This window comes from Pipistrellus kuhlii, unplaced genomic scaffold (genome assembly GCF_014108245.1).
Source record: "Pipistrellus kuhlii isolate mPipKuh1 unplaced genomic scaffold, mPipKuh1.p scaffold_m20_p_6, whole genome shotgun sequence".
Taxonomy (NCBI): domain Eukaryota; kingdom Metazoa; phylum Chordata; class Mammalia; order Chiroptera; family Vespertilionidae; genus Pipistrellus; species Pipistrellus kuhlii.
Window position 1 is genome coordinate 24,229,086 of NW_023425562.1, and position 56,084 is coordinate 24,285,169.

The window sequence follows — 56,084 nt, forward strand, 5'->3', positions numbered from 1 at the left end:
GGGCACTTTCGGTCTTTACCTTGGCATCAAGGTGTGCCGTCCAAGGGAGGTAAACCCTGGGCTATGCTTCCTTTTCCCCATCTCCCACTTCTCCTCGTCCTCAGCGCTAGGGGGCGTATCTAACAGGCTCTCCATAAATACCCCAAGTATTTAAAACGCACATTTTAGTTTCTATGCTGGTCTTTTACTTTAGTTAGATCCCTGAATGTTAAAATACAAAACCATTTGCACCAGAAACAGACGTGATAGGAGGTGGGCAGAGGTAAATTATAAGAGCAAGTTCATGCATTAATTCACTCAACAAGTTTACTGAGCACCTACTGTATGCCACAGCGGTGAATAAAAGACAACAAAATCAATAAATTCAAAATAGTGTTAGATGGTTATTCTAGCTAGAGGCTAGGGCAGAGGACTGAAAGTGAGCAGTGGCTAGAGAGGCCTCCCTGATAGGGGATAACATGTAACATTCATTGGGGGTCTATGCGGGCCGGTGTGCTAGGCGCCTCACTTCCGAAAGCCTGTTTAAACTCACGCCGCGACGCAAAGGCGCAGGGACTCCTCCTCCTATTGTACAGATAAGGTGGAGTCCAGTGCAGACCTGGGGTGCCCGCCAGCTCCGAGTCTAAGGCCGCAGCGCCGTCACTCCTAGCCCCAAACCCCATAACGCATCCCCTGGAGCCCAAGCCCCTTCCGGACCGGAACTGGGTTAAAGCCTGACTGGGCGGGGCGCTCGGCGTCCGCGCATGCGTAGGGCGCGGAGTGCGCCTGCGCAGAACGCAGGGCTTGTCGCAGGGCTACGTGGCTGGCGGAAGTGCCTGTGTGCGAACGCCATCGGAGCATCGCAGGTAGCCGCGCCGGTCCAGCACAAGGCTACTGCTTGGCGCCCCCTCCGGCACCACCATGCTGAAGAAATTCGACAAGAAAGACGAGGAATCGGGTGAGGGGGCCCAGGCCTGAAGCTAGGGCTGAGGAAGGCTGGGCCATCGCGCAGGCTCTCAGCATCCTCCCTTGGGAGCCCTCCCTTTGGGGCTTCTGTGTGACCCGAGGCCGAGGTCCAATGAGGGGCAACAATGAGGGGCAGAGGTTTGTGCAAAGGTCCACGACTGGTCAATGGCAAGCCTCGGAGAGCCAGAGCATGCTCCATTGCCCCCGCTTTCGTAAGATCGTAACGCTGTTCGCTGGATGACCTTGGGCGGGTCACGCGCCTCTTAGGGCCTCAGTTTCCGCATCTGTCGGGGGAGTAGCAGATGCTCTTTTGTCCCCTTTTCCGGTCCGATCTCTTGGGATTCGCCAGCACTAAGTTGATGCTGGCAAACGGGGTCGTTATCTGTGGGGCCAGTGCCCTGCGGCTCAGAACCTGGGTTCTCATTCATTTATTTAGCAAACATCTTGAGCACTTACTGCATGCCAGGCACTTAACTGTGTCCTCATACTGCAGTGGAAGTGAGACATTTACTGCCTACGCTGGGAATATTAGAATGGTCACAGGCATAATGGAGGCGAGAGACATAAACCAAATAATAATAAAACATGTAGTTAATTACAAATGTGACATCCCCTGTGAAGAAACCCTAGTCACTGGGAGATGGTGGTCCTCACACATAGCAGGGGTCAGTTAAGTACCTTGTGCACTAATGAATGAATCTGAGACAAGACACCATGAAAGACACAGAAGAACGGTACCAGGGCAGCTGAATGACTAAGTGGTTTGTGGTACAGGGCAAACCTTGCAGGAGAGTGGTATGACTTATATGCAGGTTGTAGAGCTTTGATTGCCATTCGGAGGAGTTTGAACTTGACTAGATAGACAGTCTGGACATCTGTCCCTTTTCTATGGGAGAATTCTGAAATTCAGGGCCACCGCTTGTACTCACTCAGTCTTCTCTGTTCTCTGAGTATAGGTGGAGGTTCCAACCCATTCCAGCACCTTGAGAAGAGTGCGGTACTCCAGGAGGCAAGTGTCATCTGTTCCCCTCTCTCCTCTTAATGTTCAGATGGATTTCATTGATATGCTAACACATTCAAAGTGCTGGTTTAAAGAACCAATAGGGGAAAAAATCTGTTCCAGGAAAGACAGGAAAACTTCTTCCTGGAGAGAGTTCAGTATGCTTACATTTTTGTTGTTCTTCATTTCTCTTTCTACTTAACAAGCGTTTACTACTATTTGTTAGTCAATAAGTGAGCATATTCCTAACTAGGATTGAAATTAAGGAAGATCTCAGGAGTCGTTAATAGATGAATTAAAGAAATAAAAGCCAAAACCCTTTCCTTATGAAAATAAGCTTATCTAAGCAACTGAATTTATTTATTCTGGGGACTTCTTAGCCTTTGAATGTGCTTGATGGGAAATGGGAGGGAAATATACCGGACTAGAAAGTAATATCCTTGGTCACTTCTTCTTAGGCCCGTGTATTTAATGAAACTCCCATCAACCCTCGGAAATGTGCCCACATTCTCACCAAGATCCTTTACCTCATAAACCAGGTAACCGGAGGCTTAGGGGTAGAGAAAACAGCGTTGGGAGATGTTGGGGAACTTAAGTCAAATAGCCCTTAGGCTATTCAGCAGCCCAGTGGTCCAGCTTTGGATCCCCTCCACATCCAATTCTGATGTGTTGTCTTTGATGAGGGCTCTGAGGACCTGGCCTGGGCTGATCCAGCTGGAAGAGCCTTCTGGCTCCTTCATCCCAAGCTGATACTTTTGTTTTGATTAAAATAGGGGGAGCACCTGGGGACCACTGAAGCAACTGAGGCCTTTTTTGCCATGACCAAGCTCTTTCAGTCCAACGATGTAAGTGCCACAACAGCTTTCCTTGAGAGGGGAAAGTCTGGAGTTTTGTGTAGTCTGGACTTTTCTTTTTCTAACGCCAGCCCTCATGCTGGGCTAGGGGTCATAGGGCTTTTTCCATCTTTCCCAGCCCACCCTTCGTCGAATGTGCTACTTGACCATCAAGGAGATGTCTAGCATTGCAGAGGATGTCATCATCGTCACCAGTAGGTAAGTCTTCGGTCTGTTGATGGTTTTTATTGATACAGAGATCATTTTTTCTCATATATACTAGGCAATGAAACTTTAAAAAATATATATTTTTATTGATTTCAGAGAGGAAGGGAGAGAGAATCATTGATCGGCTGCCTCCTGCACAGCCCTTACTGGGGAATCGAGCCCCAAACCTTGGGCATGTGCCATTGGTTGAAATCGAACCCTGGACCTTTTGGTCCACAGGGAGACGCTCTAACCACTGAGACAAACCAGCTATGGCTAGACAATGAAACTTGATTGACTTTTGATGAAAGGCATCCTTTCATCTTCTGATTCTTTTATCCTTCATTTACTGCTGCCCACCCCATGGCAGTCTCTCAGAGACTAGAGTATACTGTTTCCCTTTTAATTCTCTGGCCTTAGCTTGGGCACCTTGCTTTCCTTAGATTTCTCTTAGTTACCTGAGTCAGCCTGGAACTCTCACAATGACTTTAGTGAATACCAAGAGAGAGCACAAAAAAAAAAAAAAAAAAAAAAAAGCACAAGAAAAATGGACATAGAAAATACAAGAGGTATACAAATAGGTTTCCTTATTAATACTGGTTTCTACATTAGGCTGAGTGATGACTAAAGTATATCCCTGCCCTTAAGATCTGGGGCGCGGTTCTCTTATTCTTGTTCACAGTTTTTGGGTTTTTTTTTTGTTGTTTTTTTTGGTGGGGTGGGTATAGAAGGGGTGTCATATATTTATTTGAGGGTTCATTTATAAAATATCTATTGACTGTCTATTAGTCCCTGTGATTCGCTCTGGGACTGGAGCAGCAAACAAGACAGACATAGCCTCTGCACTCCCAGAATTCACAGAGAAAGAACCAGGCAGTCATGTCGTTCAGATAGGACATAACATGGGACATATGATAGGCTGAGAGAACAGACCAGAAAGGCACCCGCTTTGAATTTGTGTCATGAAAAGCCTCCTAGAAGACCTGAGCAGTGTCCTGAAGGAGGAATAAGAAATAGCAGAGATGGAGCTGATGGAGTGAGGAGGTTTCCAGGCTAAGGAAACGGCATACACAAATGCCTGGAGCGGAGAGATCGCATGGCCTTTATGTTAAAAGAGTTCATGCTTGATGGTATTGGCAGTCAGAAGCTTAGGAAATGTTTTAGTAAAAGCAGGGGAGTTATCTGGTCAGTTTTGAGTTTTATGCCTTCTGCCCCTGCAGCCTGACAAAGGACATGACTGGGAAAGAAGACAACTACCGTGGTCCAGCCGTGCGAGCCCTCTGCCAGATCACTGATGTGAGTCTGCTGCCACTGTCCAGCCGTCTTCCCTTCCCTGCTTTCAATCAAGGTTCAGTTCCCCCCTTTGCATGCTTTAGGTTGTTCCTGCCTCATAATGAGGGTTGGGGAGCACAGGAAACATGTTTGCTTCCTCCTCGCCTCATTTCTCCACACCATGTCACCTGCACTCCTGAAGGTTACCAAGGATTGATGAGGTCCCTCCCCTCCTGCCCCACTCCTTGTCCCCCCAGAGCACCATGCTGCAGGCTATCGAGCGCTACATGAAACAGGCCATCGTGGACAAGGTGCCCAGTGTCTCCAGCTCTGCCCTGGTGTCTTCTCTGGTGTGTAACTGCAGCCGGGACCCTGCAGGGCCAGGGGTTGGGTTGGGGTTAGAGGGAAGGCAGAATATATTCTAAAGAAAATATTAGAATTGCTTTCCAGTAGATAATAAAAAGTGCTTCTGTATCCCCAGATCTGAGAGTCCCACTTAGCTTCTTAGTGAAAAGTGCCAGGGAATTCTGGGTTGATTGAAGAGGGGCCAGTTGAAGAGCCGTGGTCCATCTTTTGGGGTGACATATTATAGGAGTTAAAGCCTGGGAGAGTGAGGGTGGGAGCTGTCCTGTGCTTGTGCACCATCTCAGAAGACCAAGACAATGGAGAGGTCCTGGGCTTTGTCTGAGGGAAGAACCAGGCTGAACTGCAAGCCAGGCCCAGCAGATGTGATGGGAGAGCCTCCTGCCTTCCTGCCCCTTAATGTGCCCCTTTGCCCACAGCACCTGCTGAAGTGCAGCTTTGACGTGGTCAAGCGCTGGGTGAATGAGGCCCAGGAGGCGGCATCAAGTGATAACATCATGGTCCAGGTGAGCTGTGAGCGGAGCAGGGGCTTTAAACTACTTAGGCCGATGGCATGGCACTGGCCAGTCAGAATGGACTCTCACCGCAGAGATCCTGGTGGCCCCTGGCCAGAGCAGGATTTAATCCTTTTGTCACTGGATTATAGGGAGACTTGAGGGGTTTTGTAGAGGGGGGCTTGGGTTAGGGATTGCTTACCACCTGGTGCCAAAATATTAAAAGTATTTTGATAAAGTTTTGGGGTATGAACTATAGCAAACCTGGCCCAGGCAGGCCGAGGGCCTTTGCCAAGCTGGCTTTGTTAGTGATGCATGGAAATACCTTCGTGGGACTGTTGTCCACATAACTCTTCTTAAGTGATCTAGGCCTTTTAGCTCTGTGTGTCTCAGTTTGCTTGTCTATAAAATGGAAATGAAAGTTTCTGCCTCACAAAGCAGTTGGGATAAAATGAGACAACATCTATAAATATCTGACACATCTGGCGCATACCTGTACAGTCTCTGTATATTTTTCTCTTCTCTTTCTCTTCACCTTTTGCATTGATTCTCATCTCCAGGGTCATCTCAAAACACTTCCCAGGGTCAGAGAAGCTTCTTAGCATTTGAATGCCACTCTGATAAGGAAACAGAAAAGAGCTGAAGGGATAGGAAATAGTTTTGTTCACCGTGCATCTCTAGAATGGAGTCCCTGGATTTCAGGTTCTCTAGATCTTTGCCAGTACCAACCATGAGTCTTTGGGCAAGTCTTTGGTCTAAGAGTATCTAGTTACTTATCTATCTTTGTCCATGCTCAGGGCCCAGCTCCCTCCTCCATCTAAAGACACTGGGTTTCTTCCCATTCTTTCATCTCTGTGGTGTCTGTTGTCCCCTTCACATCTGTACTCGATGATGCCTGTCAGAGCCCTGGCCAGAACCAGGGACAGGAACAATAACTACAGACACACTGTGTCAGGAGCTATCTAGACAGACCGTATGGAGGACTTGTCACAGCCATTACGATGCCCATTTTAAAAAATAAGAAAGCTGAAGCCCAGAGAGATGCAGAGGCCTGCCCCAGGCCACACAGCTAGTAGACCTAAGCTTCACGTGTTTGTACTCAGCTGCTATCTTCTGTTCTCTAGTACCATGCTCTGGGGCTCCTATACCATGTACGTAAGAATGACCGCCTGGCCGTCAGTAAAATGATTAGCAAGTTCACGCGGCACGGCCTCAAGTCTCCCTTTGCCTACTGCATGATGATCCGGGTGGCCAGCAAGCAGCTGGAGGAGGAGGACAGCAGGTAATGGCTCTTGTCTCCCCTCACTGGATGATGCCTCATTCAACCTACCGTGCCGGGCCATTTCCACCTTCTTACTGCCTGTGTTCTCTTGTAGCCGTGACAGCCCACTGTTTGACTTCATCGAGAGCTGCTTACGCAACAAGCATGAGATGGTGGTCTACGAGGCCGCCTCCGCCATTGTCAATCTGCCAGGCTGCAGTGCCAAAGAGCTGGCCCCAGCTGTGTCAGGTTACCAGCATTCCTTCTTCGAGCTTTACACATTTGTGCCTCCTGGGAACTAGGCCCTGGGCTGGGAGTCAGGGGAAGAAAGAAAATGCCCTCGAATAGGCCAAGGTCTAATGTTAAGAAAAGGAATTAGTACCCAGTAAGCACCTGCTCTGTGCTAGGTACTCTACTGGGGCCTCTCACATGTGTTATCCTTGGGGGATGGGGCTTTTAGTTTAAGGTGACCAGAGGTGATTTTTAACAATTTGTCCCGCGTCCCGTGGCGTTTAAAAAAAAGTCCCGATTTTTGGAAAGAATCTGTACTCAATGAATCTTTCCAAAAATCAGGACTTTTTTAAAATGCTGCGGGACGTGGGACAAATTGTTAAAAATCGGGATGTCTGGTCACCTTATTTTAGTTCCATCTTACCATTAAAGAGACTGGTTCTGATAGTGCCATAGGTGAGGTTCAAATCTGTTCTGCAGCGTGTCGGGCTGGCTGGCCATGCAGGAGGGTCTGGTGGAGGAAACCAGGAATTATGAAAGCAGTGCATGCTTCCTAAGGGTTGAGCTGTCTCAGGTAAAGGAAGAAGCAATTCAGAGGGCAGGGCCTGATAGCCACTAAGTGTCTCTGCCCTTAGCATCTGAGAGCCTGGGCAAGTCATCCGTCTTCTCTGTGCTTCATCTTCTCTGGAATGTGGATAGTAACTGTGCCTGTTACATAAGATTACAGTAGGCAGTAAATTTGTGTGATCTATACAAATGGCTTTGAAAAGTGCTTAGCACCATGGTGACAACAGAGAAAGTGCTCTTTGCTGCTATTGAGAATCCACTTTCCTTGGATTGTTTCGGATCTAGTCTGAGCATTCATGCTTTATTTGTACAGGTCCGGGTCTAGGTGTTGTGATCTCACTGTATTAAGAATGCACATGTGCCGAAACCGGTTTGTCTCAGTGGTAGAGCATCGATCTGCGGACTAAAAGGTCCCGGGTTCGATTCTGGTCAAGGGCATGTACGTTGGCTGTGGGCACATCCCCAGTAGGGGATGTGCAGGAGGCGGCTGGTCGATGTTTCTCTCTCATCTACATTTCTAGCTCTCTATCTCTCTGCCTTCCTCCCCGTAAAAAAATCAATAAAATATATTAAAAAAAAAAAAAAGAAGAAGAAAAGAATGCACAAAAGATGTGCTAAGTAGTTGGTACTGGAAAGTTGTTATGTTAAGAGTTTAGAAAAGGAGATGTTCCTCGGATTGCTAAACACAGATTCAGAGAGGGGAGAGTGTTCTAGAAGGACAAACTCAATAAAAGTCAAGATGTTAAGGCAGGAGAGTTTGAGGGCAGCCTTTTTGGAATGAATGACCTGTTTTTTTAATCACCATAATAATGTTATAACCTGGCCAGGCAGAGAGATGGGGTTCATATTTGGAGAGATAAGTCTCTTTCTTCTTGGAGATGAAAATAGAAGAACCAAAGGAATTTCTTCACTGATTTAAGTATTCATTCATTCTTATTGTATTCCCCATATTTCCAGAATAATGAAACACATACATAGGATAGAGCCTTCAAAATAAAGCCAAGTAATAGAAAAGAACATGGTTACCTCGGAAAACAGCAGGCATGTTTACTGCTACCTCAAGTGCAGAATTGAGCCCTGAGCTTCCTGACAACTAAGGCACAGGAAGGGATATGGTGCCTGACATGCCCCTGCCAGGAGAGGAACGAAGGCCATTGTGTAAGCCAGGAGTGAGGAAGTTCTGTTGGTTTGTGTGTGTGCTTCAGGAGAGCGGGATGGGGTTCTACTTCACAGGGGTCCACAGCTCAGACTTCATTCAGGTGCAGGCAGTCCTCGATGTCAGCCCTGGTTCTGCCATTTGCTTACTGCTAACCTAGACTTACTTCAGGTGCTTTACCCCTTTGTGCCTCAGTCTCCTTCCTGTTAAATGGGGACAACCGTAGCTGCTTCATAAGGCTGTGAGGAGTCACCACCACAGGCATGGCAGCTCCAGCACAGTGCCTGGCACACAGCAGGTGCTCAGTAAACAGACACTCTCATCGTTCATGGGACCCATTGGGCCCTCAAGTGCATAGTATGGCCTCTGTGCTCATGGCTTCAGTACCCAGGAAGAGAACTCGCTTCCGTGGTTGAGGTGGGGGTGCTAGCAGGGAAATGAGCTGAAGCAGAGGGTTTGGGTCTGAACGACCTCAGAGCCCTTGCATGCTCTCGATGCCCTATTCCTGCCCCTCTCCTGGAGGCCTACCTGGGTTTTTCCAGCTGCCCAGCAGTGAGAGCAGCCTGGCACATGATATCTGTCTCCCCACAGTGCTCCAGCTCTTCTGCAGCTCACCCAAGGCCGCTCTCCGCTATGCCGCTGTCCGTACCCTCAATAAGGTAAGGGTCCAAGACAGGCAGAAGGGGGACCTGGCCTTCTGAGAAGGACATGGGAGGTAACCTGATCCAGCTGGAGGTATTTCCATGTCCCTGACCTTACCTGGATGTATGTATCCCTGGTCACAGTCACTTTCTACCAGATGGTGAGATGAGTTCATCCAAAGGAACTCTGACTAGACTCATCCATTGGGATGACAAGTCCTATTTTTTTTTTTTTTTTAAATCTCTTTCCTTGTCCTCTATCTTTCTTCCAAAAATAGGTTGCCATGAAGCATCCATCAGCAGTGACAGCCTGTAATCTAGACCTAGAGAACCTTGTCACAGATTCGAATCGCAGCATTGCCACGCTAGCCATCACCACTCTGCTCAAGACTGGCAGCGAGAGCAGCATTGACCGCCTCATGAAGCAGATCTCCTCTTTCATGTCAGAGATCTCAGATGAATTCAAGGTACCCAGGGCACCTAGGGAACATCCATATTCCCCAGAATCAGGAAGGTGCTCTGTGTTCCCACTCCATGTTCCCTAGCCACTGGGCCAGGATTGACCTGAGGGACTGTTCAGGCTTAAGGATTCAGTGGAGAAGGCCGGTATATACAATAACTAACCGTTAATGGGGTCTGGCCTTGGGAGATGCACACAATCCTGTCTCTGGTGTTTGTCTACACTGTCCTTTGTATAGCCAGTTGACAGGATAAGGTGTGAGGACCAAGGGAGTTAATGCTGTCAAGGATGATGCTGTTTTCTAGTGTGGGTTGATGGTGGGGCCATTGACTGAGGGAGAAGGAAGAAGGAGGGAGAAGGTTATGTCTTGGATAAAGGAAAGAAAGGTAGTGATAGTTACTGCAGATGTGTTGTGTTTGTGGGTATGAGGTGGACTTATCTGGTAGACATTTGGAAACACTGAGCTCAGACAAGAGACAAAAATCTGAGAGCCAGTGGCATAGAAGATGTAGTTAAAACTATGGGAGGAGATAAGATTGCTGAAGAGAAGAGGAGAGGACAGGAGACAGAGTACCCAAAGAGGAATCAGAAAAGCTGATTGGGAGAATCTCAAAGGAATGGGGGTGAGGGAGCAGTAGGAAGAGAAGCAAGACAACTGAGATGGAGAGGGGACTCATAAACTTACCGTGAGGTCTGAGTAGCAAAGCAGAGTTTGGGGCCCAAGAGTATGGGTCTGGGACTGTTGGGACTGTCTGCCTGCTATCCTTCCCTGGGTGGGCTCAGGGACTGCATGTTCCCTGAGGGTGGGTGGGGATGGAGTTCCTCGTTTCCCTGCCCTGTGTCACTTCCCAGGTCTGGCCTTGCTTAAGGAGGGACTTCATTGACAGTTAGTGAACTAAGTAACTTCACCTTGGTGGCAGGAGGCTTCTGCTTATGCATGTCTGTTTGACTCAGGTGGTAGTTGTCCAGGCCATCAGTGCCCTGTGTCAGAAGTATCCTCGCAAGCATGCTGTCCTCATGAACTTCCTGTTTTCCATGCTGCGTGAAGAGGTAAGAGTAAGATGCATTCAGGGCATGCCAGAGCTCCTGGTGCTGGGAGCAACTTGGCTGCTGCCTCCATGTCATTTGGGTAAACCCAGATCCAACTGTTAACTGGGTAGATTTTCTGGTTCCTGTGGCCCTTTAAACTCCTCATGAACCAACAGGTAAACGTGTAGTAATTACTAGTAATTGCAGTAATAACTATAAAGATTTAGTACCCTGACTTGAAACAGTACATGCCCTGAGGCAGTGCTTGTAGATAATGGGGAAAACGTGTTTCCTACAGGTAGCTAGTGAAGAAGCATTCCGGACCATTCTAGGAACTCCATGGGGTGGTTTCTGGTGAAACCTATGCTGATATTATGACATTTGTCCTCTTCATTCTGACATGAATTAGTGATTTACTTACCCCACCTTTCTTGGATATGTCAACAAAGACGATTAACTCAGAGGAGCAGAAGCAAAGTGTTTGTGGCGTAGATTAGGTCTCCAGATATTTGATGCTCCTTTGCCCCAGTCCCAGAGAGGCCCTTGGACCAAGGCAGTAGAGAAGCCATTGCCTTCGGTGTCTTTGGGGTTCCCAAGGGTATTGGAAGGGAGGAGAGCACTAACGCTGAGGGAGCCTGTATCTAATGGGCCCAGCACTTTGGAGACACTACACAGTGTACACCATCTTGTAATCCTCACAACAGATCTTGTCCATTGACATTATTTTTTCTTTTTAAAAGTCAGGGATTTGAGACTCAGAAAAATGAAGTAACCTGCCTGTGGTCACTTGACGAATACGTGTCTAAGCCCAGATCTACCTGACTAAAAAGCCCATGATTTTCTTCCGGATCTCCTTTTCTCGTAGAAGAATTCATGGGTCCATATGAAATTGAATGTAAGAGGTTCACTTATCAGGTTGCAGCACTTAGACAGGGAGATCTTGTCTTATAGAAACGGATCTGTTTCTAGCTTTTTGCAGAGAGGCTTGTCATTCTCTAGTAAGAGCAGCTGCCAGCACAATCTGGATGCACCTACTCTTAGCTTGCTGCCCACCAGGCTGACTGACTAGCTGTAGAGGTGATAATGACAATAGTGCTTGAAGGTTTATAGTGTACCTACTCATGGCAACCTTATTGAGCTGTACAAATCTGAAAACAGGGGCCTGATTTGATCCACAGGTAAGTTTTACTTAGATTGTAAAAGTTTTAAACATTTCAGATTACTAGCCATTATTAAAAAATCAGGAAAACCTCCACCGCCACCATAACAGATTTCCGGTTTTCGCCCCCCAAAATTGTTGGATCTGGCATAATGCTAGGCTGAGTGGTGATTTTCTTTGTTGGATGGGACAGGCCCTGTCCTTTGCCCCACTGTTCCCATTTAGTCTGCTTCATGTTGCCAGGTTACATCCTGGTATCTGTAGGCATCTCATTTGCCACCTTCGTCATTAAAGTCTGTAAGTAGCGGAACATAAATTTGATCAAGGATCTTCTGATTCTCCACTGCCCCATTTTGCCTTTAAAAAAAAAAAATTGTGGTTAAAATATGCATGACAAAATTTATTATCTTTACTGTTTTAAGTATATAGATCAGTATTAAATATATTCAGATTGTTATGCAACATCTCTTTTTCATCTTGTAAAACTGAAACTCTTTACCCATTAAATATCAATTCCTCATTTTCTGCCCCCCAGCCTCTGGCAATCACCAATTTACTTTATGAATTTGACTTCATATATAAGTGGAATCAAGTAATATTTATCATTTTGTGACGGGCTTATTTCATTGAGCATAATGTCCTCAAGGTTATACCATGTGTCAGAATTGTCTATGTTTTGTTTTGTTTTTAAAGACATATCTTTTTTTTTTTTTTAATTTATTGATTAGAGAGAGGGAGAGAGAGAAACATTGATTTGTTGTTCCACTTATTTATGCATTCATTGGTTGATTCTTGTATGTGCCCTGACTGGGGATCCAACCCTCAACCCTGGCATATTGGGATGATTCTCTATCAACTGAGCTCCCTGGCCAGGGGTAGAATTTTCTTACTTTTTAAGGCTGAATAATATTCCATTGTGCATACAGACCACATTTTGTTTATTCATTCATCTGTCAGTGGACGTCTGGATTGCTTCCACCTCTTGGCTCTCGTAATTAATGCTGCTATGAACATGGGTATACAAACATTTCTTCAAGACCTTGCTTTCAGTTATTTGGGGCATATGCCTAGACGTGGACCTGAGATAATATGGCAAGTCTGTTTTGTTTAATATTTTGAGGAATTACCAAAGTGTTTGCCATAAAGTCTATACAACCCATTTTGCTTTTTATGTCAAAGTTAGGAAGAAAATAAGACTCAACATGTTTTAATTAAACCAAATATAGTTAGAACTGGAAGGGCCCCAGCAAACATTCAGTCCAGGTCTTTTGTTTTACACAAAAAGATTCTGTTTTTGATCCTGGTTAGGCTCTGAGCCTCACAGCTCATTCTGGAGCCAGCAGCCTCCTTGTTCAGCTTGACCCCTCCCACTGCAGGGTGGCTTTGAGTATAAGCGGGCCATTGTGGACTGCATCATCAGCATCATTGAGGAGAACTCAGAGAGCAAGGAGACAGGACTGTCACACCTGTGTGAATTCATCGAGGACTGCGAATTCACTGTGTTGGCCACCCGCATCCTGCATCTCCTGGGCCAGGAGGGGCCCAAGACCAACAACCCCTCCAAGTACATTCGCTTTATCTATAACCGAGTGGTCCTGGAGCATGAGGAGGTCCGGGCAGGTAGGTCTGAGATAGGGCTGAACATTGACTCTTAGCTTGTTCTTAACTAGGCTGCTCTTATAAAGGGACCTGAGCCCCAATGGGAACAGGGCACTTGGTGTTTTTGGCTCACAAACTCAGTTTTTTATAATATTGTAGAAGGACCTTAGATGCTTAGAGGTCATCTAATTGAATGGTTCTTAATCTCTATATTTGTTTTATTGATTTTTTTCTCTTTATATTCGTGTTTAACTTTATTCTTTTTAACAATAGCTTTGAGATATAATTCACATACCATAAAATTCCTCTTTTAAATAAGTGTGCTATTAATTGCGCAAATGTTATATTATTTATTTTAATTTACTACTCTTTTCTCCTCATGCCCACTGGATAGATTTTTCTCTTTCACCAATTGGTAATCATGAAGTAATAGTTCATTTTCTCATTGATATTAATCTAATGCTTAACTGAATTAGGCCACTTGGATGCATAAGTTGAGAAACCTGACATTGGCCAGCTCCTGGGGCCTCATCATAATGCTGAAAGTGGCTCTTGGAACCCTAGATTGGGACTGACTTCTCGATGAAATAGCTGAGGAAATTGAGGCTGGTTGGTGCTAAGATCCACCCAGAGTCACTTGTGTTGGCTCTGGTGTATCAGGTATATTTTTTGTGCTTCATAAACACAGGTGCTGTGAGTGCTCTGGCCAAGTTTGGAGCCCAGAATGAAGAGATGTTACCCAGTATCTTGGTGTTGCTGAAGAGGTGAGTCTGTGCCAGAGGGTCCTGACAGATGACAGAGTTCCTTCAGGCTCAGACAACTTTCCTTTGTCTCTTTAACTGTAAAAGGGAGGGGTGGTAAATTTGTGGTCTTTTTGTGTCTGGGTTCTTCAAGATATTTTCAAGGTTCATCCATGTTTCAGCATAGACCGATACCTCATTCCTTTTTATTGACTAATATTTTATTGTTTGGCTGTACCACATTTTATTTATCCATTCATCATTTCATGTGCATTTGAGTTGTTTCTACTTTTTGTCTCTTGTGAATATTGCTCCCAGGAGCATTCCTATACAAATTTTTAAGTTTTCTTGAGGATATAACAGGAGTGAAATTGCAGGGGCATATTAATTTTTTTTTTTTTTTTTTTACATATGCTCTTGAATACAGAAGATTCATTGCCTCCCTGCTGGGTTGGCTTTAGGAGAGAACCCAGGGAATATGAACATGTGACCTCCTGATAAGAGTTTTGTGGGTCCCTTTGTGGGTTTGATGGCTAGATATCACATCTGGGGACTGTGCTCTCAGAGCTTTAAAGAGACCAGCTCACCATTCTTTGATGAAGCCTTTTAGTATCCATCCTGTTACCCCTTATTCAGAAGTACCTTGTGTTCTGGCGGCAGGTGTGTGATGGATGATGACAATGAAGTCAGGGACCGAGCCACCTTCTATCTCAATGTCCTGGAGCAGAAGCAGAAGGCCCTCAATGCAAGCTACATCCTAAATGGTGAGCCTTTCCTGGTCTGTCTTTGGCCCCCTACCAGGGCTGTGACCCTTTCCATTACTCTGGGCAGGGATAATCTGAGGCAAGAATTTCCTAAACTTTCATGGCAACTTCATGGCATGCCTCTGATCCCAGGGGACCTCGGTCCTGTGGTTTACCCAATGTGGGTGGAAACAGCCCAGTGAATTGAAACACTGATCGTTAATTTAAAAACCGTTTGTGTAGTGCTTTATTGTTTATCAGTCCCTGCTGGATGTATATTTATTCCCCACCCCGATCCTATCAAGGGGGTATTGGATGAAGAAGTAGGTGGCTTTCTCAGGGTCATACAACCTCCATCCTAGGGCCTCAGTTTTCCATGGGGGATTCCTGGTGCTCATTCTGTCATTCCTTCCAAGCAGAGTGACCTCTCTCTGGCCTCTAGGTTTGACCGTGTCCATCCCTGGTTTGGAGAGGGCTCTACAGCAGTATACTCTAGAACCATCAGAAAAACCTTTTGACCTCAAGTCTGTTCCCCTGGCCACCGCACCCATGGCAGAGCAAAGAACAGGTAAGCAACACCTGTACTCCTTTCAGAGGCCCTGAGGTTCACGCCTCCATTGGAGGGTCTGCATTGACCATGAAGCCATTAAACGTAACCAGGATGGATGGGGTTGTGCTGGGAGAAGGGGATAATCCTTTTTGTGTCTGGCTTCAGGAAATGGACACATATGCACACACACATTCACACACACACACACACACACACACACACTTGCTCTCTTTCTCACGTTTTATATTACACACTCAGAAAATTGTAATCTCTAAATAACAGCACTGCTCAGCACCACAGTGCTCCATTCGTGGAGTTGTTGATCACCATTGTATTTTCTCCCGCAGAAAGCACCCCCATCACAGCAGCTAAGCAGCCTGAGAAAGTGGCAGCCAGCCGGCAGGAGATCTTCCAGGGTGAGTAACAGTGCTCGGTGGGGCTCATAGGAGCAGGGCTCCATCTCCTCACTTTGGAGTGGCTGTCCTTCCCCGGGGAATTCCGAGTAAAAACTCTCACTTATGGGTCTGTCCTGATGCTGAGCCCTGAGAGTATTTTAGACAGTACATTGGTCCTCATGTGGAAGATATTAGGTCCACTTGGAATTTGTGGACTTGGAAGTTCGGAGAGAGTAATTTGCCCAAGGTTGTGAGGGAGCTGACATTAAGATCCAAATAAAACTGGCTTAGAGCTGCCTGTCACAACAACCCTGTGAGAAAGATTGTATCTATTGATATTTTATTGGTGAAGACACTGACACTCAGAAACATTACCTGATAGCTGGAAGCAAAATCCCCCAGCTGATAAGTACCAGTTCTAGAACTTTAAGGCCCGGGGAAATGAATTCCCACAGAAAAATATTCTGGTGGCTGATGATCATGAAAGCCTAAAAGTTCCTCCTAATATGTAAGCTGACTGTTTCTGGGTATCTAGTAAGGCCTACCTCTATATCCCACAGCCAGGTTCTAGCAGTGGCCTGGGTCCTGTTGCCTGCACATTTCTTAGATAATGGTCTTTTAGGCTGCAGAGGACTGAGCAATCTCGTAGACTCTTTGTGGTGAGGAGGAAGCAAAATAATAGCAATAATGCCTACTTTCTGTCTCTATCCCTGAAACAGAATTGAGTACCTACTAAGTGCAGGGCAAAATATCAGATCCCTGGCCTCCGGGTACAATTCCTGACCCTGAGGAGATGAATTTAATTGGAGAGACGAGTTGAAGTCTTAGGAACTTGCTAGAAATTCAGATTCCTGGGTCCCAAACCCAGAGTTTCTGATAAAGCATATTTGGGATGGGTCAAGGAATTGGAGTTGTTTTTAAAAAAATACATTTTTATTGATTTCAGAGAGGGAGAGAGATAGAAACATCAGTGATGAGAGAGAATCATTGATCAGCTGCCTCCTGCACACCCCACACTGGGGATTGAGCCTGCAACCTGGGCATGTGCTCTTGGCTGAAATCGAACCTGGGACCCTTTAGTGTGCAGGCCTATGCTATATCCTCTGAGCCAAACTGGCTAGGGCAGAATCTGAAACATCTTTTTTAATTTTTATTTTTTAATGTATTTTTCAATTATAGTTAACCTAAAATATTAGAATAGTTTCAGGTGTACAATGAAACAATTTTTATTGGCCATTTGTCTTAACTGACCAACATATAGGACCAGATTCCATTGCTATAACAGCATTCATCTAATCCTCTTAGTACTTTCCTACTTTCATCTTCTTTTAAGAATTTTTGGTGAGCTTCTAAAGTTGAGGGTGGGGTGAGTCACCAAGTAGATTTTGCCTAGAACATTGAGGTCTCTTAGTCAGTTCGTTGCTTCTGAGATCTTTTGTGGGATTGAGGGGAGGTATTCTTGGTGGGTGGTACAACTGAACAAAGCTAGGGAGATGAGAAAATATGTCAGTATGTTTAGGAAATAGAAAATAGTTGTGTGTACATATCCACCCATCTCAGTAGGATGGAAGACCTTACAAATTGAGCATGAGCATTTATTAGAAACCATCACAAGTTAGTCGGGGAATTGAGAAGCTGAGTAAACGTGTGGCCTGTGTTTTTCAGAGCAATTGGCAGCAGTGCCAGAATTCCAGGGGCTGGGGCCCCTCTTCAAGTCCTCGCCTGAGCCTGTGGCCCTCACTGAGTCCGAGACAGAGTATGTCATCCACTGCACCAAGCACACCTTCACTAACCACATGGTGTTCCAGGTGAGCAGAGAGGGCTGAGGTCCAGCTAAAGCCTCCTGAGACCATGGAGTGGTCCCAGATTTCATGGGTCCTGTCGGGTAATGGCTTACCCATACTGAGTTGTTTGGGACCCAACTTGATGACTGCACCTGTCACCAACTGGTCTCTTGCACCCTTGACCCAGAACCTTTCTGGCTCCTGAATGTCAGCATGGAGACAAGAACCTGAGCAGGGTGACTGGGAAGGGAGTCAGCTTGGCCCCTGAGTGAGAGGTAGAATCTCCTGACTTTTGTACTAGACCTAGAACAGTGTCTAAGTAACCCCCTCTTCCTTCCTAATCCAGTTTGATTGCACAAACACACTCAATGACCAGACCTTGGAGAATGTCACGGTGCAGATGGAGCCCACTGAGGGCTATGAGGTGCTGTGTTATGTGCCTGCCGGGAGCCTACCCTACAATCAGCCTGGGACCTGCTACACGCTGGTGGCACTACCCAAGGAAGACCCCACAGCTGGTGAGCCCCTCTCCAGATACCAGCCTGGCCTCAGGATCAGAATGGGATGGGCAGCTTGTGTGCTGACCATTTATCTCTTATTGAGCTTCAGCTCCCTGATTTCAGTCCTGAGAAGAATGGCTAAGTCTGGGTTCTTTAAACTTCCTCCTCATAGAGGCCTATGGAGATTAGTACTGCCATCCCTATTCATAGATGAGGAAACTGGGATTGGGGTTAAGTGGCTTATCTAAGTTCAAATAGCTGATAAGAGGCCAAAATCAGATCTATCTGGTCCTCAAACCAGTATCCATTATGCCATGAAAAAGTAGAGGCAGGCACAAACACTAAAACATCCCAAATCCACTCTTCCCAAGGAAGCACCGGCTTCTTTTCCAGGCCTCAGACAGTAGATCTATTGTTATTATGTGGACATAGCATCCATTTCTGCTTTTCCCTTCTCCCTTCCCCACAAAGGGACTCCTTAAACTCATGACTTAACTCTCCTGCCCTTCAACAAGGTGGTGCCTTCTGTCCAGATTTGTGGGGCTAGGTAGCATGTTGCCACTACTGATAACGTGGGAAAGGCCTAGAGTGCTGGCGGTGGCCACCTCCCTATGGAGAAGCTCTTCCCTGTAGTGGCTCGGGACATCCTGACCACAGCCTTTCTGTCTCACAGTGGCCTGCACATTCAGCTGCATGATGAAGTTCACTGTAAAGGACTGCGATCCCACCACTGGGGAGACGGACGATGAAGGCTATGAAGATGAATATGTGGTAAGAAGATAGAGTCAGGAGGCTGTTTGTGCCTGAGCTGAGAATAACTCCCCCCTCCAACCCCCCCAGAAGCTGACAACCAGACTTAAAGCAGATTCTTGCTGTTTTGAGCTTTACAGCTCTCTTTGAAAGAAACTGTTTTTAACGTGGGGAAAAAAAATGAATGCTCATGTGTAAAATAACCACAACTTGGAAAATATAAAAATAAAGTCTAAACAAACATTACCCATAGACTTTAAAATAATCTTATATAGCTATGTCATAACTCACTTGATTCCTTTCATTTGGGATTCCACATTTTTACTATTTATAAATACTGCATTAAGTATCTCTTTGTATATAAGTTTTCAGATTATTTCGGTAGGATAGATTCCTAGAAGTAGAGTAATTGTGTCAAAGGTAAGCATGATTGTAAGACTTTTCCATTCATATTATCAAATTGCTTTCTAGAGAAAATGGATGAGTTTGTATCTGCTAGCTAGTCCTTTTATACACTGAAACAGCCCTTCCAATTCTATCTTTCTGAGGTTGAATGGAATCTTTCTGGGCTTTGACCATGGAACAGTGGCTCAGTAGCGCCTGATTATAGACCATGATGCCCAGTTTGGGAATGGAGAGTGTTAAAGTTCCTTATAACTAGAAGGCCTGTCACTGTGGAATACAGCTGACATCACTGTTGTGTTGTATCATCTTAGAATCATTGTTGAGGAAAAGCCTTTCCTGAGCCAGCAATGACCCCGTGGGCAGGAGCTGCCCTAGGCCAACTGAGCTCCTTGGGAGAGCTGGGTCTGACATTGCTTTTACTGTAGGAGCTGAATCCTACTTAAGCACGCCTTGAATATCTGCAAGAAGAGGGCTTGGTGGAGATCTGTTGGATGAATAAATGGGAAGTCTTTGTACAATTAGTCCAAGGTGCAGGGGATAATTATGTGACATGTTCAGGGAGGATACAGCTAAGATTGAGACATGGATCAGATATACGTCAGGCCCAGAGGACACAGCTGAAGTAAAGGGGAGTACCTCCTGAGTATTAGGAGTGACGCTCAGATCTCTATGAGCACTCTCCTGTACAGTCCCTAGATTTTTGAGGCACTGATTCTAGGCAGGCTTCAAAAGAGATTTGATCTTGCAGCTAATACCCTCAAGTGAGTACTTTGTCAGGGCATTTTCCAGGGGAATACTTGGCTGTGAGGACTGAGGACAGGTACCTGGTCAAGTTGCTGTGTATCCCTAGAGCCTAGCACACTGTTCAGCACCTAGGAAGTAACTGCTCAGTGTGTTGCAGGAAGAGTGAGCAGTGAGTTCAGAGCAGAGGCCCAGTGCTGAGCAAGGACACTCTACTGGAGGTGTGTACCCAACATTTAACCCCCCTCTCCCCAGCTGGAAGATCTGGAAGTCACTATAGCTGATCACATCCAAAAGGTCTTGAAGCTGAACTTTGAAGCAGCCTGGGATGAGGTAGGGGATGAGTTTGAGAAGGAGGAAACATTCACCTTGTCTACCACCAAGACACTTGAAGGTAAAATCCTTGGCTACTTACTGTTGAAGTACTCCTCATATTTGCTCCCTGCTCCTATGCCCCCAGGGATCAGAGCCATCTCTACAGCACATACTTCAGATGCCACTTTCTTAAAAGCTCTTCAGAGTAGGGGTAGGGGATGGGGAAGCTGTGGGGGCACAAGGGGGAGACAAGTTATCTGGCTTAACAAATACAAAATAGTATTGAATGGAAACTAATTGAAATAAAAAAATAAAACTAGCATTTCTCCCCTACAGAGGCTGTGGGAAATATTGTGAAATTCCTGGGAATGCACCCTTGTGAGAGGTCAGACAAAGTGCCGGATAATAAGAACACCCACACATTACTGCTGGCCGGTAAGCAGCATTTCCAGTTGGGAAGGGCCTGGGTATCTTGTAGCCTGGATGCCACAGCATCTTGGGCTGTGGGCTCCCACTGGAATCACAGGGACGAAAACTCACAAAGTAAAAAGACCTGGAGTGAAAAGTCTCCACCCCGATCTTTGCTGCCAGTCTTCCAGTTCCCTTCCAACACACAACCATTGTTACTATTACAGACAATGCCAGTATGATGTCTTTCAGTGATTTTATGGATATAAAAGCTAATATGTACATATTTCCCTTTTTTAATTCAAATGTTTATGTGCGCATGGTTTTACTTTTTTATTATATATATATATATATATATATATATATATATATATATTTAAAAAATTAATTAATTTTAGGAGGGGGAGATAGAAACATCCTATATAATAAAAGGTTAATATGCAAATAGACGGAACAGTCCATTGACTTGTTGTTATGACACGCACTGACCACCAGGGGGGAGATGCTCAATGCAGGAGCTTCCCCCTAGTGGTCAGTGTGCTACCACAGGGGGAGTGCAGCTCAGCTAGGAGCCGGGCTCAGGGCTGGCAAGTGCAGCAGTGGTGGTGGGAGTCTCTACTGCAGGGCCAGTAAGGAGCGAGGGGTCCTGGACTGCAAGGGCCCTGGACTATGACAGCCCTGGACTGTGAGAGGGATGTCTGCCTGCTGGCTTAGGCCCGATTCCCCTAAGCCGGCAGGCAGACATCCCCTGAGGGGTGCTGGACTGCGAGAGGGTGCAGGCCAGGCTGGGGGAACCCCTCCCTCCCCCTGGCCCAGTGCACAAATGTCATGCCCTGGGCCTCTAGTCAATAATAAGAGACAATCATTGATCAGCTGCCTCCTGCACGCCCCCTACTGGGGATGGAGCCTGCAACCCAGGAATCAAACCCGGGACCCTTCAGTCTGCAGGCTGACTTTCTATTCACTGAGCCAAAGCAGCTAGGGCCATATGTTTTTACTTTTTACTTAAGAGTGCATCTTGGAAATCTTCCCTATCAATACAGTTTCCTCATTTTCTTTTTCATATTATGATAAAATATATACATAAAATTTACCATTTTATCCATTTTTAAGTGTGCAGTCCAGTGGCATTAAGTACATTCATATTATTGTGCAATTATCACCATCCATCTTCAGAACTTTTTTGAACCTCATTCTTTTTTGGTAGCTGCCTCAAATTCCATTGTGTGGACATACCATATTTTATAGAACCAGCCTATATTGATGGATATTTAGAATGTTCCAGTGTTTGCTATTACATTGTTAAAGTGAATAATCACACATGCACATGTGTACACCCACATACTTTATTTGGCTTGTGTGCACTGAGGTCAAAGTGCATTTCTCATTGTGATAAATATTTCCAATTACTTTTCACAGAAATTGTATGCCTTTCTTTCCACACTCTGATGTAGTGTGTTATCTATGTTATGACCTTTGCCAGTCTGGATGGAAAATGGATAGCTTGGTGTAGTTTTATTTTACATTTCTTGCAAATTGAATGACATTAAGCTTCTCAAATGTGAAGTGCCATTTGTATTTATTTTCTGTTTTATGAATCATTTTCATATTCTTTGCCTAATTTTCTAATAGAAATGGGATTTTAAGCATTCATCATAGAAAAAAAAAAAATAGAATGGTATAATGAACACCTATGTGCTCTTCTTCCAGTTTCAACAACTATAGCATCTGTATCCCTACCATTGTCTCCCTTGTCGGAGTATTGTAAAGCAGATTACAGTTATATCATTATGTATGTAAATCTTCCTGTATCTTAAAAAAAAACCAAAAAAAAAACCAATCCTTTTTTTAAAGGGGATGGAGTGGCATAATACAATTATCATACCTAAAACAACGAACAAAAGGAAATTGGAGATTTTTTTTTCCTCCTGAGTGTTTATAAACAGTAGCTCTGCTTCAGTGCCCTGCTCACAGTTGACAGCCCCAAGCCCGTGTTTCCGGCCACAGTGAAGCAACCCAGTCCCATGGGTCTTGCAGACACCTGCTCTGCGGTTTTGTCATGGCGGGGCTGTCCCTTCATCTGTGCTCTTAGATTCAGCCAACATATGTGAGAGACCCTGTGATATGTGAGAGACTCTGTCCGTTAATTCATTTGATCTTGACAGAAATTTAAAATATGGTTAGTATTATTTCCTCCACTTTCTGGTTGAGGATACTATAGCTCGGAGAGGTTAAGTGATGTGTGCAAGGTGTCACCCGGGCATTTCAGTCCAGTTTTCTGGTCCCAACCCTACTCCCACTTCACTACCCCAGGGCGGCCTTGATCAGTTGCTGCCAATGCCACCTCCGCATAACCTCTGCGTCCCCCTCTGCCTTACACGCCTGTGTTTCTCTTACCTTCCAGGTGTGTTCCGGGGTGGACATGACATCCTTGTGCGCTCCCGGCTGCTGCTTTTGGACACGGTCACAATGCAGGTGACAGCCAGAAGTTCCGAGGAGCTGCCAGTAGACATCATCTTGGCATCTGTTGGCTGAGGGCCTGCTCCCACTCTTGGCCCCCAACACTACGCAGAAGTTGCACCTTCCTCGTGTATCCAGTGGAAACCCCGTCCTGAGCTTCTGTATTCAAAAACAACTAGGAATCATTGGGGTGTTTTTATTTTACTTTTGCCCCAGGACTGTTAGGGGGTAACTTTTTGTTTTTTAAGGATCATTTTAGTAGTTTATCCTAGAACTTGCTGCCCTGCCTGCCAAGGAAGGATATCACAAATTAATAAAATGCTTGCATCTCTTGAATTTATCCCCAAAGAAACCAGCTTATCCCTATAAATAAATCAGTATGTATTTATTGAATGACTGCTGCTTCTTGTTGACTCATGCTTAAGGGGCTCCACCTTTCCCCTCTGGGCCTCCCTACCAAGAACACCTACTCTGCCCTCTCTTCCACAGACCTTTGGCTGCTGTTCTTACCATGAGGCAGGACCCTCTCTTACTCATCTCTGTCCAAGCCTCACACTCAGGAGCAGGAGCAGAACTGGTTCACTGAGGGAATGACACCAGCTGACAGGCTTTGAGTTCAAACACTTAATTTTTGCATTTTCACAACCACCTTCTTTTTCTGGGTGATGGATGGAGGCCCCTGAGGGTTTTGGATGGATGACCTGGGTATCCCTAACATCTGAAGTGTGTGCTGGGGTCTGCCTGCTCCCACTTCAGTCCAATTCAGGGAATGCACAGAAAGGAAAAACAGTCTGGAACTTGCTCTCTCTATTAGCTCCGGAGGCAGAAATCCCTGGTTTATGTCTCAAGGGAGCAGGCTCAGAGGCCACCTTAGTTGTATTTGTAAACTCGAGCCAGGTGGTTTAGCAACTGTGTAACTGAAATAAATTTGCAAAGCACATTTTTAAAAATCCAGGACAGCTCTGGTTGGTGTGGCCTCGGTTGGGTATCATCCCTTGCACCAAAAGATTGTTGCTTTGATTCCCGGTCAGGGCACGTGTCCTGGTTGCTGCTGGATCCCTGGTTGGGGGCCCTGGTTGGGGGCGTGCAAGAGGCAGCTCATCCATGTTTATTGCTCTCACCTTATCAGTGTTTCTCCCTCTCCCTTCTGTAAATAATCAATTGAAAAATCTTTAGCCCAGCCCACCTGGCTCAGGGATTGAGCACTGACCTTTGAACCAGGAGATTCAACAGGACTGCTGGCTGGACCCCCAGTTTGGGGCGTGCAGGAGGCAGCCAATCAAGGACTCTGATGTTTCTCTCCTCCCTTCCTCTCTGAAATCAAGAAGAATATTTTAAAAAATAAATCCAGGTCCTCCCCCTTAGAGATTCAGATGGGGTGAAGGTGAGGGCCTTGGAAAGGTGCATTCCGGGGCCCACTGAAGTGAATCACTTGTGTGATTCTTGCAAGTTTACCTGATGGTCCACTTTTGCCCCAAACTTTGAGTCAGTTACTAGGCCTGTGAAGTAAAGAAAATACTTCCTGATTTCACCTCTATAAAGACCGGGGCCCTAGAGTTAGGGTTCCGCTACACACCGAGGGCACCGCAGGCCCCCCCCCGGGACCTTGCTAGGGTCTCTGCCCGCGCCGCGGGGGAGGACCTGGTCCTGCGGATCCAACGTGGAGGGAAGTCCATCTCCAAGAGCTCGAGGGCCCGGAGTCCCGAAGGCAACCTTCGTCACCGAGCCACCTCGTCAGGAGGCGGGAGGAAAGAAGCCGGGACTGCAGGGCCTCGGGGCGCCCGGGGCCACATCCCCGTGGGGGCGGGGCTGGTGCGTCAGCGGGCGGGGCCGCGGGCGGCGGGAGTGTGAGCGGGGCCGGAGCGCAGAGCGGGGAGCGGGGCCCGGAGCGCGGAGAGCGGGGAGCGGGGCCCGGAGCCCGGAGCCCGGAGCGCGGAGAGCGGAGAGCGGGCCCGGAGCGCGGAGAGCGGAGAGCGGAGAGCGGAGAGCGGAGAGCGGAGAGCGGAGAGCGGAGAGCGGAGAGCGGAGAGCGGAGGGCGGGCTGCACCGGGCGGCGACGCGGAGGCCGGGCCCAGCCAAGTGAAGCGGTGCGGGCGGCGGTGCGGGGTGAGGCGGCCGGAGGGGGCGGGGTGGGCGTGAGAAGGGGAAGGGGTAGGTGAGATGGGGAGGGAGACGGGGATGGGATGGGGCGGGGAGCCGGGGCGGAGGGGGTGCCCCGGCGCGGAGGGACGGGCTGGTGGCGCCGGCGTCGGGCCGCCTGGACGCCGGGGCGCGCGCGGTGTGGCCGGCGTCCCTGCTGGTGGGAGCGGGAGCCACGGCGGGAGGAGGCTGGTTCGGGCACTAACCGCAGGGCTGGCCCGGGCCTGGCCGCCGTCGGGGAGGGGAGGGCGGGAGGCCCAGTCCATCCTGGAGGGAGAGGGAAGGAGGAGGCCGGGGCGGCTCGGAGGAGGGGCGGCGCCCGGACCCCCGGTGTTGGCTTTGCAGGTTGGGGTTGAGAGGCGGCGCGGCGGGATGTGCGGGCGCACGTCCTGCCACCTGCCCCGGGACGCGCTCACCCGGGCCTGCGCCTACCGGGACCGGCGGGGCCAGCACCGGCTCCCCGAGTGGAGGGACCCCGACAAGTACCGGCCCTCCTACAACAAGAGCCCGCAGTCCGACGGCCCCGTGCTGCTGTCCCGCCTCCACTTCGAGAAGGTAACGCTTTGTCTGCGTCGTGTTGGCTTCACAGTCGATCTTTGAACTGTTGGGGGGAAAGGGGGAGTGTTAGGGTCGCCAATAACCCCCACCTCCAGCCCTACAAAAGCCTGAAAATCTACATATAATTTCCGACTCTCCGAAAACTTTAGTTAACAGCCTACACTTGACTGGGAGCCTTGCTCATAACATAAACAGTAGATTAAAATATTTTTGCATGTTACGTCTATTACTTAAAATACAGTAAGCCAGAGAAAATAAAATGCTATTAAGAAAATTGTAAGGGAAGTACATTTACAGTATTTATTGAAACAAATCTGCAGATAAGTGGACTCATGCAGGTAACACCTGTGTTGTTCGGGGTTAGCTGTATTTGGTTTGGGGCATGCTCAGTCTCGGAGATGATATTTAAAAGCCAGCCTTTATTTGACCCTAGGTTGAGAACCACTCTGGCCTCACTGACAGGAGTTCTATTGGTATCTTTGAGTCTTGCAAGATTCATATTCTTCAGGCTCAATTTAAGAGCCTTCTTTATATAATACAAGGCATACTACTCTTAGTGCATGTCCAATTTACATGAGCCTTGTATTTGAATACATTTTTAAAGACAGCATCTTTCCAACCACACTGATTATCAGGGTCATTTGAGTATCTTAAAATTTTTTTTTTAAAAGGCCTCGGTTGGGTGGCTCAGTGGGTTGGAGCATCATCCCATACGTCGAAAAGGTTGTAGATTTGATTCTTAGGGCGCATACCTAGGTTGCTGGTTCAGTCCACAGTAGGGGCACACATAGGAGGCAATCAATGGATGTTTCTCTCTTTCTCCCTCTCTCCCTTCCTCTCTCTCTAAATTCAACAAACATAATCTCAGATGAGGATTTAAAAATTTTGTTTCTTCACTCGGCTGGTGTGGCTCAGGAGGCAGCTGATCAATGATTCTCACTGATGCTTCTTTCTCCCTTTCCCTTCCTCTCAGAATTCCATAAATAGATACTTAATGTTTTTCCTTTTTAAATAATCATAAGGGTCCCATGCCCCTTACTAGTATTATTGAATCAGAATCTCTAGGCCTAAGGCAGGATTATGACTAGCTAATTTAAAACATCTGATGTTTCTTGAACATTGAAATTTCTGTTCTCTCTGCTTGTGTTATCAGTCTTTTTATGTTATCTTTTATTGAAGCTAGATGTATTTGGTTTGGTTATCTGAAGTCTAGTTGCATTCATTGTGTTTATAGTATTCACCTATTGTAGTGTTGGAGTGACCCATAATTTATAATCGTGTTTTTGTTCTTTGCTTTATTCTTATTATAAGCATGCATGTGATAAAAATGCTTCATTCCAGAAGTTAATAGTTTCTCTGTGTCTTATGTTTTTTGTTTTTAAAAAAAATATATTTTATTGATATTTCACGGAGAGGAGGAAGGGAGAGAGATAGAGAGATAGAAACGCCGATAAGAGAGAAACATCGACCAGCTGCCTCTGGCACACCACTCACCGGGGATGTGCTCGCAACCAATGTACATGCCCTTGACCGGAATCGAACCTGGGACCTTTCAATCCGCAGACTGACGCTCTACCACTGAGCCAAACCGGCTTCGGCTGTGTCTTATGTTTTTTTATTTAAATATTAAATATCCTTGATATGTTTTAAAAACATGATTATTTCCATGCTGGATTTAAAAAATATATATATTTTATTGATTTTTCACAGAGAGGAACGGAGAGGGACAGAGAGCTAGAAACATTGATGAGAGAGAAATATCAACCAGCTGCCTCCTACAACCCCCCACCAGGGATGTGCCCACAACCAAGGTACATGCCCTTGACCTGGGACCCCTCACTCCACAGACTGACGCTCCATCCACTGAGCCAAACCGGTTTTGGCTCCATGCTAGATTTTTATTCTGTTTGATCCATAATGCTTAAATCACTTTATCAAGCTGATTATACTAGTGCTACATACTCTTCAGAACTCTTGTGATAATATGGTAGTCAAGAAAGACTCATCTCTACATTATAGGGATCACATTATTTTGAAATAACCTAATAACATTTGTCTTTTTGATTGAATGAAGCCATTTACATAAAATAGTTTATTCTTGCCCAGCTGGTTATGGTTGAGCATCGACCTATGAATCAGGAGGTCATGGTTCGATTCCCCATCAGGGTATATGCTGGGGTTACAGGCTTGATCCTCAGTGTGGGGCATGTGGGAGGCAGCTGATCAATAATTCTCTTATTATTGATGTTTCTGGCTGTCTCTTCGTCTCCCTTCCTCTAGGAAACCATTTAAGGAAGCTTTTTTTAATGAGAGGATAATAAAAGTAAAATGAACCTTGACTGGGAGATAAAACATGTTTTAAAAGAAGGTATAATTTGAAGTGAAAAGAGAGAAGAATTAAGTGTACGAGACTCTTTTTCAGCTTTGTGGGTGTTTTTTATTTTATTTATTTTTTTTTAATTGATTTTTCAGAGAGAAAAAGAGAAGATTACAGAGTTAGAAACCCCAATGAGAGAGAAACATGAATCAGCTGCCTCCTGCACACCCCCCCAACCCCCCACTGGGGATGTGCCCGCAACCAAAGTACATGCCCTTGACCGGAATCAAACCTGGGACCCTTTAGTCCGCAGGCTGATGCTCTATCCACTGAGCCAAACCGGTTTCGGCAGGTTGTTTTTTGTTTTTGTTTTTTTTGTTTTGTTTTTTGTACTACCTCTTTAGAATTATATAATGAGTGTTAGCTGGAAGAATAATTTTGTTAAACAGATGTAAAGGCAGAACTGCAGAAAGATTGTGACTTCTAAGGTTACCCAGTTAGTGATGGATACGGCTGGGACTAAGGTTCAGACCACTGACCCCACTTGAGTAAATGCTTCCCGGAAGGAACTGGGAATGGGGAACGTGGAGGCCCTAGCAAGCTGAGACCTCCTTTTCTGTCCGTGGTGTGAATTTGCTTATTGAGGTAGTGTTTTGACTCCACATCTCTAATAAATTTTATTAAGATTGCTAGGCTTTCCTAATTGATAAATAGTTGAGGTTTTCTTTTTCTCAAACCTGTAAATTGTAAAGTAAAATTAGAATCATTTCAGCAGTTTATTTAATCCGTATCGTCAACGGCCAGTACATATGTATAGATTGCAACATTTACATTTGAAACCACTGGTTTGCAAATTACTTCCTCTTTCATTTGCCTATATCAAGGTTACAAGCTGTTCTGGTCACAAGTCCAAAAATGTAGAGGAAAGATGAGTAATACTGAGCAATATTTTCAGTATTTTGACTTTGCAGCTACTTTTTTTTTTTTTTTAATGTTTTTATTGATTTTAAAGAGAGAAAGGGAGGGGAAAGATAGGAGCATCAATGAGAAACATCTGTTGATCTTCTGCCTCCAGCTTGCCCCCTAAGGGGGACGGATCCCACAACCCAGGCGTGTGCCCTGACCACAAACCAAACCATCGACCTCCTGGTGCACGGGATAGTGCTCAGTCACCTGAGTCACTGGCCTGGCTGCAGCCACTTTTTACTTTTTATTTATTTATTTTAATATATTTTATTGATGTTTTACAGAGCGGAAGGGAGAGGGATAGAGAACTAGAAACATCGATGAGAGAGAAACATCGACCAGCTGCCTCCCGCACACCCCCTACTGGGGATGTTTCCGAAACCAATGTATTATACATGCCCCTGACCAGAATCGAACCTGGGGCCTTTCAGTCCACAGACCAACGCTCTATCCACTGAGCTAAACTGGTTTCGGCTGCAGCCACTTTTTATTCATTGTACCCATAGAGGGCAGCCTCACGTTTGGGTTTGATTTAGTACAATTATCCAGTGAACACACTCGTTAGGGAAATCCTTAGTCTGATTGGTTGAAAATAGGATTCCAGGTACTCCTTTTTTAAAAATATATATATATTTTTTTTTATTGAATTCAGAGAGGAAGGAAGAGGGAGAGAGAGAGAGATAGAAACATCAATGATGAGAGAGAATCATTAATTAGCTTTCTCCTGCATGCCCCTATTGGGGATCGAGCCTGCACCTGAGCATGTGCCCCTGACTGGAATTGAACCCGGGACCCTTCCGTCAGAGGCTGAGGCTCCAGGCACTCCTTCATGAGGATCGGCTCAAGTGGCGAAACACAGGCAGGCAGCTTAGCCTGGGCTTCTCTCTCAGTGAAGTTTGTGTGAAAGGCCCCCGTATGGAATGGCTGCTAGGCTCTGTTTTTTAAATCTGAACTCAGCCACTGGGAGCCGTTCCCAGTAGATCTTCTTTCTTGGGGTCCACACACTCTACCTAGGCTGCCTCTGTCTTTACGGGAGGAAAACACACACACACACACACACACACACACACACACACACACACACGATTCTCATTTATAAATTCTGGGTTTGCAAATTTGCCTACTTGCTAAAATGTATTTATAGACTTCTAAATATACTGTTACTTTTAAACATGGGTATATTTATCAATCATGGACAATACAGGTGGTGAAATTTTGAGTCACATGATTGAATAAGACAAAGCTCTTAAAAAACAAACAAAAAATGAAGCTCTACCTTCGTGTGTGTGTGTGTGTGTGTGTGTGTGTGTGTGTGTGTAGCTCTACCTTCTTGTTTCACTTCTTATGCTATAAACAAGTGTCCTTCTTGCAGTCCATTTAGTGTTATGTTTTATGCACTGTTTAAAACTGTTCCCAGGCACAGTCCTGGAGTGCTTGCTGGCTAGTATTCCCAAGTGTAAGAAGATTGTAATATGCCTTACAGAGAAAATACATGTGTTAAATAAGCTTAATCCAGCATAATTTACTGTGCTGTTGGAAATGAATTCAACATTAAAAAAATCAACAATATATGCAATAGTGTCTTTAAATAGAAATACACATTAAACAAGGCGGCATATTAATCAGGTGATGAAAATGTTGTCCTCATTGGCTCATGGGAAACAAGCCCTGCATTTCCCTAAGACCAGCAGATGCAGATGGGTGTTTGCTGACTCGGGGTTTGAGCAGTGTTGTGGATCCTGTCGTGATTAATGAGAATGGATGATGGGTATAGACAGGGATTGACTGTTCAGACAAGATTTTGAAAGAAACAGGACAGGATCTTATCAAGAGCACAGTGGAAGGGTTAATTTGGAGACACCACTACTGATGAGTCCTTTTTTGACTTTTCTCATTCTGCTTTTTTTCTCTCTAGGCACTTTTTCTTGGACTCTACTTTCCCCTCATTTCTCCTTTTCTCTTTTTATACCTCCAGGTTAAATCCTGCACTTTATTTACTCTCTTAGAAATTTTATCCTGATGGCTTTAAGTCACCTTTATAATTCTGACCTAAAAAAATACTACACTGCAATTTGTATGTGTATTCCATGCCACACATTTTAATGGTTCTCCAAGGCATGTATTGTTCGCTCTATTTTGACAGAAAAGGAAAGTTGAGGGTCCAGATAGTTGAAACTAGTCCAACTTCGTAAGTAGCAGTGAAGGAATTTTTTAATCTGAGTCTTTCAAAGGCCTTATTTTTTTCCTCTGTACCAGAGGTTGGCTAACTATGGTCCTCAGACCAAATCTGGCTCACTACCTGTTTTTGCAAATAACGTTTTATTAGATCAAATCCAAGCTCATTCATTTGTTGTTTGGCTGTTTTCTCACAACCAATGGAGACAGAGTTTAGTTGCTTGAGTCATTGCAACGACTATATGAACTCACAAAGACAAAAATATTTGCTATCTAGCCCATTATAGAAAGAGTTCGGTGACCCATTTTCTCTATCATGCTGCCTCTCTCCTAAGTTTAATTCTACATGCTTTTTGGACATGGTAAGTAGCTCTGTTTGAATCTTATTCTAGTGAATTAAAATAATCTTGAATTATTTTAAAAATGATGTGAGAGAGAGAGAGAAAGAGAGAGAGAGAGACAGACATCTACTTGTTGTTCCACATATACCTTTATTGGTTGCTTCTTGTGTGTGCCCTGACTGGGGATGGAACCTTGGCATATCAGGACAACACTCTCAACTAACTAAGCTACTCAGCCAGGGCCAAAATAACCTTTATTATGTTCACTAGTGAGAAATTAAGTCAAAGCATTGCAGATATTGTTTGTCACTTCCCTGAAGTCTGGGGTCTTAGCTGAAAAGACTTGGAATCTGGGGCTAGAATCATCTAGAGCAGGAGTTAGAAATCTAAAGCCCTCTGATCATTTTTGTAATGAAATTATATGGAATACAGCAATATCCATTTATTGTCTATAAATCTTTGTCCCTATAACCGAGACTCTCTAACCTGACAAGTATTTAATATCTGGCCTTTTATTTAAAAGAAAAAGTTTACAAACTTCTGATCTAGGGGCATCTTCAGTCCTTACCTGGCAGTGATGTTGGCTGCTAACCTGTGCTGCCAGCCAGAGCTTTTTCACAGCATGGCCGCTCAGTTCCAAAAGCAGCGTCGCAGCAAATAAGCAGGAAGCTGACTTCCTGACTGAACCTTAGAAATCACAGTGTTACTTGTGCCACACCCTGCGAGTCACAGCCCGTTCAGATTCAAGGGAAGGGAACATAGACTCCAGCTCTTAAGGGGGAAAATGGTAAATATTTTTCAACCTTTTATTTAAACTGCCACATCTAGACTTGCCACTATTATCAGAAACTCCACATGTGACCTTTCCCCAAATCAAACCCTTCAGAATTTTGTTCAATAGTGGCATCATTATTTCAGTCGTCAGGGACTGAAAACTTAATCATCCCTGTTTTCTTTTTCTTGTTGCACCACAGTTTCATTTTTCTATCTTTTAGATGACTTTTATTTTCACTTCTGTCACCAGAGCTACTGTATCCTTATTATCAGATCCCTGGACTATTGTAGCACCAAAAATACATACTCTACCACTGGTTTCTTCCGTGTGTACTATGCTGTGCAGAATAGTGTGTATGTGCACTTCAATCTGTAAATTTTATCAAATTCCCAAGGTCCAAATGCAAAAAAAAAGTATAAAAGCCATTTGTTGGGGGCCAAAACTACCTTCACATTTGGAAATTTTTAGAGGGACTCAACATATAAGGCATATAGTGGCCAAGCTTTATGACAGTGAGAAGATACACAATAGTATCAGTTAGGGAAAAAGACACAAGTAGAAATCTGGAAAATTTTGTGTGCTTCCTTATGTTCTCGTTTTGTAAGGGGACAAACTAAGTACATTCCTTGATAGGCACTAATTACATGTTTGTAGGAACAGAATCTCTTTATGTCCCCTATTCTACCCAAGCAGAATGTCTTACATTCCCATAAATATAATTGCTAAAGAACACAAGTTACATTATGATAAATTACTAAAATTGTTTTCAAGTAGAATCTTTCCCTTTTAATCTTTTCTCTATTTTTTTTTTTTTTTTTACAGAGAAGAAGAGAGAGGGATAGAGAGTTAGAAACATCGATGAGAGAGAGTCATCGATCAGCTGCCTCCTGCACACCTCCCACCGGGTATGTGCCCGCAACCAAGGTAACATGCCCTTGACCGGAATCAAACCCGGGACCTTTCAGTCCGCAGGCCGATGCTTTATCCTCTGAGCCAAACTGGTTTCGGCTCTTTTCTCTATTCTTTGTATTTTGATACTAATAGTAATGTAATGCATATGCTAAACTTGGTTTTTAAAATTTTATTATGATCTCACTGGATCTTATTAACCTTTGGCAGGGTGCAGACTCATCTGAGCGTGTCATTGCTCCTATGCGATGGGGCTTGGTCCCATCTTGGTTCAAAGAAGATGATCCTTCCAAACTGCAGTTCAACACGAGCAACTGCCGTAGTGATACCATGATGGAGAAACTGTCCTTCAAGGTCGGTACCTCATCCAGGGAAAGGTGCTTTTTAGGAACAGAGCTATCAGTGCCTTCGGCACCTGAAAAGTAAAATAAGGTTCTCTGTGGAACCTCTCGGAAGGTCCCTCTCTGAATACTGTTTTATTATTACTGTGTAACAAACCAGGCCAAAGCTTGGTGGCTTAACAAATCTACTATATTATTTATTATATTCTGTGGGTTGACTGGGCTCAAGTGGACAGTTTCACTTGTGTAGTTATAATCAGATGACAGCTGGGGCTAGATATCTAAGATAGTTTATTTTTTAATTTTATTTTTTCAGAAAGGAAGAGAGAGCGCGAGAGAGATACATCAATGATGAGAGAGAATCATGGATTGGCTACCTCCTGCATGTCCCCTATTGGGATCGAGCCTGCAACCCGGGCATGTTCCCCCAACCGGGAATCAAACCGGGACCCTTCAGTCCACAGGCCAATACTCTATCCACTGAGCCAAACTGGTTAGGGCTAAGAGAGCTTCTTTACCCGCATGTCTGACACCCCAGTTAGGGTGGATAGAACAACTGAAAGCCTTCCAGGTGCCCAGCTGGGGTTCTCAGGGTAGTCAGGCTTCTTACGTGGCGTCAGGCTTACCAAAGCTCATGATTCAAGACAGTAGGGCAGGAGCTGCAGGATTTTGTGGCCTAGCCTTGGAAGTCATAGCATCACTTCTATGCACGCTATTGCCCCATGGGAGATGAATACTGGGATGCATAGTTCATTGGGGAACCAACTTTGGAGACCAGCTACCACAAGTGCCTATTTGTTAGAGAGCTGTTGCTGTTGTGTACATTTAATCTTTTCAACATCTGAGTGAGGGTGACTTTATACATGTGAAAACTGAGGTACAGAGAAATAACTACTCTAAGATGATGATATTACATTGGCAGATCCAAGATTATTATTTTTATTTTTATTAAATATATTTTTATTGATTTCAGAGAGGAAGGGAAGAGGGAGAGAGAGACAGAAACATCAATGATGAGAGAGACTCACTAATCGGCTGCCTCCTACACATCCCCCACTGGGGATCGAGCCTGCAACCTAGGCATATGCCCTTAATCAGAATTGAACCCCAGATCCTTCAGTCCTCAGGCTGATGTTCTATCCACTGAGCCAAACTGACTAACAATAAGACCCAAGATTTTTTTTTTAATGTATATACTCTTTATTTTTAGAGAGAAAAGAAGGGAGAGGGATAGAGAGAGAGAAACATAAATGAGATGAAAGAGATACATCCTTATTCAGCTGCCTACTGCACACCCCATTACTGGGGATTGAACCTGCCACCTGGCATGTGCCCTGCATGGGAATCGGAACCAGTGACCTCTTTGGTTCCTGGGTTGACGATCAACTGCTTTTACTGAGCCACACCGCCAGGCAGACATAAGATTTTAACTCCATTCCATGCAATGTGATCCTCTCACTAAGACCGTATCTTGCTCACGTTTTCCCGCAGGTGCCTCTGGGGAAGGGGAGACGCTGTGTTGTTCTGGCAGATGGATTCTACGAGTGGCAGCGAAGTCAGTACACGAGCCACAGGCAGCCATACTTCATCTACTTCCCCCAAATCAAAACAGAAGAGGTATCAGCAGCAGCACTCATTTAGAAAGATACAGAGAACTAATCTAAAGAGGGACATTTTTTCCTCCCCTTACAGAGTGTTTTGTTTTATTGATTTTGAGAGAAAAATATAAAGTTGGTGTTTTACTTATGCGTTCGTTGGTTGACTCCTACATATGCCCTGACAGAGGATTGAACCATCATCATTGACAGGATAATGCCCTAACCAACTGAGCTACCTGGACAGGGTCTTCGTAGAGTTATTTTTTAAAATAATAGCTTTATTGAGATATAATTCACTTTTTAAAATTATGCAAGTCTGATTTTTTTTTTTTAATGTTTAATGTATTTTGATTTTTTACAGAGAGGAAGAGAGAAGGATAGAGAGTTAGAAACAGCCATGAGAGAGAAACATCGATCAGCTGCCTCCTGTGCACCCCTACTGACATTCCAGATAGGGTGGATAGAACAAAGGTAATCAATAAAATATCCCCTACTGGGGATGTGCCTGCAACCAAGGTACATGCCCTTGACTGGAATTGAACCTGGGACTCTTCAGTCCGCAGGCTGACACTCTATCCACTGAGCCAAACCAGTCAGGACGCAAGTCTGATTTTTGAATATATTTAAAGTTGTGCAACCATCACCACTATTTTTAGAAAAATTTTAAAAATATTTTAAAAAGTCGATGAGAGAGAACCATCGACCAGCTGCCTCCTGCACACCCTGTACTGGGGATGTGCCCGCAACCAAGGTACATGCCCTTGACTGGAATAGAACCCGGGACCGTCCAGTCTGCAGGCTGACGCTCTATCCACTAAGCCAAACCAGTTTCGGCCATTTTATTGATTTTGGAGAGAGAGGAAGGGAGAGGGGGCAGAGAGAAACGTTAATCGGTTGCCTCCCATATGCACCCCCAAAAGGGATTGAACCCAAAACCTGGGCATGTCCCTGACTGGGAATCTAACCTGTGACCCTTGGGTGCACAGGAGGACACTCTTACCAACTAAGTCACATCTCAGGGCTAATTTTTATTGATTGATTTATTGGGGGAGGAGAGAAACATCAATTTGTTTTCTACTTATTTATGTCTTCTTTGGTTGGTGAAGGGATCAAACTGGCAACCTTGGTGTATCACAGCGATGCTCCAACCTGTGCCTGGCCAGGGTTGTGTCTTGTAAATTTTTATTGATTGCCATAGTATGTAACATAGAAACTGAGATAAATAATATTTATGCTTGGAAATGGATACACTTATCCTTCTGTTAGGCCATTACCATGTGAGATTGAGTGGATCTTGTCCACTGAACTGGGTTTGAAATTTGTTGTTATGATTGCCTTTGTTCACCACTGGTTTTAAAAATTTTTGGTCTCACCTTGTGTTTAGAGTAAGAGTTGATTTTCCAGAGGATTTTTCTCAATAGCTCTGCTCCCTTCAGCTGTAATATTTCCCTCTGAGCCTGTGCCTAGAGAGGGTCTCCCCATGATCAACCTTACCCAGAATTAGACTGCTGTCACTTGTCACTTGGTACTGCCTCTCTGAAGGGGAAGGGAGTGCTCTCTGTTGTCTTCATTCATTCAGTCTCACTCTTAGGCAGAACTGTGCCACTAGCTCCCAGGCTCAGCCTTCCTCAGGGATCTTGTTCCTTCCCCAGAGGAGTAGAGGGTTGGGTTTTTTTTCTTTTATCCTTCAGCCTCCATGAATCCTTACCTGTATCTTAAGAGTGATCGGGTTTATTACCGGTTTGGCTCAATGGATAGAGTGTCAGCTTGGGAACTGAAGGGTCCCGGGTTCGATTCCGGTCAAGGGCATGTACCTTGGTTGCGGGCATATCTCAGTAGGGGGGTGTGCAAGAGGCAGCTGATCGATGACTCTCTCTCATCGATGTTTCTATCTCTCTCCCTTCTTCTCTGTACAAAATCAATAAAATATATATTAAAAAAAAAAAGAGTGATTAGGTTTATTACCCTTCCCCCTGACTCCTTAAGGATTTTATTCCTCAGAGGAAGAGTGATCAGGTAAAGCTTTATGCCTTTCCTGAAGCAGAAGAGCTCCTCTCCTGCAGGCATGCACCAGCAGGAAACTTTCTCCAGTCGTCTGACCTGTGAGCACCCAGGCTGGTCTGTGGAGAAGAATATGCAAGCCCTGGCTGGTTTGGCTTGTGGATAGAGCATTGGCTTGCAGACTGAAGGGTCCCAGGTTTGATACCTGTCAAGGGCACTTGCCTCAGTTTCAGGCTGTAACCCCAATAGGTGGGTGTGGAGGAGACAGCCAATCAATGATTCTCTCTCATCATTGATGTTTCTATCTATCCCTCTCCCTTCCTCTCTGAAATCAATGAATTAAAAAAAAAAAAAAGAATATGCAAACTTATGCAAACATCTTGATGTCTATAGCTCTCATGGATCATGTACTCTCAGGCTAGCCCACACTCTGCATATAGCAGTTTGATAATTTTATTTCATTTCATATCTGCTGTATGAAGGACTTGCCTTCCTTCTGTTGCCACTGGTAAGCCAGTGCTTATGTCTCATCTCCCCACAGAGATTCCTGTCTTTCTATGAAGTTTAAGCTAATTGGTTGCCATGTGACCTCAATTCTCTGATGAATTGAAGAAAAGTTATGATTTGGTCTATTATCTAGCCTTTTTTCTTATTATTTAAGGTGAAGTTGACACTCTTTCTAGTTTCCTGTATTCCAGGCCTTGACCTGAATCTTAAATGGCAAGTAGGAGCTGGCACGATAAGAAAGGTGGGAGGGACGTTTTGGGCAGGGGAAGGTTGTTTCTGCAAGACAGTGGGAACAAAAGGATATGATAGCTTCTTTACAAACAGTTTGGTTTGGTTCAGATTAACATGGTAAGCGAAAGCTGGCATGATGGATTAGAAGGCCTGAATGCCTAATGAAGGAATTAAGATCTATTCTGAAAGCATTGAAATAACCATAAACTTATAGCTTTGGTGAGTATTTGCCACCAATCCTCTTTCCTTTGAGTTAATATGGTATGTGCTAAATGACTTCCAAAATGATTGCGATGCTCTTAAGTCTGTGGTAGTATCCAGCTTGCATGTAAAAGAAGGCTGGTGAGTATCTAATCTGCCCATGTATTTTGTTTCCAGAAGGGCAGTATTGATGCTGCAGATAGTCCTGAGGACAGGGAGAAAGTTTGGGACAACTGGAGGCTACTAACAATGGCTGGGATCTTTGACTGCTGGAAGCCACCACAGGGAGGAGACTGCCTGTATTCCTACACCATCATCACAGTGGACTCCTGCAAAGGCTTGAATGACATCCACCATAGGCAAGTCATACTTATCCCTGGGTCCAGAAGGATTCAGGGAAGGGTGTGTTCTCTTTGTTTTTAGATAGGGAGCTTTTGAAATTTAAAGTTGCTGTATGCACACGTTTATTTATTTATTATACTTACTTTTTAAATGCTGTGGTACCCAGGTCCTTATTCTTTTTTTTCCTTGTTTTCACATATATTTTTATTGATTTCAGAGAAATAGAGATATCAATGATGGGATAATCATTGATCAGCTGCTTTCTGCACACCCCACACTGGGGATCAAGCCCACACCCAGGGCATGTGCCCTGACTGGGAATTGAACTGTGATTTCCTGAGCTATGCCAGCCTGGCTATATGCACAAATTAGACAGTAGGAAACCAGGACAGTTGCTCACCAATATAATTACAGTCAGTTTGGCTATAACATGACATGCATTCCTAAAAGTCACCATATTATTCAAAATTGTATAATGAAATGACAGACTTTATGGGAAAAGGGGTTAAGAGGGCTCCACTTAAAAAAACTTTGTCAGTGACACATTAATAAAATAGAAATCTATTAAAAATTATCACAGTTTTATGTATTAGGTGATTTCAAAATACATAGATACTACAATAAATAATGGTACTTTACCTTAAAAAGACCCATAGTTTGCTTGTGAAAGTAAGGATGTGTTGGAAGAGTTGCAACTTATGAGTTACTGTGAAGAAGATATTTATGCATTTATCTCCTAAAATCAACTATGCCACCCACCAATGAAGTGTATTCCATGCTTTGCGTTGGCCTAGGACATAAAACTGGAAGCTAAACAAAGGATTTTGTCCTAGCATCTTCCTGGGTACCAGGATCATGGCTCTTAGCCTCTTTGCTTCCTGAGGCATAGCTTCCTTTTGTTCACAATTATGTGCATAGGTCTTTCTTACCGTAAATCTGTCATAGGTTGTAAGACTGGAGATTATTGTTGATAGACAAGTTTTTCAGGACCTGTTTCTCCTTTAATTGTAGCTGGGCCATCATAGAAAAGTCACCAGTTTGCTAATGTGTACACTGCAGTGCACTGGGTCCAGTCATAATTACTGTTGCCTGTCATTGCCATAAACTTTATAAGATGGCTCTCCTAGTGTTGAATTTCGTGCTCTGTCAAGTTGTGGTCAAGGAGCACATGGCATCAATCAGCATGTAAGGCACAGAGGCAGGGCGAGCTTCTCCTTGGGATGATTTGTGCTCTCAACTAAAGTCTCACTCCCTACCTTCACTCTCTCTCTTCTAACCAATGTTTTGACCTCACTGGCTAGGATGCCTGCCATATTAGATGGAGAGGAGGCAGTCTCTAAATGGCTTGATTTTGGTGAGGTCTCCACTCAGGAAGCTTTGAAGCTAATCCACCCCACAGACAACATCGCCTTCCACCCGGTCTCTCCCGTGGTGAACAACTCCCGAAACAACACGCCTGAGTGTGTGGCTGCTGTTGACTTACAGGCCAAAAAGGTAGGCATGTGTGACTCTCACAGTCCTTTTTGAGCTTTCTGTCTTCTGTCAGGGTAGCATTTTCTTTTAGGATATGGCTTTTTAGTTAGAGCCACCACCCAAAACTCACATTCCTTATTCATGGCAAGGGTGAGCTAGCAGTGATTCAAAGTTGGCTTTCAAATGTAAATGCTAGACCCTATCCAGACCTACTGAGTCAGCTACTATTCAGGACTGTACTTGGATTTCTATCATTCAGAAGCTCTTTGGTGAGTCTGATAAAAGTTACTGATAAGTTTGAGGGCTTCTACTCTAGAGGGTGATTGTGAGAAAGAAAAAGGAGCCCTTGACCATAATTGTATCTCTGTCCATAACTAACTGTGATTTTTTTGTATCTTTTCACTTTTTCTCTGCTTTCCCAACCACAAGTTGGAGGAGTTCCAATCTTTGTTCCCCTTCAGGACTATTTGCTCTATATGTTAACTTCTTAGAGATGGTAAAGATCCTGAAGATGTATTTTGAAGGGAAGTTGAACAAACAAACGGCCCACAGTGGGAAAAGGGCTCCAGAGCAAAAAGCCAGCTCCGCTGTCTTTGGTGCAAAGAGGGATCTGAAGCAGGACATGGCTCCGGGCTCCAAGAACAGGCATCTCACACTGCCGAGAAGTCCTAAGGACAGTGATTGCAAGAGCACCCCTCATTTTCCTTTTTTTTTTTTTTTTTTTTTAAGTTTTCCATTCCCATAGTCAGTGTCATCTTTTTTCTTTTGTCTCGTTTATCTGCAAACTCATGCAACCCTGATATATATATTTTTTTAATTAGATGTCTCTAAAAATGACTCATTTTGCACTAGACACTGCCCCGTTTCTGACATGGTCTTTACACCAAAAGAATTCACATTTTGGTGAGGTAGTATTGTTGAATTCAGAACTTCGATTTGGGTTGGGGTGCAGGTAAGGGAAGCAGAAGAGCAGTGCTGGGCAAGGAGAGGTTGTGCAGAAAGGTTACATGGTAGGGAAGCAGCCTGTTCAGGCTTAGGCTGAACCTCTAATCTTGGAGGCTATTTGAAGCCCTATCTCCCCCAACTTCATCTCCCAACTCTTTGCCTGGTCCCACTAACTTACATTGTTTTCCCTGAGAACGCTTCATTCTCTGCACGTTTGAAAGGCTGTCAGTGCTCTGCTGTGAATGGCCGCCCAGACTCCACCAGGCCTTCTCTAAGAGCTACTCCCTCCCCTCAGCCCCTTGGAGACACTCAGTTGCTCTTTTCTTCCCACTCCTGACCAGTGTGTCCTGTCTGCCTTTAGTAACAATTTATAAATCTGGGTCAGTACCTCATGCCTCTTCCCCTATTTCTTCCCTTGGAGTTGTCCTTTTCCCAAAAGCGTGAGCTAAATGTTTTTTCATCTTTTCCCTAGGAGCTCAAGGCAAGCGGCAGCAGCCAGATGTTGCAGTGGCTGGCCACAAAGTCACCCAAAAAGGAAAACCCCAAAACACCCCAAAAGGCAGTGCCAGATGTGCCCCAGTGGTCCAGCCAGTTCCTGCAGAAGAGCCCACTCCCTACCAAGAGAGGAGCAGCTGGGCTCATGGAGCGATGGCTGAAACAGGAGAAGGAGGAAGAGCCAGCGGCCAAGCGGCCTCACAGCCAGTAATGCAGGACTTTGAGAGACCAGGGTCATGGTTGCTGCACTAAATGCTGTTGATGATAACAGGTTCTTTCACTGTGTGTCTATGGCTTTGCTTTGGGAGGAGGTAGCACCGTGTTAGTTCACAGCTGTGGGTTCATGGGGGAGTGGCTAGCCTGGCTGGGACGGAGAACACACAGAGGGGATTTGGGCAGCCGGGAGGGCCCACCCCACCCCCATCAGCTCACAGGGGTCCATCATGCCGGCAGCCCTATTGGTGAGACTGACAGAGCCTCCCTCAAAGCCTGATCCTACTGGCAGTTCTCAGCTCCTGGTCTGGTGCTGCTGAACCTTTGGGCTCTGTCAGTCTTTTGGAATTAAGTTCTTAACACGTATTTTTTTTTCTGAATAAATTATATTTTACAAACTGTTTATATTTCAAAAAATGCTGCTATTGGTGGGGGTACTCTGGGACTTATTTTGGGCTTTCTGTGGACAAAACTGCTTTTTTGGAAACAAACAAAAGGTTTGCTGGCGGGGTTCTTTAATGAGTCTCTTCTCTCAATCTTGGAAGTTGTCTGAATCTTTTTTTAAACCTTTATTATCGAAAGTATTTTTTTAATTTAAATATATATTTTATTGACTTTTCACAGAGAGGAAGAGAGAGGAATAGAGAGTTAGAAACATCGATGAGAGAGAATCATCGATCAGCTGCCTCCTACACCCCCCCCACTGGGGATGCATCCGCAACCAAGTTACATGCCCTTGACCGGAATTGAACCCAGGACCTTTCAGTCCCCAGGCCGACACTCTATCCACTGAGCTAAACCGGTCCTGGCGAAAGTATTAGTTGTCTGAATCCCTTAGCTTAAAACCTACCTGACCACCTGCCAAACACAAGGGACTGGGGGGAGAATGGGGTACAGGAACAAGACTCTGGCCTTAACCAAGGGAGCATAGAGTCTGGGTGAGGAGAATCCTAGTCACAGCCTCCACGTCCTATGCAGATCCCCGGCCTCTGGGTAGAGCAGAGCACAGAGGGATGACTCGGGCTTGGGGTAAAGGTGGGGGCTGACCATCTGCCTGCCCTGGCCTGGTCAGAGCCCCTATGATTTGCTCTGCAGGCTCCTCCTGGCACTGAACTGCTTTACAGTTAGATACTCATCTGGGGTAGTTATCGGTTGTCCCTCTACCCAGATTATTAATTCCATGAAAGCAGGGACCTCTTTTTCACTCTTTTGTTCTCCCAAAGTTAACGGTAGGTGTGCCAATATCTGTTAGGTGAATGTGAGTACTTACTACATGCCCTGTCCTGTGCTAGGCGAGGAGCCACAGCATTAACCAGATGCCACACCTGGCTATTAAGCATTTGGGTGTACGTGCACGTGGGCCCCTCCTTTCTGGCTCTGGTGTGCCAGGAGAGGCCCTTCCCAGAGATCCTGAGGGAAGAACCAATGACTCCAGAAGCACCAAGGCTCTTGGGGCATCCAGGAGACAAGGACCCGCAAAATGCTGTCCCAGTGGCTGTATGAAAAGGAAGCAGGCCCTGAGCAGACTGGAGGGTGGCCCCCCTACCACCACCACCACTATGGAACCTCCGGAGGGCGCTGGCCCAAGCCCCTTGCAAATCAGGTATTGAGAGCTCTACCAATTAGAGGGCAGCTTTGACACCTCCTGGCAGGGGTGATGGGAGAGAGTGGTCTATGACTCCAACCCTTGTGGTGACTTCCACCCACTCTACCTTGTCTCTAAATTTGTCTTTAGATCACCATCCCAGTTGAGAAGGCATGATTGGCCAGTGGTGGTGAGTACTCAGAAACCCTTCACTGAGACCAGGAGTGCTTCATTGTGGCCTCCAGTTTTGCTTGAGTTGCTCTGCATGGTGTTTTGGTGGTATTATTGAGATTTAAAAAAAATACACATAACTACCGAAACCGATTTGGCTCAATAGATAGAGCATCGGCTTGGGGATTGAAGGGTCCCAGGTTCGATTCTGGTCAAGGGCATATACCTTGGTTGTGGGCATATCCCCATTCGGGGGTGTGCAAGAGGCAGCTGATCGATGTTTCTCTCTCATCGATGTTTCTGGCTTTCTATCCCTCTCTCTTCTTCTCTGTAGAAACTCAATAAAATGTATTTTTTAAAAAATACACATAACTAACCTTAGCCAGTATAACTCAGTTGATTGGGCATTGTCTCATACACCAAAAGCTTGCTGGTTTGATTCCTGGTCAGGGCACATGCCTGCGTGGCAGGTAGGATCCCAGGAGAGGGTATGCAAAAGGCAGGAGATAGATGTTTCTCACATCAATGTTTCTCTCTCCCCCCCTCTCAAAATCAATTAAAAATCTTAAAAAAACAAACACAAGCCTTGAACTTACCAGAAGGTTGACTTATTTCTTTAGCCTCAGGTTTAGTAAGCAACAAAAATGAAATTTCCCTTATTTTTCATTACTATCTCCCCACTGTTAGGGTTATAAATCAGTTTGGTAGGGTTTTTTCTTTAAAAAACCCCAAACATATTATTTTTAGAGAGAGAGCAAGAAAGATCAATTTGTTATATTCATTCATTCTTATATATGTCCTGACTGGGAATCAAACCTGCAAACTTGGTGTATGGGGAGGACACTCTTTTCAACTGAGCTACTTGCCAAGGTAGGTCTTTTCATTTCAAGGTAGGACATGAAAGAATAATGTGTCCGCAGGAGCTTTTATTTTTAAAATTTTTATTTATTGATTTTAGGGAGAGGAAAGGAGAAAGGGAGAGAAACATCCATTTGTTGTTCCACTTATTTTATGCATTAATTGGCTGATTCTTGTATGTGCCCTGCCTGGGAATCCAACCCTCAACCTTGGCATAGTGGGAAATGCTCTAAACCAGTGGTCGCCAACCACTGATGGTCCATGAAGTCTGAAAGGTTGGTGAATACTGCTCTAAACAACTGTGTTACCCTGCTAGAGATTTTTCATCTTGCAAAACTGGAACTTTTTACCCATTAAATAGCAACTCCCTATTCCTCCCTCCCTCCAACCCTGGCAACCACCACTTAACTTTACATCTCTATGAATCCGATATTTCATATAAGTAGAGTCATATAGTATTTGTCTTTTTGTGTCTGGTTTATTTAACTTAGCATATTGTCCTCAAGATTCATCCATTTTGTAGTTTATATCGGAATTTCCTTACTTTTTAAGACAATAACATCATTGTATGGATAGACCACATTTTGCTTACCCATTCATCCACCAAAGCACTTGGGGTGCTTCCACCTTTTGGCTAATGTGAATAATGCTGCTATGAGCATGGTGTACAGATAACTCTTTGAGACACTGCTTTCAATTTTTTTTTAATGTATACTGGGAAGTAAAATTATGGTAATTCTATGTTTAACTTTTTGAGAAACCACCATACTATTTTCCATAGCAGTTGCACCATCTTATATTCCCACCAACAGTGGACAAGGTTCCAATTTCTCCATATCCTCGCCATTCTTGTTTTGTTCTATTTTTTAAATAACTATCCTAACATGTGTGAAATAGAAACTTTTTTTTTTTAGCCCACATCTTAAAAGTGGGAAGTTTCACACACAAAAAAAGTTTATAGTTTTCACATAAAAAGTTCTTGAGATGTGTGCCTCAAATGACAGAGCTGAGCTCATGTGGGACCACTGCCATGCTAAGGCACCCTACGCATGCCTCCCTGAATGGTCCAGGCCAATCCGCCTTGCCTGTAGAAGAGGGACTTAATATTTCATGACCCCTGGCTGGTGTTTCTCAGTGGTTACAGCATTGATTGGCCTGTGCACTGAAGCATCGCAGGTTCGATTCATGGTCAAGGGCACTTAGCCTGGGTTGCAGATTTGATCCCCAGCTCCGGTCAGAGCAGGTGCAGAAGGCAACCAGTCTATGTGTCTCTTTCATTGACACCTCTCTCTCTCCCTCCCCCTCCCTCCCTCTCTCTCTCTCTCTCCCCCCCCCCTTCCTCTGTCCACTCTCTAAAAATCAATGGGAAAAAATATCCTCAGGTGAGGATTAACAAAAAAGAGTTTTTTTTCACGAGATGCTTCTAACACAGTCTGAAAAAATGTGAAGCTCTTGCCATACTAAGCCACACGCTGCCTGGCAACAATCAGCAGGACTGGGTAGTTATTGCCCCAATTCAGGCAGGGTCTTGTGTCCTCCAGATGGCCAAACCACCCTGTCTGGCCTGGTACCCTGCACCTCTGTGTTTGAGACCCTGGTCTAGTCTTCTCACCCTCATCCATTTTGTTAATCTTCACCTGAGGATTTTCCATTAAATTTTTTTTTTTTAAGAGAGTGGAAAGGAGGGGGATAGACTAAGAGAAACATCCATATGAGAGAAAACAGACCCATCAATTGCCTCCCACATGTGCCCCAGACTAAGGCTGGGGGCTAGGGTTATGCAGGGGAGGGAGGCAAATAGAGTCTGCAACCTAGGTACATGCCCTTGACTGGGATTGAACCTGAGACCCTTCAGTCTTCAGGCCTATCCACTGAGCCAAACCTGCTAGGGCCAGATCCATTTTATAATGGGGGAACTGTGATGGCTTTGTCAACTTATCTCAGCTAAACTACATTTCCCAGAACTCCCTTATTTTTTTTCTTGTTAGGGAGGGCTAAAAGGCATATATTTGCCAGATTTGGAAGGAAGCAACCATTTTGATTACTGATCTGCGTATGAAGCAGATCTTCTTGGTGTGAAGCAGCACGTAGGCCTGCAATTACCCTATTTTCCCTAGATTCTCCTTTAGGTCTATTTTTGACTCAATCAGTTGTGTGCATGGTTAGTTAGCTCTGTATGGAGAAGGGCCTCACTCAGCTTCTGCAGGATCCCCTTGTCACCAAAGACAGAAGCAGCAATAATGGACACAGGCATAGTCTATCCTAGGGCTCCAGCTTGTGCTAGTGGCTTTCAGCCGCTCTTGATCTTCCCCTTCTGACTGAGCACTCCAGTTCCAGCATCAGAGATTTAGCCTTACAGAAATCAGTCTCACAAGTGTGCAGGCCAATTCCTGGTAGCACATCAAATACTATAAAGGTGTGTATCCCTTCTGGTTCTGCTTCTCCATTGAACTCTGACTGATCCGGGAACCTGAAATCCCACTACTCACTATTCCTGCCTCATGATCTGTCAGTCAGCTCACTGCTTTCATCATTCCCCAAACCCGGGGCCTGTGCTAGTGCTGCTACTGCCTGCAATGCCCCTACCTGGAACTTGGTTTATCAGTCCTCCTCCTGCATGTGGCTGAGCTTCAGAACTGGGGGCAGGTCCGATAGATCTCTATCCTTGCCTCAGCTTTGCATGATGTTCGGCATTAATGGCCGTGGACTAGGCCCTTGTATAAAATATTGCAATCTAAAAAAAAAAAAATATTGCCATCTGTTCTCCTGGTACCTCTGTGTCACTGCCTTTTATTTTGCAAATGTAAATGGCCTCATGAGCTGTCTCTGGCCATCCCAGATCTGATGCCTGGGACACAAGGACCCCTGTGCTAAGTGTTCAGACTTCGCTATACAGGTCATGTGCTCAGCAGTAAGCCCGGCCACAGTAGGACAGTTAGGCTGGTCCATGGGAATCAATTGGGTGGATTGCTAAGGCTGCACAGCCTGGAAAAGGGCCTTTTGAATGCTGGTAGGACTGTCCTGGGGCCAGAAAGTTGGAACTAGAGATCTAGACGGTAGGCCTGATTAGGATGTTCACAGGGAGGCAAGATAGAGCAATACACCAAAGAGATAAGAGGAATGAAAAACCTGGAGACCCTGGCCAGAGGCAGTGTGTTCAGACCCTCCTTGGTTGGCAGCTGAATAAAAGAAATCTTCCTTGGCTCCACTTATAGAAGAAACTGCTGGGGAGGACAGTCTTGCCCTAGACCAAAAGGCCATCGTGGAGCCAGACCCAGAATGCTTGACCTCAGCCTCCAGGACCTGGTCCCATTCAACCCCCCTCCTGATCAATGGATGCCGAGAGGTGCCGCGGCCCGAACCATTGCTGCCTACCTTGTCCTTTGCCTCCTCGCTGTGCTGGAGTCACCTCCCCAGTGAAGCCCTCCTCCTGGGCCTTCAATGTTCACCTGGAACCAAAGCTCCCTGAAGCCAAGTCCAACGGCCACAGTAGGTGAATGGTGTGCCCATCCTCAGCTCCCCAGCTCCACACAGGAGCCGAGGATGGTGTTGGCAGAAAATAAATCTCCCAGTCTCCCACACCAGTAAGATGAGTTTTTTTTGACACCTTCTCACTGGGGCTGTTGTGAGGCTAAGCTGAGACCTGTACTGCTTTCCTCAGAGTGCTTGGTACACACCGAGTGTTCAGCTGGGGCTGATCGTGGCTATTCATCCTTCAACTTAGGATCATGTCAGAGATGTGGGATCCACCCACAGAGGTGCAGCTCAGCTGAAGGACCTAAGAGCAAGCTGCAGAGGAGAGGCCTGAGGATAGAGTGGGACACTGAGGAGTGGTTTCAGGGGAAGAGCAATTTGAAGGAATAACAAGGACCAGGATGTGATCATGGGAGGGTCAAATGAGTCAAAGGAGAGACCAGATCTCAAATGACAGAAACTCAATTCAAACTAGCTTGCTTTTCGTGGCACAGGCATGGCTGGATCCAGAGGCTCCATTCAAATCTTCATGCATCTGTCTCTATTTTTTGATCCCAACGTTCTCAGTCTTTGCTCCTTTTTCAGGGAGGCCCTTCCAATGTGTTGACAGAGATGGGCACTGGCAATTCTAGCCCCATGTCCCTATCCTTGGTGATTCTGGGGAAGAGAACATTGACTTGACTTTCAGTGAGCCCATGGGGTAAAAAAAAAACACCCTACTTCTGACCCAATCAATGTGTCAGAGTGAACATCTGACTCAACCCCCATTCGCTCTATCTTTGGGCCATGCAACCATCCCTAGGACTAAAGGGATAAGACTAGCACAAAACTCAGCAGGGCACGGGGAACAATGCTCCCCAATCTCAACTATAAAGTAGATGTTCCTCATCAGCAAGTGGCCAGGACATGGGCTGGCAGGGTCAGTGGAGCCATCAGGGCTACTGGTCCAGCCTCCAACTGAGGCCTCCTGCCTGTTTCTAGGATGCCCAGTTCCCAAAAACTAGCCCCAGCCAAGTCTAGCATCACATTTCCTTCTTTGCCCTAATGACCGTGCTTCCTGCAGCCATCAGTCACAAGTCACACTCAGGTCAGGACCCCATCTTGCCCTCTGGATAACACACCAGGGTCAGGGGTATCAGGAGGCCAGAGGCCTTTCTCCAGTGATTCTCCCTCCCCTCCCCCAATCTATTGCCCTTCCCTACCATCCAGTTTGCATAGAGATCAAAAGATCCCCTGCATCTCTCTCCTTAACCCCAGCCCCTCCCCGCCCAATCTGGTACATTTACTACCCACTGTTCTAGAGCATTCCCTGGTTTTAAGATGGTCTTTTTATAGAAACATGTCAGAACACGACTCAGCCTGCTACCCAACTCGAGGGACAACTATCCATATGCTGGACACCAGAGCATCTCGGGGCTAAGGGTCATCCTTCCCCATGTGCCCAGAAACCCTCCGATCCAGTCTGCACTCCAGATTAGCCAACAAACAGGGCCAATCAGTGCCTTGCTCAGGCTGCACCTCGGAACGTGGGTGGAGAGCCAGAGCCCAGGGCCTCCACATCTCCGCCATTAATTTCACATCCACACTAAATCACCCAGAACTGAATAATTTACCTCCACAAAAGCCCAACCTGGTGTGCCCTTGTAGGAGCCGAGGGGCCCCTTACCTTCAAATCCTGAAAAAGCACCGCCCCTCCCTCCATCTCAAGGCCGAGGGGCCCTTATCCGGATCCGGCAGACCACCCCCAGCATCTTCCCGAGCTGTGCTCGCAGGATCCCGGTCCCCTGGGGCCCATCGTCCCACTCTAGAGTGCCGACCGCGCCCATCCCCGTTCCACGAAGAAAACGAGAGCGGTTCCAAGGTTTAAACAATTTATTGTGCCCCCAGATGCTGACGGGATGGGAGGGAGGGAAGCGCCACGCAGTACCGCGCGATTGTTCGTCGCGCACCGAAAGGCGGGAAGAGAGGGGGACGGAGGGCGGCACGGTGGCTCCGGCCAGTGGCGCCTGCGAGCGGGTAACCATAGCGACAGCCGTTGCCAAGGGCGAGGAGCCAATGGGGGCGTCGCCAGGGCCGTTTCAAAATCCAAAGCAAATAAACAAAAAAACAACACACTACCACGATGGGCGGGGGGATGGGAGGGACGGAGGGGCCCTGGGCCCCTCGCTGCGCTCGGCGGGCGCCAAGGCCTGGGCCGGGGAACCGTAAAAAACTACATACACTTGGGATACAAAAAACCGAACACCCGCCCGCCCGCCCGGCGCGCTCACTTGCGGCCCTTGGGCACCTTGGGGACGCTGGGCTTGGCGGCCTTCTTCACCTTGCCCGCGGCCGCCGCCGCCGCCGCCTTCTTGGCCTTGCCGCCTTTGTGCTTCTGGGAGGCGGCGCCCTTCTTGTGCGAGCGCTTCTCGGGCTTCGGGTCCGCGCGCCGGGGGGCCGCGGCCGGGGCCGCCTTCTTGGCCTTGTGCGCCGCGGCGGCCGGGGCGGAGGCGGCCGCCGAGCCCCCGCGCCGCTCGCCGCCGCCCTCCACCTTCTTGCGGTTGAGCTTGAAGGAGCCGTTGGCGCCGGTGCCCTTCACCTGCAGGAGCGTGTCGTTCTGCACCAGGGCCTTGATGGAATACTTCAGGTAGGTGCGCCCATTCTGCTGGTCGAACCACGGCACCTTCTTGGCCTCCGTGTAGATCTTGGCCAGCGACGAGCCGTTGCGCTCGCCCAGCCTGCGGATGGTCTCCACCACCAGCTGGCTGTACTTGCCCGGCTGATTCTTCTTCTTGTTCTTCCTCTTCTTGGATGGGGACGGCGCCGCCGAGCCGCTGGCTTTGGCCGCCCTCTTGGCCGCCCCGTCGGCGGTGGTCAGCGGCAGGGCCTCCTCGAGCTCCACGGACATAGTGGCTAGCGGGTTGGCGGCGGGCCGGACGCGGAAGCCGGGTGGCCGCGCCGGGAAGAGGAACGCGAGGGGCTGCGGGGACGCCGGGGAGCTGGGGGCGCGCGGCGGCTCCAGGCGGGAGCGGCCGCGGCCAGGCCGGGAGCCAGGCGGCAGGGCTAGGGCGGGGGCGGGGGCCGGGCCGGCGGGCGTCCCGGGCCGGGGCTGGGCCGGAGAGGGCGGAGGAAAGCGGAGCCGGGAGCGCGCCGGAGCGGAGACGCCGCCCGAGGGAGCTGCCGCTGCCGCCGCGGCCGCCAGAGCTCTGAGCGTGCGCGCTGCGCTCCGCCGGGGAGGGCGCCGCGCTGCCCTTTTATGGCGCCGCGGCGGACCACGTTGAGAACAACAACAGCCTGGTCCGGAGCCAGCTCCCGCTTGTGCTTCTTGGAGCCCCTTCCCGGGCCGCTGGCCTCCGGCTCCGCACCGCCCCGGCCCCGGCGCGCGCTCAGGCCTGCGTCCCGGACGGTTCCCGAGCCCGGGGGCCAGCGAGGGGGCGGCCTGTGCCTGGGGAGGCCCCGGCATCGGGGAACGGAGGCGCGCACCCTAGGCCGCAGAGCGCGAGTGGAGGGGGGCGCCCGGTTTGGGGACGAATAGCGCAGGTCCCGGGGGAGGCCCCGCGGTCCTGAGCTCTGCGGGTGGCAGCCTAGAGTGCGCCACGTGCACCCAAGCCCTGGCCGCGACCAGGGAACCCCCGGGCTGCTCGCAGGGCCGGCTTTAATTTGTCCGAACTAACACAGGGCACGCCCTCACGTGGTCGGCGGGGGCAGTGAGCTGGGGCGTCTTAGGGGGCTTCTGCCCGCCGCCCGCAGCCGCCATCCCGCCGCCTTGTCATGGCTGCGGGCCTGAGCGCAGCACCGGAGGAGCCAGGAAGACGGCAGTGCCTCTCTGAGCGCGTTTTCTTGCCCCCCGCACTCCCCCCCGCCCCCCCCCCCCCACACACACACTGTTGATGTTCCCAATACCCATTTCGTGGGTAGCTACCACCGCCCCCCTCTCCGCCCCCCCAAGCCAAATGGGAGCTCCTCGGTGGGACTGAATGGAGCCGGTGCAAGGCCGCGGGGTGGGTAGTTGCTTTTAGTTCCTGTGCACACCCTGCCCCCTTTCTGGGAAGGGAAGTTGAGAGAGGGTCCTGGAGAGACCTCTTGTGTACTCGGCGGAGACCCTACAGAGGCTGGTGGACGTGAGCTTTGCTGGACCCAGGATTGGAGGAGCTTAGGAGGCGCGCGGGACAGTCTTGAAGCAAAAGAAGCCTCCACTTCGGGGAAGCTGAGGCTGCGGGGAGACACTGGAGAGGAGAGCTGACCCCCTTTGGAGTAAGTGATTTAAGGCCCCGGACCAAGGGGCCACTGCAGAGATGCAAACAAGAACAAGCGCCTGGGAGCCCAGCATGGAGGAAGAGGGCGTGGATGGCAGGCAGGAGAATTAGGGTTCCAGAGTGCAGGGAGCTGGAGGCCACGGGGTCTCTAAATGGTGGGGGCATGACACGTTTTGGGACCTTCTGCCACAGCAGGCTCCTCTCTTGTAGGGTCCCATCTCTTTCATGGAGCTTACACAGAACCCATTTGCCCTCAGAAAGCTAGTGAATAAGCCCCAGGAAAGGAAGAAACAAGCTGGGAAAGGCGAACCGGTGTTCTTTGGGGGGGTTGGTGGTGGTGGTGATGATTCAGGAACGGGCGTCTGCCCCTGAGGACAGTGAGTACATGCTTTAGAAGAGGGGAAAGATTGTAGTCCAGGTCCCTGCAGAGAAGGCCAACCCCTTCTCCCACAAAGGAGGACCCCCTGAATGGAACTATCGACCTAGATTTCTGAAAGTGACACAGAGCTGAGCCCTGGGAGCTGCACTGGAGCGTGGGGAGGGTCTTGCAAAGACCCATTGGCTTGAGCAAAGACCTCGAGCTCTGAAATGCAAGTTGTGTGCTGGCTGGAGTCTGGAAGCCGGGATTCATAGAGATGAGAGAGAAGTGGCAAAATGCAGATGCCACAACCAACCCACAGTCACGTGTCTGCCCAGTGGGGGAGCCTTCCAAGAATGAGCGGAGGGCTGGCTGGGAGGTGCATGGCGGCCCTCCCTGGGTTGGCCAGATGCCTGGAGATAGGCTGGGAGCAGGGACCCCAGAAGAGAGCGGGCCAGAGGAAACCAGGTGAGAGGAGGTGGGCAGGTGACTGGCTGAGAGGGGCTTGAGCTTTGGTCTCTGAAAAGTCAAAGGAAAAGCGAAGGGTAAACCCCTGATGGAACCCCAGTGTGGGCGGCCAGGGCACCTCCCAGAGAGATTTGTACCGCCGTCACTGGAGAGAAGGTCGCTGGAAATGTGAATCTGGAGCTGGTGGCAGCAGCATGCTGGGAGGGGAAGGAGGACGTGGGGATGGGAGAAAACGGAAACTGCTCTGTTGGAGGCAGAGGAAGATGGGCAAAGAGGAAGGAAGAAACCAGGTATAGTTGGTGTCATGGAGGCAGAGGAGGAGGGAGTTTCAAGAAGGAAGGGCTGGCCCATCAAAGTGTCACCCTCTCAGAAAGCGGGTTTATCATCAGAGCGGAAGATCCAGCAAAGTTGAGGAGCCTGCTGAGCTTCCAGCCACAGAGACCAAGCTCACAGTCCCAAGAATCACCGGCTGGACTCCTCATTTCATCCAGTGTTTTTTTTTTGTTTGTTTGTTTGTTTTTAAACAGATATAGTTCCAGGACTTTTAAAAAGCAGGCGATTTCAGATAAAAATGCAATCCACATTTCCAATTTTCCTTAAAAAAATCTGACTTGACCTGGGCTGGGGAGAGATGGGGTGTGCTTCCTGCAGCTGAGCCAGACTCCCAGAACCGTCTGGGGCAGAGAGAACGTTCTGGAGCCCTGACCATACGTGCAGGAGAGAAGCAATCAGGGGTGGCCCAGCAGGCAGGCAGTGTGATCCAGGCCCACGCTGTGCAGAGTCCATCCCAGTCCTGGCAGATCCCTCGTCCTGCCAGGGAGGGGTGCTTTCGCCGGAAGGTGGGCTGGCTGCTGTGGGCCTGTGGCCAGGGCTCAGGAAGACTCACTCCAGGCTTTGGGAGCTGGCAGGGACCACGTGGCTTTATCCCACTGGAGGGAGGGGTAGTTGGTGGTTAGGGTTGGGGTCCTGCTAGCCTTCAGGACCCAAGCTCTACACTCCCGGGTAACTGACTTCCCTGCCACACTCCTGAGGATGGTGAAAAATGGCAAAACATGAGAAAAGGAGCACCTGGAAGTGGCCAGGCCTGGCCATTCGAGGAAGTTCAGGGGAGGAGTTCTCTTGTTAGATTTTGGGCCAGGGACACGGTTTGTGAAAGAATTCACAACTAAGAGAAGAGACGTAGCGAGGAAATTTTACTTTACCAGGGAGAAGAGGGCCACGTATTGATGGATAGGCAATACTGGGTGGGGAAGAAAGAGTCGGCACTTTTAAAGAGCCAGCGGTTGCTGCTGTTGTTGCTAGGCGACAAGGAAGGGCAGGGACTGTGTTAAATTAGCAGTTCGGCTGTGACCAGACACCTGGGTTGTCTTTGAAAAATCACGGTTCCTCTGATTTCCAGGAGACAGCCCACAGATTTGACAAGTAGGTGTCTTTATCAGCATTTTTTCAAGCCTTTTAAACAAGCTTAGAGCCAAAGTTATAAAGGAGGCTTTTCTGAAGAGGTGGGGGGGGGGGGGGGGAGAGAAAGAAGGGAACTTTCTACTAACTGGAGACGCCTGGGGAGAATCACCCCGAGCTGTTAAAGCAGCAGGGGGGGGGGGGTGGGGGGGTCGGGGGGTAGGGAGGGGAGTGCAGCCTTGAGCACAGCCCTTATCTGCCTCCATGTTTGAATAGAGAGGCTGCTTGAACCCTAAGAGCCAGCCAGCAGTCTCTGCGTTTAATTACCAGGTGCTTCTCATAAATGTGGAAAGGCCACAACAAAGAAAAGGAGGGGCCTGCTTTATGTTCTTAGGCTCCTCTCCCCAGGTGAGTGAGCTGGTGCAGGCCCGGGGCCCCCACACACATCCATGCAGGGAGGACACTTTCTCCCCCAGCCTTGATTTCTGCCTCTCTCCGCACCAGCAGACTGTGGGATCCGGCCGCCTGCCGCCACCTCCACAGCTCTCTGTGCAGTGGCTGAAACAACGGATTTTCTCTTGCGAGCCTGCTCCTCCCCAGGCTTTCACAGAATGTTCTAGGCCGAAAGCATGCCCCCTCTCATTTGTTTTCCCCCTCTACCAGGTACCTGCTCACCCAACCCGTCATCAGGTTGACCCCCCAGTTGGCCCTACATTCACCCACTTCTCCCAGGCCCCTGTGCTCTCCCCATCCTTCCACTCTGGCTTCTCCAGCCCCCTCCTCGCAGCAGCAGAGGGAATGGTAAACAGAAGCCCAATCCCGTGTGGACTGCCTCTCGCTGCTAAGAGGCCTCCGGTGGGTGAGTTCTCATCAAACTTGGGGTGAGTCTGCACTCGGCCACGTGCCCGGGGGTTCCCATTTCAGTTCGTTTGCACTTGCCGTGTGGCTCACCTCTCTCATGGGGATTGCAATCCCTAACACCTCTCCAGAGCATCCGTGCCGGCGCCCTACTTCATTTCTGCACGGCACTTCTCATCATCTGCCCCTCTTTCGCCTATTTGAGTGCTGGGAGCCAGGAACAAAGCTGGGTCTGCCTTGCTCCCTGCCAGGCCCCAACCTGGGCACACCTTTCCCGGCGGACACGGCGCCTCCTCCTTGCTGTTTTCTGAGCCGAGAACGACACCGGTTTGCCTGGCAGAGGGAACAGGAAGGTGGGCTGCGAGGCAGGTCCCCGGTTTGGCTTGAACCGTTGCTCTCCCACACGTTCCGTGTGTGATCCGCACTCCCACCCACACGGCTCCGCCTGCTCCCCAGTTTCTGAAAAGGGGTTGGATGTTTGGCGTTTGAATGACTCAGTTGGCTCAGTTGGTTGAGTGATGTCCTGTGCACCAAAAGGTCCCCGGTTAACGGTCTGAGAGGTGACTGGCCGAACAGAGAAAGAGGCCCCCAGAGAAGGAAGGACCCGGGAGAAGACAGCCTGGCGGAGAGTGGCCGGAGCCAGAGGCCCGGGTGTCGGGGAGTGTCTGCGGGTGGGACGCCCAGGACTGGAATTGCACAGCTGTGGGCTCTGGGCGGGCTCTTGTGTCTCCCTGGGCCTCAGCGTGGTCGTCGGTGGAAGGATCATATGCACCCGAGCTGGAAAGGAGTCTGAAAGCCTGGGCAGGAGCCCAGGTGAGGGAGGCTGAGAGGTGGGGCAGGAGTCACAGGCCTGGGGGCCCTGGACAAGGAAGGTCCTAATGGCTTGGGCCAGGCTGCTGAGGATAACAGCTGAGGGCCAGAGTCTGTCTCCCCAAAATATGTTTAAGTCCAGAGCTTGGCTCCAGACTATGCCTGGGCCGGAAGAGAGGATAGTTGTGCCCCATTTTGGACTTAAAATGTGAATAGGAACTTGGTGCTTTTCTGCATTTGAGGGGAGACAAAGGGGAATAAACAAGGAAGGTTGTCTTTAAGGTGCAGATGTGTATCATGAAGCCCAGCTAAGGGTGAGAGGGTTAGAATGAGG

The 56,084-nt window shown here is 47.3% G+C and overlaps 3 protein-coding genes across 7 annotated transcripts; 2 read left to right on the plus strand and 1 right to left on the minus strand.

The window, feature by feature from the left end:
* The first annotated feature begins 781 nt into the window (after positions 1-781).
* Positions 782-23,401, plus strand: COPG1 (COPI coat complex subunit gamma 1). The gene is made up of 24 exons (XM_036417954.2): positions 782-937; positions 1,902-1,954; positions 2,404-2,484; positions 2,719-2,790; positions 2,918-2,997; positions 4,206-4,281; positions 4,515-4,607; positions 5,040-5,126; positions 6,239-6,396; positions 6,491-6,624; positions 8,921-8,988; positions 9,249-9,437; positions 10,385-10,480; positions 12,995-13,238; positions 13,906-13,981; positions 14,618-14,721; positions 15,143-15,268; positions 15,598-15,666; positions 17,311-17,453; positions 17,776-17,947; positions 18,603-18,700; positions 20,081-20,219; positions 20,477-20,575; positions 22,953-23,401. Exons 1-24 carry the CDS (start codon positions 901-903, stop codon positions 23,081-23,083), a joined length of 2,625 nt encoding a protein of 874 aa, XP_036273847.1. The 5' UTR covers positions 782-900; the 3' UTR covers positions 23,084-23,401.
* On the plus strand, positions 7,659-42,089 carry HMCES (5-hydroxymethylcytosine binding, ES cell specific). Of its 5 annotated transcripts, XM_036417959.2 has the most exons (8): positions 25,074-25,126; positions 25,505-25,702; positions 33,399-33,542; positions 35,021-35,146; positions 38,171-38,173; positions 38,248-38,426; positions 39,711-39,903; positions 41,300-42,089. In XM_036417959.2, exons 2-8 carry the CDS (start codon positions 25,520-25,522, stop codon positions 41,531-41,533), a joined length of 1,062 nt encoding a protein of 353 aa, XP_036273852.1. In that variant the 5' UTR covers positions 25,074-25,126; positions 25,505-25,519; the 3' UTR covers positions 41,534-42,089. The 5 variants fall into 5 exon arrangements, with proteins under 5 accessions (XP_036273850.1, XP_036273852.1, XP_045430876.1 ...); XM_036417957.2 differs by lacking the exons at positions 25,074-25,126; positions 38,171-38,173 and adding an exon at positions 7,659-7,663 and having other exon boundaries at positions 35,021-35,152; XM_045574920.1 differs by lacking the exon at positions 38,171-38,173 and having other exon boundaries at positions 38,245-38,426.
* Positions 42,090-49,481: 7,392 nt separating this feature from the next.
* LOC118708271 (histone H1.10) lies at positions 49,482-50,933 on the minus strand. Its single transcript, XM_036419473.2, has one exon. It carries the CDS (start codon positions 50,508-50,510, stop codon positions 49,890-49,892), a length of 621 nt encoding a protein of 206 aa, XP_036275366.1. The 5' UTR covers positions 50,511-50,933; the 3' UTR covers positions 49,482-49,889.
* Between the last annotated feature and the right edge of the window lie 5,151 nt (positions 50,934-56,084).

Coding starts and splice junctions, on each gene's coding strand:
- COPG1 (XM_036417954.2), top strand. CDS start 901: ATGCTGAAGAAATTCGACAAGAAAGACGAGGAATCGG. Junction 9,438..10,384: donor AGATCTCAGATGAATTCAAG/GTACCCAGGGCA, acceptor TGTTTGACTCAG/GTGGTAGTTGTCCAGGCCAT. Junction 13,982..14,617: donor ATCTTGGTGTTGCTGAAGAG/GTGAGTCTGTGC, acceptor TTCTGGCGGCAG/GTGTGTGATGGATGATGACA.
- HMCES (XM_036417957.2), top strand. CDS start 25,520: ATGTGCGGGCGCACGTCCTGCCACCTGCCCCGGGACGCGCTCACCCGG. Junction 38,427..39,710: donor TTGAATGACATCCACCATAG/GCAAGTCATACT, acceptor CTCACTGGCTAG/GATGCCTGCCATATTAGATG. Junction 39,904..41,299: donor TTGACTTACAGGCCAAAAAG/GTAGGCATGTGT, acceptor TCTTTTCCCTAG/GAGCTCAAGGCAAGCGGCAG.
- LOC118708271 (XM_036419473.2), bottom strand. CDS start 50,510: ATGTCCGTGGAGCTCGAGGAGGCCCTGCCGCTGACCACCGCCGACGGG.